This window comes from Anser cygnoides, chromosome 1 (genome assembly GCF_040182565.1).
Source record: "Anser cygnoides isolate HZ-2024a breed goose chromosome 1, Taihu_goose_T2T_genome, whole genome shotgun sequence".
Classification (NCBI taxonomy): Eukaryota; Metazoa; Chordata; class Aves; order Anseriformes; family Anatidae; genus Anser; species Anser cygnoides.
The window spans coordinates 114,384,015-114,455,324 of NC_089873.1; the positions used below are offsets into that span (position 1 = coordinate 114,384,015).

General features: G+C 42.2%; 1 long non-coding RNA gene across 2 annotated transcripts; it reads left to right on the plus strand.

Moving 5' to 3' along the window:
- Window positions 1-9,516: 9,516 nt before the first annotated feature.
- LOC106036035 (uncharacterized) lies at window positions 9,517-26,146 on the plus strand. Of its 2 annotated transcripts, XR_001207064.3 has the most exons (5): window positions 9,517-9,887; window positions 9,958-10,164; window positions 14,900-14,980; window positions 20,629-20,726; window positions 22,986-26,146. It is a non-coding gene; the product is annotated as an uncharacterized lncRNA (long non-coding RNA). The 2 variants fall into 2 exon arrangements; XR_007166021.2 differs by lacking the exon at window positions 14,900-14,980.
- The last annotated feature ends 45,164 nt before the right edge of the window (window positions 26,147-71,310 follow it).

Below are 71,310 nucleotides of genomic sequence, written 5' to 3' on the forward strand. Positions count from 1 at the left end.
TTCCAGTTATGTTTCACATGCACAGTTCTTGAGCTTTGAGGTCCTTTGGGCTTTTGCGGCACCCAGCAGACTGTATCAAATTTACTCAAAATGAGCTTGTGGGTTCCTTTACAGGGGCAGCTTTGGTAATCGGCTATGACTCAGAAAAGCTACTCAGGTTTTGAACTGCCAAATAAACATAGGCAGCATTTCCAGAAATATTTCTCAATTTACCTTTACCCTCCTACCCTACTCTATTAAGTTGCTCAGCAAAGGGCAGTTCTGGGCCATGGGTGCAGAGCTATACCACTTGGCTTTGTCTGGTCATTTCTTCATTCTTGAGCATCTCTAAGTAGGAGAGGAGAAACACTACTCTCAAGCACACAGCAGCAGTGCCACTAGCTTCACCGCCTCCTCTTGCCATCTGACTCTCCGTTGCTTTGCTCGTTGGGTGGCCATTGTGCACATGCGAGAGAAGGGCTGAGTGCTACAGCAAGGGCCACAAACGTGGAGCTCAAAGCAGCTCCTGCATAACTGAATGTGTGATCTGGGCTGCAAAAGTGGGGCCGTGTGGGACTTCAGCTCTTGCCAGATGCAGCTAACAATTGCACTGCAGAGGCTTTGCAGCTGAGGCTACAGCAACTTATGCGAGAGGTGAAGTTTGGCAGTCTCCTTGTACTGCAGAGACAGCATGCACATATTATGACAGTTCACCTAGCAGGCAGTAATGCTTTAAAGTTGCCTTCATTTGATCATTTGCAATTTGCAATGGTTAACAGTTGTACTAGTGAAGCGAAGGAGCCCAGCATCCCTTCTGGTCTTCTGGCTGGCAGCAGTAGCATAACAATACATGAGATAGATATTTTGTACTGAGAATTAGCTGTAACTTTAAATATACCAGTAGAAATGTTGTGTTGAGCATGCATGTGGATTTTTACTTTTCAAAACAGAATTATACTTGAAGGATTCAGAAAGATGGCACTCACCCAAGGAGATAACGGAAGTTAGGCTTTCGTGTTTGCGCTGTTTGTTGATCTAAATGCACAGAAAATGACCATATGTCTCTTTTCATAAAAAGCAGAAATTGATGCTTCTCTCAGTGAGTGGTGAAGTGATGGTCTTTTTTTTTTTTCTTTTTTTTTTTTCTCTTTTTCTAGGAGGTCCCCACAAGAGCATTAAATCACATCCTGCTCCACAAGTGGGACCCTGAAGCTGTGGTTTCAAAACTGAATCATAAGCTCCACTTTACTAACATTCTCCCTATTTTTATGTGGGATTTTTTCTCAACTTATTTTCATTTCCCCTTTTCCCTTGCTATTTCCTTCCCTGTGCCAAGCATGCAAAGGTTGTTACCCGATACTGGAGTAATACAGCCCCGTACACATGCCAATTCTAAAGCTGCACTGAAAGCACACAACGTATGTGATGGGAGCAGAAGGAGGCAGTGACGCCCTCATCCTTCTCTCCAGCCCTGATGAAAGCCACGTCCGATGCCGAACAAAGCTGATAGCAAGACTGGTGGGAGTTGAAACAAGCCGCTTAGTCATTAATTTTTGTCCGCGCTGGATAGGTTATAAATTACATCACCATTGGAGGAAAACGCATGAAATGTAGACTAAAGTCTGTGTGGCCTGGTGGCTCGGGGCCTGGGATCTGGTTTCTGGCTGGGTCACCAGTGCTGGAGCAGACGTGGAGCTGCTCACCTCCCCCTCGCACCGTTTCCCTGCCTGTACCCTCGCCTTGCCAGCCCTCCACAATGGGTGTAGCAGGGGCTGGCTGACGGGGTGGGGAGGACCTGAGTGGTGGCTCACCTGCCTGGGGCAAAGGGGTGCCCAAAGGGAAGCTCTGCTTCCGTGTGTACTTGCATATCTTTGCATCTTTTTGAGGTGCCGCATGATCCTCTTTATCTCAAATAAGCAGGCACAACATACTCATTCATGTAGGGTCTTTGTATTGAAGACCTTGATTACGCACTACGAAGCAAGGGGTTAGGGTGCTCCCAGGTAAGTAGTAATCCCCGTGTCTGAAGTGTCTGACCCCAGACTTTCCTGTTTCTGTAGGAACCACGGAAACACAGAAATTAAAGAAATGGGTTTTCTACTCACACACCAGAATTTTAGGTACTGCAGTGCCACGTTACCTCATCCACAGCTCACCTGTCCCCTCTCCTTTACGGCAGCCTGGTACGGAAAGTGACTCCTGGTCTTCACCAGAGGGACTGGAGGAGGCTCAGCTCCATCGGAGCTTCACCATTGCCCCTTGAGGACACTTAGACCAAAGGTACTACAAATGCCACCACCTGCCCTGATAAACTTCTGCAGCCAAAGGCAACAACACAAAATGGGAACTGCAAAGTCAAATCCCCTTTTTATACTTCATAGTCACATCTTTTTCTTTCATTTTTATAGTTCTCCTGGTGAATGTACTATAATGTTAAATCTCTTGTTGTTACATCAAGACCAACAGGAAAATATAAGAATATTATAGAAAAGAAAGTAGAAACATTCATCTTTAAGCATCCCATCTTTTAATAAAGTATGGAATCTACTTAAGAAAAGTCAGAACTGCTTTTAATTTGGAAATAAGCATGGTAGTAAAATTGTCTAAATAGGAGTAGGAGAATTAGGCCTGTGCATGATTGATGTATATCTTGATTTCAATGTGGTAGCCTCAAGGGAAAGAGACAAGTGTTTCTTTGCCATGAAGTACATCAAAAGAATCTAATCTTTCATTGTGATACTAATTTAACACATTAGGAAAGTTTTGGATTATGGACCTTTAGCTATTGTTATTTGTTAATTTGGAAGACATGAAATCTTGAAGTCAATGAGAATTTTGCTCCTAAATTCAGTGAGATTATGACTGACTCTCTTACTGATGCCTTTTTTTTTTTTTTTTTTAATTAGGATTGGTAGGTTAGGGAAGAGAGAATTTGAATGTTAAGAATATTTTCCAAATATGTTAAGAATAGTTGTATCAACAGTGCTGCCGGCTAGTGTTAAAAACTTGTGGTTAGAAGCTATTGGATGGTTTGTGACTAGTTTGTTCCTCCCATGTGCCATGTATGCAAAGGTATTCTCAACTCATAATTCATTTTTTACAGTGGTTTATTTTGTGGTTGTGCTTACTCAGTTTCAAAGAGCAGAGGAGACTTTTTCGAAGGTTGACCCTTCCCTGGCCTTTTTTTTTTTTTTTCCTTAAAATACTGGGAAAGAATGAGCAGGATAAAGGATTGAACAAAATCAGCAGACTATGGATAGGGGTGTTTTAGAGTAAATGTAAATGATAACAAAATTAATGTAATGACAATTCACAAAAAAAAAAAAAAGAAGAAAAAAGAAAAATAAAGTGTTCCAAAAGCAGAAAACGCCAAAAGGTGCTCAGGTAAGGTTAAGTTAACCTACATTGCATATTAGCCATGATATCCAGTATAATATTGGTTAAAAAACAAAACAGAACAAACAACAACAACAAAACAGAGAGAAACACATAACTATTTGTGTTTGGCAAGGAAGGAAAAAAAAAAAAGATTTTGCAAATGAAATGTGTCTGTAATATTTTACTGTTAGAGATAAGATTTTGGGGGGGAGAAGGAATTTTCTGAGTTTGTGCAGTTTGATTTCAGAACACTGAAATTGCATTCACAGCAAGGGCATTGGTGTTTATACAGTTTCTTGTATGTCTTAACACTACTGAAAAAAAAAAAGTTACGGTTTGAGCCTTAGAAACTGAGAGTCTGGGATTGTTTTAATGCTCCCTGACTGCAGCACTGAAGAAACGATTTCCAACATTTTCAGAAATTACACATTTTCAGACAAAAACAAACTGTAAAAAATCAGTAAAAAAGCAGAGTTATTTTGTATGTGAAAATGGGAAATTATAATGGACTTTATATTAACTTTTAATTAACTAGTGCCTAAAATACCCACAGTGGCTCTTGTATTTGTTGAGTGTGCAGCCCTTACTGTTGTTCTTAATAGAGGCAGCTGAAAAAAGTCACTGAAAAGAAACAAACCTCATTCAAATAACTCTTTAAGAAAAAAATATTTTTCTTTCAGAAAATGCACAAATGCTTTTTCAATAAAATTTTCAGTATTTTTGAAAAATGTAATCAATTCATATAGAATTTGATTTTTAAAAACAAACTTTTTTTTTTTTTAATCACAAACTGTTATCAAAATCCATAGAGTTCACATGAACAGATATTTTCCTGCCAACTCCCTTGTCATATTTTTCACTTTCTTTTATTGAGTGGTTTCTCTTTATGGCTGACTGTGGTGAGCCGAGTAATTAGTGTCATTCAGAACCACCTTTATATGAAGTCTCAGTAGTGTTTATACATGTTGCATTCTTAAGGACTTTTGCTCAGAAGAAATGATGATCATCAGCTAACATTTCCAGTTAAGCTACTTCATACCACTGACTAAATATCTTTTCATCTCAGACCAGAGAGCTGCCTTTCTGTTACATCCTGGGGAGAACGTCTGGCTGGTTCGCGCCACAGAAACTATTCAAAGAGCAGTTATGCATCACATATGAAACACAAGAGTAATGTAAACATTTGCACTGCTGCCAAGACTTAAGAGGCCTGCTTGAAAAAGCGAAATGCACACCTCTCTTTGCTTTTTCCTACTGGTCCTTGTCAAAATATTCAGTGCTAACATATATCAGACTCTTAGTGTTTGGTATTTTCTACCAGTGATAATTCCCCACTGCGAACGCCCTAGCATTTTTTATTGCTCTTCTCCCTAAGATATGGGGCTGTTTGGAGAAAACATGCAAATAAACCAACAACACCGTGCACTCCTCGAGCCTTTATCTCCTGCTGGAAATAAAAATAGGTGAGCAAAACTTGTAGATGCCCCACGTGAAGTCAGCTGCTTGTTTTTGTGTAGCTTGCAAAACAGATGCAAACATCCACCCAGCCCCTGCCACAGAGATGCTTATGTTGCAAACAGCATGTTTTCATCCCAGCATGTGGCTTCCCGCCGCCACCGCAAACCGTGGCATTTTGTCTTTCGGCGATGGCCTCCTGGACTGTAATTACAGTACATGGCTCTGCTTCTCCCCCTATCACCAGCCTTACCATACTCTATTGGTTTGTGGTTTCCCAACTGAAACTTTAGCTACCTACTGGTTAAAAGTCGCACATTTTAATGAAGTATGGTTATTACATGCCACCATAGTTTGCGGGACTAAAGCTATTATGATATTCACGGCAAAGCCAACAGCCAGGGGTTTGCACAGCTTCTCTCTCTCTCTCTCAGCAAGGCGTGAATGTCACCAAAATGGAAAACTTTCTTCTCCAGGAAAATGGCTACTGGCCGAATAAGGTTATAATTTCCAGCATACTCCATGCTACTCGCACATGTCAGGAGGATGGCTTTCATGCATGCAGAAGGATGCTGGTGTGGTTAGCCACTGGCACAGGGCTCTCACAACCAGGGCTTTGCGGCTCCAGACCACACGTCCCCACACCACTTGCCCTAGCCCTGCTGTCTCCTGCCCTGCCACAAAGGAGCCCTGAGCTCAGCCACCACCACCAGAGGAAGAAGCGAGCTAGCTCCCTGCTGGGAGGTGCCTTTCACATGCGTGGTCCTCATCGTCTGAGACAAAACCTCTGCCGCTCTCGGTAACCTGTGATTTTGCTTCATTGGTGAAGAAATGTTGTATTATTGCAGTTCCAGTCCTAGCCATGCAACTTGAGACTAACTTGAGATCGCAAACTAAGATGGAACATGTGTCCTAGATATGCAGACATTACAGCAAAGACGTGCAGAATTATGGTGCATGAACTAATTTCATTTTTGTTTAATACAAAACCCACTCTAGTGTGACTGTCTAATAGTTTGACTCAAGATTAATAGATTTTTGCATAGTTGAGGGGAGAGTATCATTAAAGCCGAGCACAGCTTGAAAAAGTTCTCAAAGATTTATGCGTGCATATGTGCGGCAGCTCTTTTAAACTGCTAAAATCTTCAATAGTTTAGAAAGAAAGAGTCTATAAAAGCAGGAGGAGGAAATAACTCCACCTGGGCGTCCTAATAGAGTGCTTCCTATTACCCAACACAGCCACAGGACCTACAAATTAACCTGGTCACCAGGCACCAGCTTGGCCGGTAACATCAGCTTTGATTCTTATTCCTGTTGCTTTTCATAACCAAAACACTGTCCTAGCACTCTGGAGGAAAGAGATCTGAGAAGTTAGAGCGTGGAAGAGCCACGTGTTGGCTAGCAGTGAAGCGCTCCACTCTCAGCTGCTCTGAGCCGGCATAGCTCCACTGCCTCACATTCTTCCCCAACCAACACCAGCTAAGGAGCCAGCCGTCTTGTTGAGCGCATCAATCTTGTGATGTTAGCTGGAAAAAAAAAAAAAGCACACATCTTACATCCTTCATTCCTGCTGGGGAGCTGTGATTGGAGACTAGGCGTGATTTTCATGCGTCATTATAAAATCTTCCCCTCTGGGGGGCCACGGAGAGACCTGTAAGACTCAGTGGCTAAGTTTTGATGACATTTGAATCTCCATTTCCCACACTGTGTTTCAGGTGCTTTGCAAGAAGGCATTGGCAAACTCATCACACAAAATTAACCTTATCTACCAGCTACCTGGGGATACACAAGTCAAGATTTTTTAGGAAAGAATGAAAAAATCTGCATCCTCTGAGACACCTGTGTGACTTTTCTTACATGGAAATCCTTGTTTGATACCTATGGTGGTTAAATGTTAAGGGTTTTACTGGTAGAGCTTTGACCCGGAGGTGGCTCCCAGTGCAGGGGAGGTGACATAGAGCATCCTGCCCTGCTCAGGCTCTGCACGTAGGTGTGTGGGGCTGGGGCAAGCAGCCAGCTCCGTCAGGAGCCAAGCAAAACACATGCCTTAGTGAAAATAACAGGGGAAGTAACCTATAACACTTTATTTTGGGAATAATATTAAAATAATGTAGTCCCCTTTTCCAGAGCCCAGAGGAAAACCTGATCCTCACCAAAGGGGAAACTCGTGCACAAAGCACACACGGGATCAAGTCAGCCAGCCCAGCATCCCACAGGGAGGTCACTGCCAGGCAGCACATTTTTGGGGCAGGCGCTCACAGGCTTTTACATTACACCACATGTTGCTGGGTCCAAACAGCCAGCCTGAAAAATCCCACTGGCACTTCCAAAATACTGCCGATGCCATCTGCACGGCGTCTGGCATCTGCGGGCTGGTGCCCTGGGGCCGGCGGGTCCCAGCCCCGCCGCGGTCCTTCGGGGTCTGGGACAGGGGGGCTGCTGGCCGGGTGCAGGCTGTGCCAGCAGCAGGAGGGATGTGAACTGGCCAGAAGTCTGCAGCACTCGAACGTCCGTCAGCATCCTAGCTGACCTCCCCATGTTAAAAATAGGACTGTCAGGAGAGGAGGGGATGAGTGAGCGGGAAAGGGTGAAAACGCCCTAGCTGAGGTTTGCAAAGCTGTTGGAGGGAGGTAGCCGTCCAATTCCCCTTCGGATTAGTAAGGTTTCCAAAACTCTCAGGCACTTAAAAAAACAATCCGCTGCTATTTTTGAAAACTGCAAAGGCAGAGGTGGGAACGGATCACAGAAAGCAGAGAAACAAACCGGTGGATTATATTCAACAAACCATTAATTCTAATTTATAGATGTTGGGCTTGGTGGTAAGGTAAATTTTCAAAGCAGTTGTACTTTCATTAGAAATTAATCCAGCAAAAACATATTTAATCCATAATAAAATCAATTGTAATTTAATCCTGTCTCATGGTGATAGAAGGAACAGAAAAAACTTCCTGAAGTCAGAATCAATACCCAAAACTGTAGACAGTTTTGAAGATACCAGTCTGGAAAACAAATACCTCTGTTTTGTCTCAGCTGAGTCAATGAGATGATTCATATGAAATATATGCACTTTTTGTTAAAGAATTTTCTTGCTCTAAATTTCCAAAAAGGTTTGCTGCCTTCCTCCCCAAGCCTGATGTGCAGGAAAGCATGACTTTAAATTGCTGGGAAACTTTGATCTCCTATCCTTCAGATTTCAGCCCCTGTCCACATTAGAAGGTACCTTGTTTTGTGGCACAAACCAACAAGGGTGAGAGGACAGATAGAGTGGCATGTTCCAGTTTTAGCATCAAACTGTGCTTCTGCCAGCAAGATTTTCCTCTCATTTTTTCTTTCTTTATATCCATGCATCCAGTGCTCCCTGGGAAGACATCCAGAGGTATCCAGGAAGCCTGCCCTCATGGCTGGAGATGCAGATGCATCCCAGAGGAAAGAGGCATGGGCTCAGTGCGCCTGGTCCAGCACCTGGCACCCAGGCATGCCTGCTGTTTCTAGTGCATCATGCATGGAAATAACCTCAGGGACGCTGCCCTTAGGGCAAGCCAGCACCTTATGGAGGAGCAGAGAAGTGTAGAATTAAAGTCAAAATTTGCCCTCTGCTTTTAAACAAGATCTATATATCCATGCTACAGGTACTGTATAAATACACGTTTGGCAATAACCAGCAAGAAGGTACATCGTGACCCACAGGGGAGTGGATTAAAGTGAAGATGTCAACACCGAGACATGCTGCTAATGCAACATTTTTGAACTTGATTTTCTCATAGCATCAGGAGTGCAATATGCCAGAAACCTGATCCCCGAGGACCATTCAAGGTTGAACTCCTAAAGAATGCCGCTCACACTAGTCATGGCTGCAGATAGGATGGCTTGTTTACAGTTTGCAGTCCCTCCCCCATTCCTCTGTCTTCTGAAGTTAAGAAAGAGCACTGCCAGTAATAATTTGTTTTGCTTTTCCCATAATTTTTCTCCCTAAACTTAAATACAGCATTCCAAAATGAACCAAAATATCACTGCAAACCTCTGCTCTTATCTCTTCTCTGTCTGGCTTTGTGCAATGTTCTCCATGACAACCAGCAGCAGCAAATTGCACAACCCAATCCTGCTACAACGGCAGGGTATGTAAGCACCAACATAAATACAGAGAAACACAAGTAATTATTCCTGTGAAAAGTGACTTCCTAAGCAATGATGCCACCTTAAACTTTCCTTCAGACTTCATTAATTTCCTACTGAATAGGTATTCTGGAATTATCCTACAAAAAAAAATGTTTGTCTGTCTATCTGCATATAGACATAGTTAATAAGGAATCACCTTCTACCTGGACAGGGAATTTTCATTTTTTTTTCTGCAGCTTCGTACATCACATTTTCTGTTAAGTTGCCGTGTACAATATGTAGCTTCTTGAACACATCTCTCAGCAGTGATCTTTCCTGTCACCTTGAGCTAGAACAGAAATAGTCTCAAAAATATTCTCAGAGAAACATTTTTGGTTCAGGTTTTGGTTTTGGTTTCAGTTTGGTTTGTGAGAATGTAGTATTCCAGACAGCTGTAGAAACACCAGTGGTTTCTTCTAACACAAACTGACTAGTTTGACACTCTGCTCACTCCTGGGACCACTTCTTCTGATGCCATCAGCAGTCCCTGGTGACAGAAGGTGACATCACAAACTACAGTGTGATATCACTGAAGAAAGGGCTTTTTAGATATCCTGTAAAGAGCAGAAAAAAGTGAAGTTGACACCTTCAGCAGGTTCTGCCTTGGACTGTGAGAGGACTCTCTGCTGGCGACCACCCCGCAATGGTCCCCTTCTTCCCCCCAGCTGCACCTCTGCCTTCTGCATCTGCAGCTTCCCCAGCTTTTGAGGTGTTTAGGTAACCTTAACAGCAAAGCATCATTACCTGCATTGCTGGCAGCACGACCGAGCAACCATGCCATGCCCTGCGGAGGATGGCAGCCATGCATGGGACAGACAGCAGGAGGAACGTCTCAAGGATCAGCCGACGGCATCATTAGTCAGAGTCTGTTGGACCTTGCATGACTGCACGATAGGAGTCACTTCAGATGATTTGGGCAGGTCAGGGTACGTGTTGTGTGACTCTGCTGTGCCATTGCAAATTCCTGTACATGTTTCTTTTTGCCCCCAGGACTTGGCTCCTCAGTGTGGGTTGCCACTTCCAGCAAGACCTTCCTCAGCTGTTCCAGCTGCCACACACAAACTGCTTCATCTGCTGTGGAGCACAGAACTGTCCGATTGGTTGGAGGAAAAAATATATTTCTGCTCAGCTAGCAGCCAGCATAACTGCTTAACCTGTTTATGCTGAGGCCCTGAGCTGACCCCACTGCACTCTAAGGTACTGCAGATCTTTATATTCTCAGGGGGGGATTCACCCCGGTGCAGAAAGGCATGATGAGTCTTAGAAGTGACTTGCATCCCTTTCAAGCCTCCAAACTGATCTGAAAATTTGACCATTTACACATTCATTATTTTGTCTCTGATCCCCAATACCTTGTTCCCCCAAGCAAAAGCACAAGAACTGTAGCAGGATTCCCTGCTTTGAGTTTAAAAGCTGCTGCACTCTACATGCTGATTAAACACGAACAACATTATAAGAAAATTCTATTTTTATTCATTTAAGCTCTTTTGTCATGGAAATATGCATTTCCCACCATGAGGAACAGGTTGTTCATATTTTCCTCTAAGGAAATACCCAAGAATTTTGCCTTGGATATTGTCCTTGCCTACCAAAGGATACTCAATTATGAAACTGAAAGCACAGATAAATTCTGTTTTTTCTCTGCTTTAAGGTATTTGATGGTGTGAAAAAAAAAATCATCATTTCTTTAGAATAAGCCAATCTAAGCCTATTCTGTGAGAGCATTGACCATTGTTTCAACAGGAGCGAGTCATGGTCCAACTCCTCGAAAAGAGCATGTGTGTTGCGGGGGGGTGACGCGGGCCCTAGACACTGCTGTAATCTGTGAAGATGCCTGTAACAACCAACACTTTCCCTAATGAGACCTCAGAATGTCTTGATGATCTTCTCTAATTGCTCTGTATAATTGGAAGTTGCTGCAGCCCCATTCTCTGGGCTAAGGATGAGCATTTCAAAAATGCTAATCTGTAAATTGTGTGAATACAGCTCTAATTGGGCTGGGGAGTTTGGTGGGTTTTGTTGTAGTCTTGATTATTTAAGGAAGAAAGCAATGTAAATCAGTGGCCAGAGATATCAATTATCAAATCGCTAACAGGAAGCACAACTGAGCAAAAAACCTGCCTGTAAGGCTGAATTAAAATTCTTGTTTGCTGCAGGATTTTACAGGGGAGTTGGTCTTCCCACTAAAGTGGTCATCCTTTGGGCTCATGCAAGGACTTGCGCTGTTAGAAGGGGGCCACCAATGTTTCTCAGTACTTCACTTGCTCCTGTTAACTGACTGGGTCCCACCAAAGCTCTCACTTTCAGGCACCACACCAGTAACTGGAAAGATCCTCTGTAGAAGCAGCTTAAAAAATGCAAACATTTATTAAAAACATGTCACAGCTGTGTGAGGCTGCTGTCTTGGGCTACAAAGGAGGTGGACAGGGATCCCATTGCCCAGGAGCCATCTCCCCTGTTGTCTCTGGGCCCGAGGGAGTGAGTTTTTCTCCCCAGCATCCCAAGCAGACTGAGCCACTTCGGAAGCACAGCCCTATCCCCTGATATGCATGAGCTGCCAGGAGAGGACAGGGGACACAGGGTCTGCCTTCGTGCTGCTGTTTTTCCAGCTCCCAGTGGTAGGTACAGCCACTGTTCCCCTTTCCCCTTTGGGCTTCACATCAAAGGGGTGCCTGTGGCAGCAGTAGCCTCAGGTGGTGCCTGCAGAGCCACCAGCAGCTCTGGGAATCAGTGCTGTGGAAAGGATGACAAGTGAGGCCAAAAAGTTAATGGAAAGGTCAGACAGTCCAATTTTACTTTTTTTTTTCCTCTCAGTCTTTCCAACCAGGACAAGGATGATTAATTCAAAGCCAATGTTGTAAAAGTTACATTTGCTTTTTCTTCTCTCCTGTTTTCCAAGTTGAGCTCTCTGTACAGGGCAAGGTTTTGCATCCCTTGAGAGGTGCACAATGAGATGCCCTTGGCTGGCATCCAGGGATTTAGCTGAGTCTGAAGGACAGTGTATCAGCCTCCCTCTCTAGCCCACCCCTCTGCCTCTGCCTGCCATAGCAGAAACAGCCAGCAAATACAATTTTGGGCAGCTCCCCAGAGTTGTCACAATAAACTGGGCTATGTTCAGTCAAGGCAGAAGCTACCATCTAGGTGTCCTTGCTTGAGCAAGGGGTTGGTCCCTGCCTCCTCGATTTAAGGTCCCAAGGGGATAGATCCATCCCTTCTAACTTGGGCACCTCTTTGGGGCACCAGGTTAGGAAGCCAGTCCTACTTGTATAGTTGGTAGCAGAGAAAAGCCTCTCCAAAAAGAAACATATAACACCCCAATGGAGACCCCAGTCATGCAATGGAGGGCACTGCTTACCTTGTACTGCAGTGGGATCCTATGCCCTGTTAGGCGTGCATTAACATACTTCCCAACATAGACAACACCCTCCACTGCTTCAAGCTAGAATGGGGATTTTTAACCCATGGAGACTGCCAAATCCTTTAACTGGTTCTCAGACATGTTCAGTCATCAGCCGTAGATTAGCTTGCGCTTATCTCTGTGCCAATGGTCACAAAAGATGCGTGATATAGCTTTTCTCTCAGGACTGGATTTCCTCAGTAGCAGTGTGGCATTTGGACTGCACAGCTGACGGGGTGATTAAAAGGCACTGTTGTTCTCTGTGTTTGCTACTGGAAAACTGTGAAATTTATAGCACTTGTTTCTAGCACATGACTAAGCTATAAGCAACAGAAATCTTGGGTTTTATCATGGAAAATGTCTCTTGGCCCTATTATCTGACATTGCCTGCTGTATCGAGACTTCCACAAGCAACTGTGCAGAGGGAGAGCCTCGACAAGAACCACATCCTAAGTACACTGTATGCATTCATAATACTGTAGCTCATTTGCTGGAATATTGGCCAAAAAAGGACGGGGAAAGGAGTATGAGAACAGACAAGACAGACTTATTACCCTTCCTGATCACTACCATCAGCAAAGCTTTGTGATGTTTGCCCTATTCTATATTTTTTTTTTAATGATTTTTCTTTAGGAACACAAAAGATGCGAGAGATAGAATCTAGCACTTCATCATCTCTCTTGTAATCTCTTTTATCGAAAATGTGTTAATTTGGAAAAATAAAAAGGAGGATAAAAGGATGATTTATGAACACACATAGTCTAATAAATAAGCTTATAACATTGCAAAAGAGCCATTGTTAAATATGTTTTACATTTGAACGGCTATAAAATTTTTAAAGAAAGCTCTGGTGAGTCTGGTTTTAATGAAGTCTTTTGTCTCTCCAAGGCAGCATATTCCATGTGGAGAAGGTTATTTTCCACCCATTTCTGATATAGTTAACTCTCACAGAGATGGCCAGAGCACCCGTTATAGCTTCTGTATATTGTTGTTTCAAAAAGGAACAAGAAATCCTGCTATTCAACACGTTCCTCAGCATGCACTAGAGGTAGTAGCTGCCAAACAAAGTGTTAAGCATGCAAAGTTGGGATCTCTCCTGAGTAAAGGTCAGTGCCAAAAATACAGCTAGAAGCCTCAGAGGGGTGAAAAATACAGGATCTATCCACTGAGACCATGCCTAACAATCACGTGCAGGCTGATTCTTCTTTCCAAAAGCTTTGCTTTTCATATTCTGAAGTCCCAGCACTTCTGTCTTTTTACTCTCTACCACCATCACCTCCCATTTCTTTGCTCCTTCTACTGGCTTCCCAATGATGTCCTTGACACTCAGGTATATGACTTGCTATCATTTTATTATTATTATTAATAATTTTTTTTTACTGTATTCTGTTCCCCAGGGAAAAACATGCAATTTGTGTGCCAAAAGTTTTTTTTTTTGAGCTGTGCTGGTCAAAATAAATACAAACATAAGCCTCTGAGGTTATACATGCATTCCATCATTTGAAAAGGAGCAGCGCTCCTCGAAGTGTTAACTACATTTTAAAATTAAAATGTTAACTGAGCTGGTTATAAAAGCATGTCATATGATGAAAACCAAAGTCTGCTGTGAATGCAAAATTTCTGTAACTGATGTGGAGGCTGTTTGTCTCTAGTTTTTAATTAAAATTTTGAGCACAAAGTACCGTTCTAGTTTTGAGGACAAGAACAGAAAGCACCCTGGGAGAAGGTAGAAGTTCAGGGTGCTATTTTTCTTTTTCTCTCAGTGAAAAGCCAAGCTGTTGTCACTGGAGCTCTGGTAGGAAATAGTCCATCAGTTTCTTGACAGTTTTCCTTTCTGCCAAATAGCAGACAGGGCCTACACATCAGCTGCTCTTCTGGCCACCCCCCACCCACCCCCTTTGTAGACTAGTTATCCACTGCACCTTTTCTTACAGCCCCTGAGTTTTCTTTCCAGGTATGTCCTGTGCATCCTCCTGTGGCATAACTCCACCCAGGGTTTCTTCTCATTCACACAGTCTGCTCATACTTTTGCCAGTTCCTCCAAATGGCAGGCTTTCTTTGACCCTCCCCACAAGCAGCTTGGAAAATCTCATCAGGCAGCCACTTATCCTCACAACATCTCTGCAGCCCATGAGTGTCCTTCCATGGTATTAAGCTGGGAGTTCCTTCAGCACACTGGGCTCTGATGATCAGCTCTCCACCTCGAAGCCCCAGACAATACTGCTCAGCATGCCCGTTACTCCTTTTGTGGGTTTCTGGGGAAAAATCAGTCTTTTGAACATTTTTCTCTTAGTTTCCTCTTGCTGCTGTGAACTTCCCGAGAACTAGTTAAAGCTGAGAAGTAGCCAAAAGCCCTCTGGCTCCACCACAGCTGATGAGAAGGACATTTTTTGCAGTGCCCATGAACTCAGTGTGTGAGTTCATTGGCCTCAAAGTGCATGCTAAAACCTTAGGGCAGGGCAGCAGTGAGATCAGAGCATCCATGTGGATACTGAAGGGAAAAGTGATGATGCCACCCTCCTCTTGTCCTTAAAGGTAAGGTGCTCTTGGCAAGCTCCTTGTCCTGAAGAGAAAGAAGAAGAGGAAGAAAGGAGCTGTAACTCGCAGACGTGTGCGGTGAGTCATAAAGCCTCCTGGGGATGCTTCTGAGGTAGAGCACCTCGTGTGTCATCCTTCATTGGTGGCTGTGGCTGAAGCAGGGAATCTGGTCCTGCAGGGATGCGTAGAAGCTTGCAAGCCACTAATTGGCTGTAAAATGAAGGGTGGCCTTTGGCATTCTCTCTCTCTCCCTCATCTGCGTGGGTGTTAGCTCGTCAGTGACTTTAAACTACTTGCACACCCTAGACCTGCTCCTTGCCCTTCCCTTTCTCCTTCTAAAAAGGAATGTGTTTATTACCCCTTGGCATGTCCAGCAATGGCTTTTCTTCAGCTGAGCCTGCTCTTTCTTTGGCTAGAGAAGTGCTTGCTCCCATCCTCCAGATTTCCATTTGGAGCACAAAATGAGCCGCTCACATCTAGCAGGTTTCACGTTATCCCAGTGCATCACATGGGAAATCTACACTAGCAGCAGGCAAACATTTACTGCTCCCAGTTCAAAGGCCCTGAACGGAGATTGAGTGGAGGCTGTAGTAGAGAAACAGCCACGGTTCACAAAGCCGGCATCCCACACACCTCACGGGCCAGGGGACGGACAGGCCATGCACTGGAACATATTTTCAGCAGTAGAGGCCCAGGATAATTTATGAGAGCCTATAATGCTAACTGCTAATGTTAAAAATGCTATATCCTGTGTAGAGGTGGGCAAAGTAATGAAGCATTAAGTCTGGCTGCAGCTGAAAACCTGGCTCTGTCTCGGCTCCGTGCCCATGAATGAGAGAGAAGTCGGGACAGAGCCAAAGCACTGAAAAGTGTCTGGCACTGCTTCCTGGCGGTCACAGTGACCTTACCTGCATGCACGGATCTGTGCGCCTGTGCCCACACGCACATGCACGACGCTCTCTGCACTTCTCATGTTCTCCTCCTGCACGCTCCGTTCCAAAGATCCAATGGTGGTTTTTTTTGCGTCTTGGGGCTAAGACAAATGTTTGGCTTGTCACAGCCGTAGCTATACCTTCAAACCTTTTGGCTTGTCTCGGAGTAGTGCTTAGGCATAATTAGAGACATCTTTCAGCAGGGCCTATCTCTGGGGCTGCAAGACATAATGAATGGTTCCTCCCCCTCAAAAGGTAAACTGCTGCTGAACTCTCAGCACTGTGTTCACCTGCCTGATGAAACATGTTTCAGGTTACATAAGACTAAGCGATATTTAGTTTCCCAAGCGGCAGTGGGGAGAGTTTTACACCTAACATGAGATTATCCCTCAGCCACGTTGGTAGTTGAACAAAGCCTAAAATGCAAGCATTTGCATCCAATTTTGAACAGCTTAGAGACTGGGGCTAACATTTCCAGTATATTTTTATAAAGCCTGAATTGATTTGCAAAACCTGGGACCAGATTCACCCCAACTTGTGGCAAATACTATTTTCGTTTCCAAATGAAGATCATTTCTAATTTTTAGAGGTGTAGAAATGGCATGTAGAAATGTAGAAAAAAGACTTTCTGAAAATTCACACTTTGTAAGTTGGACTTTTCTAATGTTGGGAACAGACGAGTCTGAGTTTTGCATGTGAATTAGGCATATTTCAAATTCACCTACGTCCACTTATATTTTGAATTCATATACATCCATATAAGCTCAAATAATTTTTTTTCTTCATAGTGAGTGATAGTTGCTAGGTTGCATGTGCCTTCACTGAAAACAATATGTGAGCAGTGAAGTCATCCAAACACCCAGCTCAAACCACTTGCGAGTTCCTCTTTTTGACCTCAAGTACTTTTTGCTGGCTACCCACGGGTCCCAGTCCTCATGCCGAACACCCAAGGGGCTCTCAGTCACACTGCTCTGTTCATCTGCTTCTGTACTCTTTCATCTGCAGAGGGAAGTGCCGATAATTGCACAATGTGTTTTTCAGTGTATTTTTGGGGCTGGTTTTTATGCACTGTAGAGACTATAGACTTGATACATCTGTGCTCTGTTGTGATGCTGAGTGTCTTTAGGCTCTGTGGGAAGCACACACTGCCCTGCAGCTCAGGGGATGAGGAAATCTTTGTTCTCTACCTACCCACATTCGCAGGCTTTATGGGTGACCTCCAGCTGTTTGTTTATTTTCCAGTGTTCCCACCTCTGCAATAGAGGGGTGATAATAATTCTGACCTTCTCTGGTTAGAAGCCCTACATCAGGTTAGGTGTTGTTATCAGGGAGCACATATCATGACAATGACTACAGAAAACTCCCAGCTTCCCACCCATCTCCACACACACACACATACACGTGCCAATGCTCACAAACCCCTCTATGTGTGCTGTATGCACACATCTGTGTATCTTCCCTATGCACACACAAGCACGCACGGTGCCTTGTGAGCTATTTAGCGTGCTGAGGAAAAGGCAGCCTGTATTAAAATGAATTTCAGCAGAAACAGTAAACAGATTGAAGTTGAAATAATGTTTTGGCATGCCACATGCTCAGGAAAACATTTAATTCAGTTTCTTATTGAGTACAACAGCAGAGTATTCTTAAGAAAGCACTTAAAAAAGCTAAAATTATCCCCCTCCCTTTTTTAATATATGGGAAAGCTTTACTTAGAAAACAAACTTTCCCTTGTGCTTTAATTGTCTGGAAAAACATGTGGCTTTTTTCCCGATTTCCAGTTCAACCTTTGTTTCGCCCTGCCTAAAGGTGCGCTAACATTGTGGTCAGGACACTTGCTTGGTCCTGTCTTTATGCCGTCTTCACAGGCAAGGTCTGTGAAACAGGGACTAAGGAAAAATCAACAATTATCATATGCTTTAAGAGTCATGAATTTTGTTTAAAAGTTGAAAGTGGGGAGTTTTTAAAATGAAAATATTAATTTTACGGTACTTTCCATGGGCTTTTTGTTCATTTGGTTTGGGGTGGGCTGGGTCTTAAAGCTCTCTGCCATGAAAAATAGCTACGTGACTGTAATGTTGAGTGGCCAGAAAAATGCCATTCTCAAGAGAGTTAGGATGAAATGTAGGGTGGGAATCATGCTGATCCCGTCTTTCTGTGTTGCCCCATTTAGAGCCTAGTTACTCCAGAATAAAGGCAGAACAGGGACAAGCTGGAAAGCACGAGAGGAGTGCACTGCGAAGTCGAGTGCAGGTGTCCCTGGGATAAGATGCTGTTACGGCAGGGACCAGACAGGGCGATCTCAGCCTGGGAGAGGGGCTCCCTGACCACTGGCACAATGCAGTGACCACCACAGGCCTTCAGGCCAGCCCTGGCGTTAGTGGGAGGTGACAGCACGGTCCCACCAGCTCCCAGTGCAGTCAGCCTGTGGGACATCACCGTTTTGCACGACAGGCCTAAGATTTGCCTGCCATCTATTGGTCATGGGCCTGAAGAGTTTCTGCTCATCACTGTGTCTGAACGGAGGGACACACAATCACACGCTCCGATGGATGCCTCACGTGGGATTCCAGTGTCCTGGTGGCATGAGGAGCCTGTGGGGACACCAGGCACCCCTGTGCATGCCACCATGCCTTCTGTCATGGGTGGCAACTGCAGTGAGTGGCAGTGCCTCGCAGCGTGGTGTGCAGCCCCCCAGAAAGCCTGGCCATCACGCTGCCATCCCTCTCCCTGTAGCATTGTGTGCCCCTTGTCACCCTGGCTGCAGGCACCTCAGGCAGCCGGGTGGGACAGGAACAGGCGCCTGTGCCCCTTGGGACACTGCCTGGAGCCTGGCCTGTGCACTGGGGTGGAAACACCGCCGGCGGCGGGTGGGCCGGCACCGTGAGTGTGCTTTGAAGTCCGCTGAAAGGACCTACAGAGACATCGGCCGTTTGAGTCCCCGGCCAATGTTCTTCTCACTGAGCCATGCATTAATGAAACTTTATTTATTTGGTGCTGCATTTGAATCTGTATTCCCATTCTGACTCCCTACACAATAGTTTTTAGGCCAACAACTGTGTACTAGTGTAAATATTACAACATCTTTTGGCCGGATGCAATAAGAAATGCCTTCTGAAACCACGCCTGGCTGTTCCTTGATTCTTGAGAAGAAAAAAAAATAATAATAAAATAAAGCCAGTGACTGTGTGTCATGGAATGGCTGTTTTGTTTTTCTACAGTCCACTTTCATGGTAAGCCAAACATGTGTTTTCAAAGCCAGGGTTTGTGATCTTAAAATTCATGTGGACATTGAAAGGCTGTGGACATTCTTTTTCTCTACTGAACCAGTCTGTGATATACCGTGAACATACTTGCTACAACACCAAACAGAAATACCTATTACAGAAGGAGAGGGCTTGGTGCCCTGCATAGAAAGTGCAATTTCAGCTCCTGGGACCCTGTCCCCACACCACGCGGTCTAGACCCTCAGCTTAACCTTGGCCTGCTCTTTGCAGCCCTGCTGCATCAGGCTGCCTGCACCAAACCCACTCCCTGAGCCCAGTAACTCACAAAATGGTGTTATGCAAATTTGCCTCTTAAATATTAGCTAAGAAATGACTGTGTGGTAGCTGCTAGAATGTTGATCTTAATTTTTATCACTTGGGATTTTCTGGTTTCTTTCTCTTTAGGTGGTGCGTTTCTCACCCAAAGCACTCACTGTTCTTTGTCAGCGTGGTTATGTACTATTTCATATCATTACCCGTTTTGTAGAAACTGAGACATAAGGAGCACGAGTCATCCAACCTGCTGTAAACAGCTACTTTGGCATGAATGGAAACACACTTCAGAAGGGCTGCTGCTTCTAGTTGCCTCTGACTCTGCTTGTACCACCAAGCAGAAGAGTAAGGGAACAGTCCCTGCCCCATGGCCAGGGGGATCAAGCTGCTTGCTGTCCACACTGCTTAGAGCTAGCCCTATAGCTCCCTCTATAACCAACTTGCCTTTGAGATAGCCAGTTGGAGTTATCCAAAATGGGGCAAGTGAGTGAGTGTTAGGAAACTGAGGAAATGTAGCTGAATTAAGAATGTGGAGTGGTCGGCAGTCTGGTGCTTTAAACTTGTTCTCCTTATTTTTAGCAGCATTGGCAAATCCTCTGGTGACTATAAAGGGAGTCAAGGAAGAAAAGACTCAATGTAGATGTTTATATGTGGTTATGTGGCTCCCAGTCAGAATTTTTCAAAATTGCATGGTAATCAAGTAGCTGTAACACACTGGGAGCCTGGTTCATGTTGCTTAGATCAGTACTCCCCTCCCACAAGTACTGTTACAAATGCCTGGAGAAAGCATCTTGTTGTATATAGTGTTGTGCATAATCCTCTGAGATCACAATAAGAAAGTCTTATTTTTTCCATAGTTATCTTCATTCAGAACAGATCTTTCACCGAAGCCTATAAAAGCCTTGGATCTAAACACTGTGCTAAATGAAGCACCTCCAGAAACTATATTTAAACGTTATTTTATTTTGTTTTCCTTATGTGGGGAGAGAAAGAGAAAATCCTTGGTTATTGCTGCATCCTCATTAATCACTTACTCTCATTACTATTAATATTTAAGTATATTGGTTTTCCACACTTTTTTGTTCGTTTGTTTGTTTGTTTGTTTCTGTAAGATACAGTGGAGGGCTATGGTATTGTCTAAACCTTGATTCTTTGTTGCTGTTTCTGGTCTCATAAGACTGTTTAAAACATATACTTTAAAACTTCTGGGATAAAGTATACCTTCCATGTTCTCTTTTGTGTTCACTTTCCCCAGAATTTGTGTCCAGAAAGGAAGTTCCAGGAAAGGAAAAGGAGAGTACTTTTCTGTGAATACAGGAAGAGTGGTTTAGTTAATGCAGCACCAAGAAAGTGGTAGGTTGAGAAACAATGAATCCATTAAAATCTTAATTTAAGTCTTCCTGAGATTATGAAGGATTACTATATGCAAAACAATCTTTTTTTTTTTTTTTTTCCTACTGTTTCTAAGCAGGGCAAGGAAAAATATGAAATCAAGCAGTCCTTGATAGTTTTTAAAACCTAAGTGAAATCGAATCTTCCATGTTATGTTTTAAACTCTACCGCATAAAGAGAATTAATTTATTTTTTTTAAGAGAGCAAAATTATTTTGTTTTTAATAGTTTAGTAGACTATGTTTGGCATTACTATCTGTGAAATGAAGTCAGTGCTCAACTTTGCCCCCTTTGTTTTTTGATTTTTGAAGGTTGTTATAGACATATAAACACATTTCAAAGTGGAACAAGATTAGAACTGGCTAAAATGCAGGATTTAGGGTTAATAATACCTTGCCTTCTTTTTCTTCTTTATTTATGTGGTTTTGTTTGGTCAGGACCTACATCAATTTTTCAAGACCTTCTCATGACCCAGAAATCCCCAAACACTGTTTCTAAAAGGAAACATGCATGGTGTTTCTGAAATATATAATTTCCTGAGACTTTCTTATTAGTTTCACCTCTGCTGGCCTCCACTTCCACAAACATTGACTTCCTAGCAGTGTTGTGTGACATGCCTGAAACCCTGCTATGGTGAGTCAATCCAGGAATCACAGAACTCAGAAGCCCAGGTTCCACAGCAGCTTGGCTAGGAAACCAAAGAGAGCTGATGGACTGATGTCCAATTGGTATTTTCATCTGTAAACTTCTGACCAGTGCTGAATGAGGCAAATTATCTAATCAAGACCTTAAACCCCAGCGTAACTTGAAATGATAAAGACATGGTTTCGCTTTTCTTTTCTGTAAAGAAAATACTGATATGCTTTGGCCAGGCACAGACTTCACTAGAAGTCAGAGTGGGCCTTTAGAGCATATAATCTTTGATTTTTTACAAAATTTTAAACATAACAGGAAAAAGAAACACCAGCCTTGGAATTTGCTTGTAGTTTTTCAAGTTCATAGAAATCCCTACTTAGTACTCTATCTGTGTAAAAAATATTCTATGGGCTACAGTAGCATAAAACTGATTTACCTACAAAATCAGACAGTACGTAAAAGTGTTTTGGTGCGCTTTTAAATACAAAGTCATTAAACGAGCTTTAGTGATCACAGTTCTGTACGGAGTATGGACTGAATACCTGACCGTTGTCACCCAAGACTACCTCTCTAAGCACTCTGCACTGCACTAATTGATCTCTTAATTGGCTCAGTCAACACAGCAGTCTCCATCACACAACAAGCACTAATTGCTACAAGCTCGCTTCTGAAATGTTAAGCACTTTGAAGGCAAGGCATATGTATGTGCTGGAATTGACTGCGCAGCGGTGTCGGCTAGGTGAGCGTTTTTCTGCTGGGAGCCCCCCCACCAAGACTGACAGGTGTTCCCCTGGACAGAGAAGAATCTGGTCACTCCCCAGGGAAGCAGTGTTCTTTATAGTCTGACATATATGCAAAAAGTAAGTCTTGTCCAAAGGCAGAAATCATTTGTAAGGATATTAGCAGTCACTTGGATTCACAGAGGAAAACTTCTCTGAGATCTATAACTGAACAAATGCCCTAAACCCAACCAAATGGGTATTTGCTTTCTGCAGGGCCCAGTTTAGAATATAATGAGCCAAAAAGCTACTTTGCAATCACTTAGTCTACATAATGTACCTGGAGACTGGATAATGATTTAAGTGAGGGCAGTGTTATGGCATCTCCACTCTGACAGATCTGAATATTAACAGGGAGGAATCTGTTGCTCCCCTTGGGGCAAGATACATTACCTCAGTAGGTGGATTAGTGGCAATGTGCCTGACAAAGTGCCTCTGAGGGCTTGTCTACACAAAGCAGTTGCACCCATTTAACTCAAAGTGTGATTTTAAACCAATTGAGTTAAACCCATGCAGAGGCCTACCACCACAGTCCTTCTTGAAGTTAGCAGAAGTTAACCAAGTATAGAGTCAAACTCTAGGAAAATGGGCAAAAAAGGGTCTGAAGCCAAAATAAGATGGTGTGTATAGGCTTTGACTTAACTTTTTAAATTAAGGGATTAGGTAGAATATGGTACTGTTCCTTTAGAGAGGTCCAAGGGATGCTGCACTACCTTCAGTTTGGTGGTGAAGATGACAGAGACTCTTATCAACTCCTCATCTACCATCTATGGCAAACTTATCTACTTTACTTATCTACTTTTTAGGTAGAGGCACTCCTAGAAGGAAATGGTAAGCAGAAGCAGCTCAGATTTCACCAAAGGTCAGCCGAAGATGAATAGGAAATTTCACGGGATGCAGAAACTTCTACAGAGAGGTACTGCAAGCTCTGGTGCTCTGGTGGCATTTTCAATGGACAGGTGAAAAAGAGACACAGGAAGAGTAACTGTCTATTTAACCAACAGACTTGCCAATATACTGGGGTAAAAAGCACTTAAGAACTGACATTATCTCTTTCTAAGTTACCTGTGATGAAAAATTGCTCCAATTCAAATACAGTGGCTTCCATTATGCAGAGTTACTTTGTCTAATAAGTAGGTGTGTACAGTGGAAAATTTAAAACCATTTTGACGCATTCTGTATTTATAAATATGTTCTTTTTTCTTCTTTTTTTTCCCCCAGTATGAACTCAGAATACATTTTGAAATCTGCTACACAAAAAAAAAAAAGTTATATTCAGAGGTCAGGATAAGTTTGGTCTACAGCTGGACAAAGATTTTGCTCAAAGCAAATACTTGGAGTTTGTATCAATTTGGTGGATAATGTTTTCCTAAATTTAACAGACCACAGTCATTATTAAATTGGTAAAATTGGTAAGTTGGTTTCTGGAAATCAAGCTTCCAGCATTAGATCACTGATTCAGTGTGTTAGAATAAGCGCTTAGCAGTAATCAAGGCTAATGAGATATGAAGGGAAAGGAAAATGTTGGAAACTCCATACAACCTATTGGAAAAAGCAAACTGAATCAGACATGCAAGAGTGAGACGATTTTAGTGTGATTTTTATAGCAACCACTAAAATCGCTAGCAGTTAGATCAGTGTAGAACAGCGCAGACAAATTCTGCAGTGTGTCTGTCTTGGCATAATACTTGTGCGAGCAATTTCTAACCCTTCTGTCTAGTGATAAACACCCATACCAACCTCTCCTGTGCTGGTGAGGAAAACTGGTATCCAAGATATACCATTTCTCAGCCATGTCCAATCAACTTCTATGGGACTGGGCACAATAGGTTCAAAACTTCATTTTTATCTCAGGCCCAGACAACTTGTTCAGTGAATAGAACAGGATGAATAATCTGGTGGAGGGAGTGTGAACTGATCTTCTTCAGCCATGCAGAAGGAATGTATTTTTTGGCGTTTTTGTTTGTTTGTTCTGTTTTTTTTGTGTGTATGTGTGTGTGTGTTTGGTGGTGGTGGTGGTGGTGTTTTTGGTTGGTTGGTTGGTTGGTGGTTTGTTTTTTTCTTTGGTCTTTTTTGGTGTTTTTTGTTTTTTTTTGATAAAAAGTAACATGAGAGGACATGAAACCATCAGACAACCAAAAAGATGGAAACTGGGACTAAAAATATTTCCAGGCATGTTTGTTTCCTAAAACTATGTGAACTTGAAGCATGTTACCTATAAAAGGAGTGCAGAAACCTGTTTCATGGAACTGTGCTTTAATGGAATGGATTATACTGGGTATCTGAGACTGGAAAACACTAGTTTAATAAGACTGGGATAGAAAGTCTTTGGACAAAGAATATGGGTAGTGGAAATAGGCATTATGCTAAAAAGGTGAGGAAAAGAAGAAGGGGCAAACAGAATCCAGGGTCTCCAAGGGAGAAGCAACCAAAAAGGTGTGAAGAAACAACGTGACTGCAAAGATGAGAGATGTGTTTACCAGATCTAAAAGGGTAAAGAGGAGAATGGGGACAAGTTTCTTGCTAGGTTCCTGTTGGGATGACCCTGGAAGACTGTACCATGTTGGGGCATATATGTGAAGATAGAGAAGTTGGGAAAATTACCTGTAAAATAAGGATAACAAGAGGATGATCTTCCTTTAAAGACTCAGCTTCGAGGAATCATTTATCACTTCTGAGGTGTTTATGTGAATAAGACTTTTCTTGATGAAAGAACATGACCTAGGAACCTATAGTCTTAAGTTTCCTTACTAACATAAACATCTACCATCCTGAGCTCAAAAGCATGAAAGTTTCTTGTTAACTTCTTAAGGAAATTAAGAAACACATAGACATACTGGAGTGAGTCCAGCAAAGGGCCATTAAGATGGTTAAGGGCTTGGAGCATCTGACATGCAAGGGAAAACTGACAGAAGTGGGACTGTTCAGAAAAGACAGGGGAATCTTATAAATGTATAGGAATACCTGATGGGGAGAGTAAGGAAGTCCCAGTGACAGGACAAGAGGCAGTGGACGCAAGCTGAAACACAGGAAACTGCATTTAAAAACATCAATCGAAAAACTTATTGTGAGGGTACCCAAAGTGGCTGTGGCATTTCCATCCTTGGAGTAATCCAAAACTCTGCTGTGACTGACCCAGTTCTGAGCAGAATTTGGTCTACATGATCTCCAGAAGTCCTTTCCAATCAGTGCTCAGCTCTTTGATTCTTTGAAAACTAATTTGGTAAAAGAAAACAAACTAAAAGGTGCACTCAGTGAAGCAAGAGATATGAGGCAGACTAACCTGATATCTTTATTTAAGATTCTCTTGAGGTGAAGGATACATGTAGTAGGTATAATTTATCTTATCTTTTACATCTGAAATGTTGCTTCATGGGAAACCATCAGTTATTGTAGAAGCAACAGGAAGAGTTGGGGACAAGCTGTGGATTTTGCTCAAAGAAGAACAGGAAGTATTAAAAAACCTGCAGCTGAAAGTCAGTTTGATTGTTGTTATGCTCTTCACATGAATGTAGGCAGCACAGCTAGTCTGTATAAGAACATATTACCCCTCTCCCAGTACCAGGCAATGCAATTAAAAATGCCATTCGAATGAACATCCCAGAGGAGGTTCTGTGGAAGTACTGCATCTACAGTGTAGGTGAGGGAGGGGGATAATACTACAGATATTCAATATCCATTAGGCATGATGTTAATTGTACTCTGGGTATTGGAAAGCATTAAAAGATTACAGAAAAATCTCAGCAAATGCCATTCTCAGGAATTTTAGCTATTATGCTCTAAAGAGCAGAATACTCTAAATGACGAAATAAAGGCCCTGGCTTTTGAAAAAGCCAGACATGACTTCAAACTGAAAGCCTGATGTTATGATTAATGTCTCTTTCTTTCCAAGATTTAAGTTGGAAACTTCTGAATTACCGAGAACCATGAATAATTTGGAGGGGGTACCTGAAGAAGCACCACTTGTTTCCAGTCTCTCAGGTGTCAGCCTGAAGAGATATTGCATCAGGCAAGGCAGTGTTTGTAATTGCCTTCTTGCTCTAAGGTGCTACTGAAAAGTAGCCCCGTTTCTACTTGTTCCCTTGGAGGTGAGGTGCTCTGCTTTACCTGAAACCAAGCAGTTTCTCAGGTCCAGTGACCAGGACTCACTTCTTTGTTGAAGGTGTTAAATACTTTGCTTATATTATTCAACATGACTGTGGAATTCAATCCTACCTTACCATGGTATAACAAAGAAGCCCAGTCTTCAGCTCCACCATATTCCCAGGACAGTCCCATTTTTAATTCCAGTTCCTCAGTCCTGCACACCAAGTGCATCTAGTGCACTTGCTTACCTGTTGCCTTCAGCACACAGGGTCCTGGAGAGATGCGCAGCCAGGAGATGCATACCTTGGCCTGGCTACAGACCTCTTCCCAGGGCAGTGGATGGTTTGATATGATACAGTTTAATCTGGCATGATGCAGATGTGGCATATAGCATTTCCAAACTGGAGAGACTGCTTCTTGTTTTTATACCAGGGCAGATGATTCTTCTTTAAGGAAACATTGAAATGCTGTGGTTATGGAGCTAATCACACACACGCAGAGTAAGAATCATGGTTAAACAAGGGCCTGGCATGAAATTCTTGGATGTGCTCCATGCACTCACCATGGACTGTAAGGTGAAAGCATCTCCAGAGCACCAGCTGCAGTTTTTATCTCTGCCCTACACAATATCCCACACCCACCCCATTTTTCATCTCAGGACCTACAGTCCATAATCTTTCCCATAATTCATGATGCAAACAATGTACAAACAATTGTGATGCAAAGAATTGTCCCAGGAAATTGCCTTGAAAAAATATTTACAGAGCTTTTCTCTTCTGGAATTCTGCATGGTGGTATTAGTTAGGGCTTGTACCATCTCCTCTATGGCAATGCTTTCCAGAGCAAAGAAGTGCCTTTGCTGCCATCAGTGAAAGCACCAAAAGTAATTGTGTTAAACACGTTGAAATCTGTAGTTTTGCGGAAACAAAAAATCTTGCAGGTCAATTGTATTTCTGCATAAACCTAGAAACAGTGGAGATGCTGTTTAATTTCAGTCACACTACTCTTTCATACTTTCTGTGCTAATTTGTATTGTTTTCATAATTTCACACGGTCAGATCTTGTTTATTAAGGTGTGATACCTAATGCTATTTTAGTTTTGAGTTTTGTTCATCTTATTCTTTGGGAATAGAAGAGTATAGCATGATATAATTCCTTAAAGTTTAGTAAGCTAAGTTTCATAACCCTACAAGGTCAAACCCTAATAACAATTAGGATTTGATCCTAATCCTTCCTCATCTGAGGACACTCACTCAGTTCTGAGAAAAACTGCTCCAAAGACTGTGAATAAGAATGAAGTCCTACCACTGCCTGTTTTGAACAGTATCTCAGAAAGACCACATATTTTAAAAAGACTATTGTCTCTACACTACATTTCAATTATTCATGCTAAATCAATCCCTGAAATATCTGTAACGATTCTACGTTAGAAGCTCTGGTCAATTTACAAATTATTTTTAGGCAAAATGTGCAGCAAAATTCTTTCAGGCTAATTGCAAAACATAGTTCTGATTGGCCTGACTTGAACCTCATATGAGGTCTTGACTGGGCTGCTTATCTGCATGAGCTAAACAGAGGCTGTGAGAAGTCAGGAACAGGATTCGTCCTGTAATCTATTCCATTCTGGGCCCCTTCTCATCAGTGGTAGGGCTCTGGAGTGAGACTACCTAAAATGAGCTGGTGCTTGTTTTCTCAGCACCTCGGGGATTAAGCAGTTGCTAGCAGCTGGTTGCCATTTGGGGACCAGGAAGATCAGGACTACAAATAATGTTGATAGAAGCTGCTCTGGCCTTCCTTTTCTAGGTCTCTGGTTTAAACACAGTAGTGCATCAAGGCCATGGCTATTTCATAGACCCCAGCAGACTGCTGTTCTAGGAGATTGCCTAGTTTGCCTATATATTTCACAGATGTATACCCAATCTGAAATCAGAAGACAGTCCCTCAAACATTAGCTGAAATTTAGCCTGACTAGTTTTGCACAGCTGATGTCCGTAGATATGCAACTGGTTGGTGGCTATTAACCCTGGAGTACACAGTATGGAGGTCTGGACTGTCTAGAATGAGCTGTGAGATTTGATCAAGATAACAATAAACACCCAAGAGCTCCTGTAAAGAAAGTTGTCTGAAAATCTCTCCTGCATTGCCCTAAAGAATAATGTTAGTTTTGTGAAGAGCCTTCAGCCAATGTAATAGTAGCAGGTGAAATGGAATTTCTCAGTGAAGATGAGAGCCTCACTAAAGCAAGGAAACATGACAGTAGCCATAAAACAAATGTTAAAGTTCATTTACAAATTACATAAAGTAAAAAAAAGCTGGATCATCAGCATGAGCATTTCTTGCAGATGTTTATCCAACTTGTTCTTAAAGATCTGCAGTGATGAAGACTCTACATCTCACCTGAGAAGTCTATTCAAGTTCTTTAACATCCTGAGGGTAAGAAGATTTTCCTAATGCTTCCCTTGAAATTTTCTTGCTGCAAGAACCCTTCAGTCTTAACTGATATTCTTCTCAACCGGTAATGGCTCAAACACAAAAGCATAGGGATTGATGTGTGAGATCTAATCATTCATCTCAGCCAGCACTTAGTCTCCAGAAGAGCCAGCTGCCTCATAGGATGGTTCCTGCTGTGGGCAACTGCTAAATAACCTACACAAGGTAAAGCTTCTTCTTAACTTACATCTGTTAGAAGATGCTTGTACTCCTAAGGCATGAGTTGTATGGGGTAAGATGGAATAAAATAGAAAAAGATTTAAAACAAAGCCTCTAGTTCAAGTCACGCATGCATTTGTTTGTTTTACAGGCTCAAAAAGCAAGCTTCTGAGGTTTTAGAAAGCCCAGCTATCCCATGCTACACATTATAGAAGCTGGGCAGGGAAGGGAAACAATTTTTCACCTAACCCACAACCCTGAAAACTTTGGTGGTTCAGATAAAGTGGAACCTGAATCTGAACCCACACTGGTTTGCAAACCTCAGACCACCCCCACAGATTGCTAACACCCCCTTAAGGCACTGCCTTGTGGGCTGCAAGCGATCTGCGGTGTCTACACTCCATCAGGTTTCCCTACAGCAAAGCCCCAGAGATTTTGGCAATTTGGATGGCTAAGTATGACCCAAACATTAGCTAATTTTGAAAGAGTACAGCATGAAATATCGTCTGTGACTTCCAATAAGCACTGTCTCTGAAGATGACTTCTCAGAACTGCGGTACTCTTTATGGGCGTTTTAGCAGAGATGGTGCTTGTAAGTAATCTCATTGTAAAGCCACTCGTCTTCAAGAATACACTTACAGCACTAATTGTTTCCACAGAAAGTGGTGTTTAATGCAGCAAGATCCTCTCACTTCCCCCTCCCTTCTTCCCCCATCTCACTCGAGAGCGTCTATCTCTTCTCTTTATGAAAGCCACCTAATTCAGTCCTGAGACTCGGAAATTCACCGCAGTCACCAGCACCAGTTTCTCACTTATGATGTTATTCCACGAATAAAAAGGCAAAACACAATAACAGAGAGGCAGGTAGAAAAACGTAAATGACTGAGCATTTTCACTGCTTTTTGGCTGCAAGGTGGCTTGTGAAAGTGGTACAATGTTTACTCTCTATTACATTTCTTGTTTGAAAGGTCTGGGAAGAGAATTTATCTGGAGAGTGACTCTGATCTCAGACAACTTTTAATGGTGGTCTCAGCTGAGTTACTCTAGATATACAAAGAATGGAGTCTCAAGCCATGTCTTTGAGCTATGCATCTTTTTTTCCAATTAACTATTTATAGAAGGAGGATTGCTTGTAACGCAGGGTTAGGTCACCAGGATATTATTTCTGACAGCATATGCTCTGTATGACTTTGAGGAAATTATATAGATTAAGGTTTGCAAAGCTAACTAGAAAAAATGAAGCTGAATTCCACGCACATCTTTTAAAGGCTCATTCATTATGTTTTCTTGATTTTGCTCTTGTTATTGCTGCCCTTATTATTTAAAAGTGGCCTTACAGACTCCATGCAGACATCAAGACACCTTGCACTAAATTCTAAAAGGTCAAGGATAATAAGTATATGTATTTAAGTATAAGAAATGAAAAGACATGAGACAACAGATGAGTATAATGCAGAAGGAAGCCCAGGCTGACTAGCAAGGTAAGCAGTAGTCCCTCACATCAGTCATATACTGTATCAAATGAGATTGTTTTAAGAAATATGTAGAGGAAGACAAGCATGTGGCTTTGTGGATGTTTAATGGCAGTTTTCCTCTCTATGTCAGATTTCCCATCTGAAAAAGGACAGTAATTGTAGGCCCTTGCTTTGTAGAGGCTGATGTTGATTCAGTTGTTCGTGTGCATCATGCTTGGAAGGAGTATGACAGTGGGTCTATAGGATTATGTTTATATAAATTCAGTCAGCACTCAGAATTCAATCGAGGTTATTCATTTTGATGGGAAACCTGGATTATCTAACAGTCACTTCCTATATTTCACATGGGCAGCCTGGTTCAGCATAAATGTTCCTGGCTACAAATTCAGCAACTCTTTGCTGCAGATACTCTTAATATTAACTTGAAAGCCACTCTTTCCAGAAAGCCTCAGAACAGAAACAAACTGAAAATGGACAGATCCAAGAGCTCTCAAGAGGAAATGTTCACTGAATTCTGAATGTGGACAACCAGCATGCGTTCAAATACAGGAAACCACATTTTACTTCAGGCTCTCCCTTCCTCTGTGCGAACAGCCTTCATAGCTGACACACTGGTATTGGGGAAACACAGCACAGAATCAGAGAATCATTAAGTCTTCACCACATGGCAACCAACATGCTTGGAAGAAGACTTAAAATAAGTGCATTTGCCACTTAGTAACCAAGGGGGTTGGTCATAAAGGCAAACCTACTCGTGTAGTGGAAGTAAGGACACAATGAACGACTCAGGAGAGGAGTTCCCTATGTGTGCTCTGACCACACTGGGGAAGGCACCTCTCTTGTTCTCTCCACTTTGTCTACTGAGATGCTCAGGATGGAAAACCTCAATTAGTTTCTGTGTGTATATGCTCTCTCCCTTTGTTCTTGGCTACTTAAATCATCAAAATCATTTGAACTACTGTCATTCCTCTTTTGTACCTCTCCTATAAGCTGTTAAAGTCAGGGGCGGAATAAAACATTTGGCCCTCAGGAGAAAGTAAAGGTATGCTGTTCATTAAACATGGGAGACATATCTTCTGTATTCTCCTCATCAAGAGTGTGTTTGGAAGAACCCCTTTGGCTTGGGCCAAAAACAAAGTGGTTTTGGTTCCTCCAGAACTGACTGAGAACCTCGAGTGCTCAGTATCCTCAGATGTCTCAGTGCTTCTCTAGCCATAAACAGTTAATTGTACTCCCATTAAAAGCAGTGGGATTTCTATTATTTACTTCTCCAGGTCATGACTGAGCTCTTAATCTACAGATTCAGAAGTAAAATCCTCAACCATTGAGCAAACTTTTCAGGCACTTAAGTGGAAGCTCCCTAAAAACCAGATGCCAGGGTAGCTGATATTCTGCCAGGGACAACCTGTTTCTGGAAAGCAGCTTCATGTTTGCATCCACTTTCCAGACACTATCACTCCTAATTATGCATGCTAATCTGCTGTGACACCTGCACAAAGGCAGTTGCTAGCAGCTATGTGTAGTGAATACACTCAACCTTTGAAAACTGCCAAATAGAGTCTTGTTGCCATGAGAAGGAGCAGGGGGGTAAAATGTCAGTGGGTGTCAGGCCTTGGGGATGAGCATCAATATGCTGACTTCCACACAGTCCCACTGATTTACCCGTGTTCTGGTGTCAGGGAATAACACTGGGGAGTCAGGCTCTTTGGAAAGACAGCAGTATTGGCTTCTTCTACACTGTAAGAGAAAGCTTTAAATGACTGCAAAGGAAATGCAGTGTCACCACCTCCTGTGATCTGATTGGGATTTTCACAGTGATTGATTGCTGTCAAGCCCCAACACCAGACCTCAAATAGCAATACAAAAACATGAGGCCTGAAAAAGCCCCGAAAATGAGTCAAGTACCTTAGCACTTGAATGCTAAAATATAACTAGGAATAAAAAATAATAATAATAATAAAAAGGAATTAGCATTTATTAATTTTTTAGAAAAAAATTATCAGGGATTTTTTCAGTCTGACTCATAACTTTTGAATGCTTTGGGCTGAACGCAACAGAAATGGTTTATTCAGAGGAATTTCGTTGTCTCTGGGGAAAATGAATTATTTCGCTGCTTAATTTCCTGGAATGCTCTCTTTAGTCTAGAAATTCAACCATTAGTGCTTGGTCAGCAAATTGCTCTTGCCATTCTTCCCTGCTTCTTTCTTCTCATGACAATTGCTTCCTTTTTTCTCTGCCTGCTTTCCCTCTGACACAAAAGCCACATTAGATACTGAGAAAGATAAGCAGGCATTCAGCCACCCTGCCAGGGCACGCACAGCTATGCTGCATGTGAGCAGCAGCCACTATGGACAGTCACAGAAGAGTGGGTAAAGTTTAAACCATGTTGACTTGGGTGAATGAACAAAAGATCCATGTATCTCTTGAGCATCCAGTAGGAATTAGTAAAGGGAAGTGGATAAAAAATAAATAATTAAGGGTTCTGTTTGTAGTGGCAAACTCTTTTCTTTAGCTTTGTGCAAAACCTTAAAGCCTTGATCATTTAGCATTGAGTGGCTTTAGTCAAAAGTCTTTAATTTCTGTCTGAGATCACTTCTCCTAAGGTTCATGTTGCTGAACTTCACTGTTCTTCTCTTGTGTCTCCAGGTGAGATACACAAAACACTGCCAGTATAGAAAACATAGCATTAATTTAATCCTGCAAGGATGCCTCCTGTGTGCCTCTTCAAGTCCCACACAGGCTGGAAATGTAAAACAGTCTCTCTTCCAAATGACTCCAGCCAAAGACACCTGCATTCAAAAACAAAAGTGACCATGGAGTTTTCTGAGAACTACTCATTTGACATTTGTTCCTGACTGTTTTCATGAGGAGACAAGACCTTGCAACTAGACCCTGGGCAGCTCTGGGAGGCTCAGCAAAATATGAACTGAGAAGCTCTTTGCTTGCTCAGTCAGGTGATATAGAAGCAAACACACTCACTCTGGGGGCACAAAAGCATTTCCAGGTGGCATCTCGAAAACAGTCATTTTTTTGTGGGCTGTGATCAGTGGCCTCAGCCTTGGCTTCTGCAACAGACAAAGATACGTGAGGTGATCCTCTGGAAATTACCTCATTGTTCACAAGGGCAGAAAAGCTGTCCACCACCCATGCAAATAGGTGCCTCTCTGCAACTCTCCTATCAAGTGCTCTTTCTTCAACGTCAGCCCCTTTCCCAACAGGTAGATGCTGCCCAACAGAGCACTGAGAATGGACAAGTGACACTATCAGTTTTCTTGTTAGGGCAAGAATCAGGAGACTCAGTCAGGAGATAGAGACTAGATCTTTCCTAAATGTAGACTAGGATAGCTCAAAGCATTGCATCAACTTACCTTTCTGGCAGCTGGCTTTAACTGATTGTCTGTTCTCAAGAAGGTAATGAAGAGCCAAGTGCTGGGGTCAACACCCAAGTCTCTCCCAAGAGTCAAACAGCTGCATCTGTAGCTGGAAGAAGAGACACATAGCCCCTCTTCTTTGTACAGTTTGGGAGATTTGGGAAAACCAACCACTGAGAGATGTGACAACAGCAGCTGAGCATCCCAGTTTGGGATCTAATGGAGAAAACCATACCAAGGTCTGGTCAGTACAGACAGGTCAGCACAGTAACAGCAGCGTAAGAGCTCTGGGCTTTACAGTGCCTTCATCCATCTGTGCCTACATGTCCTGCCCAGAGACATTGCCCAGAACAACAAGCCTCTCCACCCCCCCTTTATTTTTACCCCGCAAGCAGCATTTGCAGAAGCAAAGTGGAGCATCTAACCCCAGCAACTTGATCTTAGCTGAGCTCATCTATAAAACATGGCTTTTTGGAAGAAGGGCAGGCAGTAGGGGAAGTACCATGACAAACCTGCTTCAGGCTTATACTTTTTCTCCAAGAGAGCAAGGGTAGGCTACCAGGCTGTATCTCTGGTCTGGCCAAAGTCAACTTCACCTAAAGTCTGCTCTGTGTCACCATGTCTCTCCTGAATATAAGAGATGAACTCTGCAGAGGCAAGCCATGGCTTTGATGAAAATTTTAAAGAATTATAAGAAGTACTGAAAACAGCCTGTCTTATCCACTTGTTGAATAAAAACTTCCAAAAAGTCATTATCACTGTCCTTTTTTGGCAAACAGGAGTGTCAATGTCCTTGAATACAAAGTCCAAACCCTTTCCTTCTGACCAGACCCACACAAAGGCTGCCATGGTCACCCCTATGCAATTCAATGTCTTCTGTTGAGGAATAGAAGGTTTCAACACTATCTGGGCGTAGATCCTCTTGGCAACTTCTATATACTCTATATAAGTAAACACTGATCAGCAAAGTCACATGAACAGCCTTTTGGCAGTCTCAAATCATCTTTCAGCCCAACAGCCTTTCAAAAGGCCACTGACCCCCCTTCCACCCTACAGACTCTCCCCTGAGCAGCAAATATCTTGCCTTTATGGGTCAAAGTCGTTTCTCTACACAGACTGTTGTTCCTATTAAAGAGAAGAAGGAGTCATTTGAAGGACCCACTCCATACACAACAAAATTATTTGGTGACCCACAGCCTCCACCAGTGCCATATGAGAGCTGTTAATGGCCTTGGAGGAAACTACCCTTCCCTTCTCTGCTTCCAGGCTTTCTACGGCTCACTTAGACCCCCTATTAACTACAAACCAGCTATAAGAGCCAGCAAAAGTGCTGGCATTTGCCTTCACAAAGAATGAGGCAGCAGAAATGTGGGACATCAGCTTCATAACAGCGTGATTTGAAGAAACACCCCGAAGAAATTGCTCTCACACAGCAGTCACCACAACGTGAAAACTACAGATTTCAAGAGATCTGAAGATCTACGGATCTGGTAGTAGAGCTACCAGCTGCAGCACGATGGGAGGTACACATCTGAATTTTTCTTCTTACCCTGCTATGGTCTGTTATCATTCTGAGCTTGTTCTCCACCACAAACATTTGTCCAGGTAAAACATGGGTCTCTTAATAATGAAAGTTCCTTGTTCAAGTAACAGAAGTAGTTTTGCTTGGTGTACATATTACGCAGGTCTGTGAACCTGAGAATCTAAAAACAAGTGCAAGAAACAAAGATAAGTATTTTTCAGTTGGAAGAATCAAGTGATGACTTGGCACCTTCTTCAGCTCAGCTTTGCTTTCCTTCCTCTCCATTCACAGAGAAGTTGCTCTGTGGCAAAATAGTCAGCTGCAGAATCTTTCTGGGGCAATTATTCTGCTTTCAAAGGAGAGGAATAGTAGTGCTAGAATGGGAAAGGAGCTGCACTGGGGACTTTATTCAGCTGTTCCCATCCACTCCATTGCCCTCTTCCCTGGGACGCCTCTGGGTCAAGAAGAACCACCACTGGACAAAACATGATATCAAGATCCATCCCCACACAACCTGCAAACACACTTTTAGGCAGATAAAACCATCCATCAAGTTCAGATACAAATGCAGGAGAGGGTAGAGTTGAGGACTGTATGTAGGAAAGGTTAAAGGAATTTTTCTCTTGACTTCAGTGACTTTGTATGAGACTCAACAAGGCCTGGGCTTACAATCGGCTGAAATAAAGTGTGAAGAGCAGAGATTCTGATAGATAGATTCAATAAAACCTTAAAACAGCATTAGCTGTTCAAGACTGTGAAGAGACTGTTAGCATCTAGAGTTTAATAAAAGGAGCTGAGAGTGATGAGAGGACTTATGAACCAGCCAACCTCACCTCAGTACTTTGAGAAGAGAGTGAGTCTAATTAAGGACAGCACAGTGCAACACTTGGACAAGAAAAATCCCAGAGGTCAAAGCCTGCACAGCTTCTGTAAAAAGAGGTGGTGCTTCACTATCTATTAGGAAAAAAATAAAAAATAAAAATTAATATAATAAAAAGGAAAGGTGATCTTGTGGGCATCATCTGCTTGTACTTTCAAAAGATTTTTTGTATGTTCCAGCAGAAAAGACCACGAAGAAAAACAAACAAGCAGAGGGTAAAGAGCAGTACTATGTTCAGTAATAAAGTCTAGTTAGACTGAAAGGAAGAAATTACTCAAGTTAGAAGAGCAAAAAAAAATATAGCAAAGTTACTGGGAAAACTGATTTTTACTGAAAAATACAAATTCATCAAAGCAAACTATATCCCCAGCCAAGGAAACAAACATTGACAGAAGGCCTGTTTTCTTAAAAGGTGAAGACAGTTATAATTTTCTGTGTAGTTTCTACATCTCTAATGGCAGAAACAGCTCACTTGACCAGACTTGAAGGAAAGATCTGCTTGTCAGTGACTTACACCACTTGACTAAAGAGAGCATTTAAAAATATGAAAGATCAAAATCAAATGGATTGACTGATGCATTCAATTTTTTAAATTATCATTAGTGGACCTGTTTGGGGAATATCTGAGCTTTTACTTTTCCTCTTCATTTGGGGAAAGAAAATTTCCAGTCCTCCTAGCTATTAGAGGAGAGGCAGCCTTTCTCTACTCAGCAGTTTTTAATTGGGGATTTTTTACCACTAAGTCCCATGACTGTTCAGAACCAGTGTTCCCCTAAAGAAAAGTGTGTTAAAAACCAGGAGCATCTCCCAATGCATGGGACTGACCATTCCCAGCCACAGACGAAGTAGGCCAGTTTCCTAAGGTCTTGCTCAAAATTCAAGAAAGGAATTACTCATACACATATTATTTCATTCAGATGTTGTCCACCCCCTTGGTTCCCACAGCGTACCTCAGAGATGGCTGGCATGAGTCTATTAGCTTAATCTTCCTCTCGCAAACGTGGTAACAACAATAATGTTTTGGCAGGCAACATAATTCTCACATAACATATGCACTATCCATTACACACTCACCTCATTTTCAAGCTGCTGAATGTATCAAACAAAGAGGCATATTGTTTCTTTCTCCTTTTTTTCCCCCTTTTTTATTTACAAAATATTGCTAGAGAGAAAGAAGAGGAAAGAGAAGTTAAAATGGGGTTAAAAACCAATCACCTTTAAAAAAAAAAAAAAAAGGACAAAATTTAAGAATATATGTACCACATCTGTTCCCAAGTGAATAAAGAAAAACAAGGTGCATGATGTGACCAGACAGATCTAATTCAGCCAAAAGCAGATTGTAAGGAGTCATGGAATATCTAAAATTAAGTGGATTGAAAATAAAAGGATCAACATATAAGCGGAAGTGCCTCTTGATGTGTTTGTAACATATCCCAATGTTCCAGCAGCAGGCCTCCAAAGGTTGCCTTATGTTGCCCATTGATTGAGGAAACTTGCATGGTTTGCTCGTCTATAAGGAAATAATAGGAGGCTGTTTTTCTGCTTCCGTAATATGTACCGTCTCTTCTTCCAAAGTCATGGTTGAGCATGGAGACTGGCTTTTCAACTGGCAAAAAAATGCTGTTCTTCAGCTAAAGAAAATGGATCATCTAGTTTAATGGCCATGGGGAATGTAGCCCTCACAGCTCAGCAAAGATGCTGTTGCCCTCTCTGTAGCAATGCCCAACCACCATCTCCTCAGTGATTTTAGAAATTAAACCCGATAAAGTAGGTATTGAGGAAATCCCAGAAGATGCAAGGGCAGCCAACCCTATCTGTCCACACACAGTGGAGAGAGACCAGAGAGCCCAAAGTTATGGCCTAAATGCAGAATGGCTTGTTTTCTCTTATTGACTGTAGCTAATTTTTGCACCTAAAAGTGGTCCTTTCAAGTTTTTGTATAGGGCAGGTAGCTAGGAATAGTGGATAGAATGGTCTGAAAATAAGCCTTTAGAAGCACAACCCTTTGTTCAGTACGAAGGCTTTTGCCATCAGTTCAGTCAAGTACAATTTGACATATCAATCTGATTCATGGTATGTTCAAAATGCAACATGGTGGGGAGGGAACACTGGGAAGGATATCTTTTATTAATTCCCTTTTATTTATAAATATTGTAAATGCATTTCAGAGTGAGCCACTAGCATGTCCTCAGGCTATGTTAGAGGGCAGGGGGTAAACACTCTTATTGTTTCCTAGCCAGAAAATTATTACTTTATGACCTCTCAAATGCCCTGTCTGCTGACCTCTGAGGATATTTAGCCTGGCAGTTAACATCTGTGGTCCCATCAGCAGCACTGAAGTAAAAGGTACTTAATGCAGAGCAGCTCTTTTGCAAGGTTAGAAAAGATCAATAGGAGATGTGTTTAATGTGGTATCACTATCAGGTCTCATCTCACTTTTAAAACTGAAATATCCACAGTGGGACATAATCTTAGTCACTCAGCTGAGAGATCTTTAACACGGCAAGATCCCTTTCTCTCAGGTCTAAAAATGTAGCTCAAGGCACACGGAGGAAATTACCAAGGTTTAGAATAAATATGTGATTTTCAGAAAGAAAAATGATCGGAGGGAGGCTTCTGGCATTTCAGTCCCATGGTATTTTTTTCTGGCGCTTGAGCAGTTCTTGTGGAAAACAGACAGCCTTGCAATAAGCTGTGAACAAACCCAGGGCAGTTTTTCCCCTGGGTGTGTGTGTATCCACTGCTTGAAGCTAATCCTCTCTGACTGCAGAAGAAAAACAGTAAGAGGGAAGGTAGCTTCCCCCAGAAAATTCAGTAAACTGCAATTCATGCAATGAGCCTGCTGAGACTCACCAAAATGAAGCACAATTAAACTATTCTTTAAGTACCTTAATTCAGTCTGGTAGAGCTTGTGTTACAGCAGAGGGTAGCTCCTTTACTTGCTTATATCCAACTGTAGCAAACTATGTATTTAATATGTGTTTCTAAAACCATCACTGTTGCACATTTATTTACCATAAAATACACTTACTACTGCTGCTGTGGTCAAGAGTAGAGCTATGATTTTGGGGATGCCCTCTACATCGCCTCATATCCCATAATCAATGCCCAGTGTGAAGTCCTCCAGATCCTTGTGGCTCCACCAGCCTCAGGGGACAGAATACACTATCCTGCCTCTGGTGGCACCCAGTGTCCAAGCAGAACCTGGTGGGGATGGCTGCCCCTCCTGTTTATTCATCCTCTGATTGGTGATAGAATGTGGTCAAGTGTGCGAGAGACGGTGGAGCCAGCCCTGGAAGGATTTTATGCTCCTGTACAGTGTGTACGTGTACTACAAGCTGAAGAGTGCAGTTCTATTGCTATTCCCCAAAGGCATCTGCTCAGACGAGTGATTCAATTGTCTGGCTTGGAAACTTGCTGATAATTACAGTTGTTACCGTTTTCAACCCAAGTTGCTGAGCTGGGAATTAAACAGCAGCTTGTTATCATGCCTACATGCTAGCCACTTTTTACTGTCCTTAACACAGTGGCATATGTCAGTGCTGCCCCTTTTGGGCTGGATATGCTTTCCTAGACATGTTCAGCTATGCTTCTTTCTGGGCGCCAAACGGCCCGTGAATGCCCACATAAAATACGTTTAAATTCCCATTCCAGTTCTCTTTTGAGACAGATGCAGCCACTCTGGGGCAGAATCTGCAATGGTGAATTTAAAAAATGGAATTGAACCAAGTGTGTTAGGTTTGCAATACGATCGCTGAGGGAATGGAAAGGAAGAAGGGATGCCAGGAGAAGAGCTGTGCTGGCTGGCAGGGTGAAACACAAGTTCTGAGCAATTAAGAAGTAAGGATCTTATTCGCTTTTTTTTTTTTTTCCCTATGCAGATGATGCTGTTCAAGCCCATTTCATTCTCTCCATTTTCGCACATCCCCCAAACACTGAAGCAGGACGTATCCTTGACTCTAGGTGTCTACGCTTAGCACTGCAACTATCCCTCTCCCACTGATCAGGCAGGGAATCAGGGCTGGATACCCTGCAGAGGAGCAGCCTGAGCTGCTCACCATGATTATGCGTGCCACCAGAGCCAGCACATCCATCAAATGAGGCAGAATGAATGCAGCCTTTGCTGGCATTAGCCCTTCTAAAATCAACATTTCTTGTTCTCTAATAGTAAAAGAGTTGTTGGTAAGAGCATGAGTATCTCTCACATCTCTCCTCCCCCTCACATATATTTTTTTCTTTAATTATCAGTAGATTTGGATTCTAGTGGTGCTTTGAGCAAGGATTTTATGCAGCCACAAAGAGAGCCCTCGAAAAAGCACGCACTGTCTGACATAAAACCAAGCCTGCCCTTGCAGTTCTCACATCTATCCACAGCCCTTTGTGCACTGCACTCAGATGAAGCCCCAGCAAGCTTCTTACAGTTTTTAAAACACATTTTTAGTATTTAGCTAGGTCAATGTACATGCTGATAAGGTAGGAAGAAGACACGGGATAAAAACCTGGGTCCACTGAAGCCAACGGGAGCTTTGCCTTTTACTGCAGCATGGGGCAATATTTCTGCCTAAGCCCCAGCTTTTAAAAGCACAATACGACAGCCAGATTATGAGTTGACCTTTTGTAGGATCACAGGGATGCACAAGGAACATTTGATACAAATGCACCAAGGCCATGCACAGAAATTTCTCTGCTGTGTACAGGTTTCCTCCTCCTCAGCATTTATCAAACTAATAGTTTTATACTGGCATTCACTTCTACTGAATCCAAGTACTTTTTCCACAAACTGAAGGGTTTCACTGATTCTTCTAGTGGAATTCAAGGCATCTCTGGCCCTTCTGCCCTGATGGAGAGTCTTGTGTCCATCTGTCTGGCTGATGCAGAGCTCATCAGGAGCTTCAGGATGAAAGCTCTGATGGAATTATGAATATGATATTAATGTGGTGGAAAGCCACCATAGTGAGCATTTATTAGCATTAAATAAATAGATAGACAGCATAGCATTTCTCAGCATTAGGTAGCTTGTGGGACTCCCCTGATCTCCTATGGATTCTCCACTGACCATTTATCCCAGTCCTCATAGGCTTCTCCATGGGCTGTGTCACCAGAGTGTCCCAAACACCAACAACTGACAAAGGGGGTCCTAAGATCCACATTTTAGCCAAACATTTAGACAAGTGTTAATCTGCATATTATCTGGAAAGTTAGGACTGGAACTGCAAAAATTGAGCAAACCAGCTGCCAGAAGCAAGGAACAGGTGAGCAAAAACACCACAATGTTAAGCAAGTGCCTGTATACCTTTACATTCAACTTCAGGTTCAGAAGTTTCATCACTTCTCCCTGGAGGTGTTGAAAGTTTGGATTGCAGTGGTTGCAGAAGATGAAGCACCCTCTCCTAGCAAGCCTGGGTGAAATAAAGTACAGCCTGATGCAAGGTGGAAGGGAGCACTAGTGTCCTCCGCAAAGCTGTGTTTCTTCCAGATAATTCAGAATTTCGCTGGTGATTTTCCTCCAAGCATGGTCCTCTGTTCCTCACTCTGTGTTTGCAACGTTCCTGGTAAAAACCAGCAGAGGCAGAGTTCCTACCTCACCCTGAACAGAACACATACAGGCATGGGTTTAGGGGTTAAATTACTTATTTCCAGGAAGCTGGCATTATGAGTCTTAACTTCTGGCAGAAACTCGAATCCCTACCTTAGATTGTTCCAAGGTGTCAGAGCCAATTTGTCAGAGCCAATTTTTCAGAGCCATTTCTGCCTGCTTACTGGCCATGGTGAGGACAGCAAGCCCCATGTGCCAGGATGAGTTGGCTGCTCCAGGTGGCTTGGGCTCCTGTACGAGAGGGATACCTCAGGCAAAACCCTGCTGGATTGTCACTGTGGCAGTCACAGCTGCATCTCCTCACATCCCTTCAGCCTCCTGAGAAAACATCAACAAAAACATATCATCTGGCTGTGGTTAGGCCTTGGGTTAACCATGCCTGGTGAACACATTCACAGACATGCTGCCTTTCTGAAGGGGGCAGGTGCAGATAAGCCAACCACAGAGGGATGGGGAGGCTGGGCTCTCTGCTAGAGGAGCCCAGCACCAGCCCAAACTGACTAGTCACCTCCTGCAAGGTGGAACAGAAGAGGACCAGGCTGTGCTGGACCCTGCTGATCCCTTCAGGGCGTAGATTCACTGCAAGGCAGTGGCTGAGGAGGAGGAGGCTAGGCAGCACAGGCACGTGTTCTGCTCAGCCCATTAAAAGCCATGTGGCTCTGGAGGGGCCATCTCTCTTTGTATGCATCCTACAGAAAGCCAGTACACTTCAAGGGTGAAATCCTGGCCCTGAAGTGGAAAAGAGGGCTCTGGTGTGGCCTTCCAAGCTCTCAACTCAAGTTTTTGTCTTCTGGTTGCTTTAACTTGAGTCATAATCATGTTACCATTGCTAACGAATGGCAGTTACAGAGCCCATAAATGTGAGATCACTCTCAGTGAGCCCTCTAACCTCTAAGTGGAGCCAGTCCTCAGGGATGGATGGAATTTCACTGAAATTTTCCATTTCATTTGTATAATGAAATCACTCTTTAGCATCTGCTATGTTCTTTTTGCCGCTTTTGGACTTAAGGTGGACCCATATATATGTATATATATTGAGTATTCATCAATGGCACAGTCACTGGTAAATGATAAACAGGATAAAGAATGTATTTTTTTATGGAACTTTATTTTAAAGTTTCTTTTTAGTATTGACCAACAGCAGTATATATTACTGTTCGGAGAATTTAAGAATTATTCAGTGTTATGCAATGTAAAACCTCTCATTTCAGTTACAAATAACTGGGATGGTTTCTTTGAATTGGCTCCACATAAATGTGTCTGCAAACAGTATGGCAATTTCAACTAAAACAATCTAAAAATATGAATAGTAGAAACCAAATTTACACATGAACACTGAACTGAGCTGCATCTTGACCTAACAATGATAATCTTCAAACCTCCATGCATCAAATCCAGAGGCACAAACATTGTCCCAAACATGAGGCTTTATTCTGTTCAGAACGTAGTTGTTCTGCTGCACAATTAAGTGGGCACCAACAGAACTGCTTTGGAGGTGCGCTTGACCTACCTCCCCAAGCTAGCATATCTGCTTACAAAAACATACTATGTAGGAATCCATGATGATTCACTTACTTGTCAAGAAATTGGAGGAGAGTGGAAGTACATAGCAATTATTTTTGTTGTTCTACTTACCCTCCTTGTCCTTTGATGTGTGAGATATCAATGTACTTCATCATAGATGCCATTATTTTCTTTATAAATACATTCTCTATACACACTCAACTCACAGCTGTGCATTTATCTTGATGAAGTGCCAAAGCACAATGAGAATCTTTTGTTTCAGGTGGCCACACCACACTATAAAGAGAAGTGCAAGTTTTACAACTGCCTGTGGCTTTTGCCAATGAAAAATAAGCCATCTAGTCTAACCTGCGCTTCTAGGATCCAACTTTAGCTAATGGAGAGAACCAAGTGATGAGGCTGGATTACTGAGTCTAAAAAAAATACAAAAAAAATTCCTATATATCCTTAGACCTCTTACCTGGATACCACCATGAGAGACAACCAAAAGCCCCAACTCCTGTAAGTAACAGGCCATCACATTTCCCCCTCAAGCCCAAGAATAACTGTTAGGTTTTGATTCAGATCTTGGTTTTGAAGGCCGGCAACACCAGGCTTGAGCTTGCTTTGGTGGTAATTAACTTTCTTGTGGCTCTGATACAAGGTAAAGTGGGAGACACCCCCAGGGTGTTTAATGCTGATGAAAGATTGATCCTGAACCCTATGGACCAGTACGAACAGACCAGTATGAGCATCGCTGATGATTTCAATGGAAACAGGCTCAGGCCTGCGCCTGGCTTGAAATGCTGTTGCAATGCTAGCATTTTCATAAGCAGGGAAATCTCACGTCACTTTAAAAAGGTTGGCATACCACTTATCGAGGACTGTCCCCCTGAATTCAGTGGAATACAAATCCAGGTGGAATGAGTTATTTAGTCCCCTTTTTCTTTCATAAGTGACATTTGTCCCTTGTACAAATTTGCGTGCGTTAGACTATATTAGAAATGTACTCAAGGAAATGAGCACTCCCACTTATTAGAGTGAATATAGGAAGTTCAATAGATAGTGGGGGTGAGATTTTATAAGGTTTGAACTAGTTAGAAATCAGATAATAGTTCATATAGATTGTGTTAAATTGATATGCTAGACAAATATACGGAACTCTCTGAATGCTTTCAGGATGATTCTGAAATACATGCTACAAGCCTTGCAATGTAATAATTTTTCATCTCTTAACAATAGACAGTTGTAATCCTGCACTCAACTTTCTGTTCCTTTTCAAATTTGCATTCTGTTGGATAAGAATAACAGAACCTGATTGATCTTGCCACTCATTTGCATTACAAAGAGATAAACTATCTAAACCTTCTGTTAATAATGCAAATAGATTCTTTATCTTTCTCCTGTTTATGTCTCACAAAGACAAGGGGACATCTATTTTCCACATTATTTATGAAAAAAGAAAAAAAAAAAAGAAAGAAAACGGTCATCCAACTGGAAAGCCTGCAGTGTGTGTAGTGTTCCTGGCCAGATTCTTACTGGCAGGTTAGTCTGTGGCCCAAGTGCCCCATGCAAAACACAGATGCTATGAACTGGGGTCAGACAAGAGTGGCTGAAGTCCTTCTACAGTTCTCTCTCAACCCAGGATTTGAAATAGAAATAGCTGCTCTTAATGAAGGATAAGAGGACAAGACTAAATAAAAAACATTTCTGTTTTGTTTGGAAATGTCTCCTGTCTCTTTCACTTTTGATCCTAAATTGTTAGGCACGTTCTTAAACTTTAGCCTGTTATTTCACTGAAATCTAATTATTTTCAATAATAGCATTTGGCTGAGGTTTTCAGAAGCACCTGGATGATATGGAAACTGAAATCCCACTTTTAAAATGCTCGGAGTGCCCCTTTCTAAATGGGGGAGATTTCAAAGCTTGAATGAGGACATCACTGTGGAAATGTGACTGAAGATAATGTGTCTTGTAACGTACTCTTCATCTTCCAAATCAGGTACTGGGGAAAGCATTTTCTCTAAGCACATCATTACTTTATTTTGGACTGAGCACTTTACAAAATGAGCCCTATTTTCAGGTACAAGACCTTACATATTCAATGTCAAGTGTTTTGTTTATTTTTTTTAATGAAATAAAAAGGAAAAACACCCCTGTTTTTTCCATCACCTTTGTCCTCTAGCTCCTGTAGCCAGAGTTGGGTATATTCCCAAAACTTTAAAACCAAATTTGCAGGGCAAACCCACACCTTGCTGTATCACAACAAATCTGGCATTACTGTGGTGACGCAAACATGAATCAAGCTGCAGCTGGACCAGGAAAGAGCTGACTTCTGCACTCTCTCTCACTCTTTTTCCTCTTCTGTTCTCAGACTCAATAGCCACATTATTGTGGGCACCTCCATTTTTAAAAGAAAGCCAAACCAAAGACCTGAAAAACCCTGTTGGAAAAAAAAAGGCATTTGACAGATTAAGGGAAGAGGGAGGAATTTATGGCCTTTTTGTTTGCCAGGAGTGTAGTTTTCTGTCATTTTTACCTCTGAATTGCAGGGCATTTCCCAAACTCTTTTCAGTTCTGCTGTCTGCTGATAGATATTACCAGTGATTAGCAAGGAAGGTCACAATCTCCATTATTGTTATTCTGTTACAAATAAACATCAATAACAGACTCTACTACGGTGAGCATGGCTTTATTACCATGGCATCTTTCTATGCACATTTTTAATGAGACTGCAGCCATGTCACCAGAAAGCCCACAACAGAAACAAGGAGGGCTCAAGTGGTACAGCAAACAGGGAAAGAAATAAAGCCAAAATTAGCCTTTCATTTCAATTCTCGAGTACTTTCACTTCAGTACTATTATGCACAAATGAGTGTAAGTGGACTTTGTCCCATTTAAAGCCATGCAACAAAGAAACGAACTGTGAAGACCATACAGATCTGAGGTTTAATCAAAATAGGTGAGGGCAAACTGTTACATATAGTTCAGAGCCTCAGCTGGTGTACACCCAGGCTGCTCTGTTGCCTGTGGCAGGGATGTGTCAGCTTTGCACAGCCAAGGATCTAGTCCAGGAGCATGTTCATAAGGGTGGTTTGATCTTCTGTGTATTGTAGGTGTGTATAGAAAGGAAAAATGCCTTTCACAATAGAAAAAAAAAAGAAAAAAAAAGATAAAAGATAAAAGTAAGAAATAATAATTGAGAACAGAATAGAAGGAAGGGAGATCTTGCAGTTTTTTTAGGCAGCTCTCCAGCCATTCTCTTCTCCTCTCCCCTCTGCAAAGAGTAGCAAATTAACTGTTTAACAAAGGGATCATATTTCCGGATATGACAGGAGGAGACAGATTACGAACAGATACAAATGAAAAGTCTTGTGCCAAAAACTGAATGCTCTTAAGGAAGACTAAGTGTCCTGGGCAGCTACCAGGATTGCTACAGGAAATGAGGAAAGAAATTAGTGAAGCCTTAACAGATTTTTCCCAATTGCCCCCGTGACAGGTTAAGCTACAGAGCAAGGGAAAGTGAGCAACACAACGCACAGACTTATTTCAGCCATGATTTTTATTATTAAGGGGTCATGAGATACAGCAGGTAGTTAGAATCCAGTTGGCTCAAAGTTATTTCCTGGGGAAACAGTTTTGTGGGTTTTAATGAAGTCATGATATAATAGTCTGAAAAGACTCATTTAACTGGAGAAAGCCAAAATGGATTAGGCTGAGGGACAGTCTTGCTTAACAGATGTTTGGAAGTCCTGGAAGATATTGCTAAACCTGTCTGGGAAATGGTATTCCTATTTTGCAAAACTTTTTGAGATTTTAAAATATTTTCCTGCTCTGAATCAGAAAGTGAAATGTTACACATTGTAACATTTTGTTCTTATTAGATTAAAAAAAAAAAAAAAGAGAGAGAGAGAGAGAGAGAAAAAAAAAGAGGGAAAGAGGGAAAGAAAGAAAGATGTGTGCCACAAGTGTCAGACCTCACCAGGTAAGCAGAAGTCACGTCTTGGGCAGATGGAGCAGGATGTGGTCTCTCCTGACCGTTCAGCCTTTATCTGCTTTTCCAATGTTTTCCAATAAATTCCATCTCTGCTCTCCTTTGCCTCAAGTTTTGATTTTCAATTTCAAACCAGTATTCTCTTAAGTAAAGTCATACAGATTTTTTTAAAAAAATCTGGACTACGTATTACTATCTGCATTATAAATGAGAAGTGTACTGGGTGGTTAAAGTTTTCTTCCATACATTGAATGATTACTCTGAGGTTCATTACATCAGCTAAGGAAAAAACAGGTATGATTTATTGACTGAAATGTGCTGAGAACAGATTACAGAAGCACAGAACCACAGCATGCTTGGGGTTGGGAGGGAGCTGTGGAAGTCACCTGGTCCCACTCCCTGCCCAAACAGGGCCAGCTGGAGCAGGCTGCCCAGGACCTCGTCCAGGTAGCTTTTGGTCTCCAAGGATAGGAACACCACCACCTCTCTGGGCAACCTGCACCAGTGCTCAATTACCCACATAGCAGAGAAGTGCTTCCTGAGATTCAGATGGAGCCTCCTGTACACCAGTTTGTGCCCACTGCCTCTTGTCCTGGCACTCGGCACCACTGAGATTACTCACCTATTTTCATATTTGTCCGCTTTAAGGTTAAATGATGCTTCTGACGCATTCTTTAATTTTAATTAGATGGAATGATGGTCTAACAACATAAGCCAGTGGACATTTCTGATGGCAATATTGTTATCATAAGTATCCAGGATTCCCAGTCCAAAATTTGCCATTAAATCTTTGTGTAGCTTTGAGAGAGAGTGAAGGTAAAGAAATTGAGGTAGATAAGCTGTTTATCAGTGATGAAATGAAAACAATACTATCTGTCTCACAAAGGAGTTGCAGAGACTGCTTAGTTAGTATTTACCAAGTATTTTGAAAAGAATACATTTTATTCTATAATCCATACTCTGAGTCTTCAAAAAAAAATGGAAGCCTTGTATGTTACTTGTTACTTCAAAAATGAACTGCAGATTTAGTGTCCTGTTGTGCTACTGATCCAATTTTACATCCTATGTAAAGTCACTGATTTCAACAGTGTTACATCAGGCAGTGAGTTTGTTCTTTGTGTCTTCAACCATTTCATTTTATCCTATTTTGCTTTCTGATAAAATCACTAGGGTGAGGAGGATTGGGTCTGAAATAAAATAGGAGAATTTTATGTGACATGCTGTGGCAATTCAAAGTGACAGGCTAATTCTAAAGCAAACATTTCTAATAACTGAGGTACTTCATGAAGTTTGAATGACTTTTTAAAATATTTTAAGACTACTACTTCTTATTAACAGGCAGTGACTTTAATGATAAGATTAAATCTACACTTGTAAAAATGTCCGTGACTCAGAAAGCCATATTCACTCTGATATTATACATTTATCTACTCTTACAAACTTCTTTGCACTTGATTTTCCCAGTTCTTTTAACTTGTTATATGCCTGCTTCACATTGCCAGAGTGGCAAAGAGCAGCCACAGAGACCTCTGAATGAAATCTGAATTTGAAATGAATCTCAGAAGAGGAAAGAAGTTCTTGGTGCTCACTGGTGCCCAAGGACCACTGTGGTTGCTTATCAAAACAATCTTATTTGGGAGAACAAATGTTAATTCAGAATAATATACAACACTGCTGTTTTTCAACTAAACTGTCACTCTGAGCTTGCCGAGGAAGATCAGCAAAACTGATTTTTGGCTGAAGCTGGCTGGCATAAATCTAATAAAATTAGGGCATCTTCCAGCTGAGGTGCAGCTGAAAAGGAGGACTGAAAGGAGAAGAAGCACTGGCCGAGGAACATACCTTGATTAACTAGATTGTATGAATTTTAATACAAAATGGCATCAAATTTAGCAGACTGTTCATGTTTTTTGTCCTGGTCTCACAGCTGGCAATTCCCCTCCTAGATCCTACAACAGGTTTATTAGTGTTGGAAAGATATAAGAATGGGATGCTGGATTATAACAGCAAATCCATAAGCAGCTAATCTAACAGCCTTATTAATTATATTTCAATGTCCCAAAATTTGAAAGAAACCACATGCTTGGACCACAGTTTTTTCAAATAAGGTGACTTCCAGGCAACATTTTTCCTTCCAGGGCAAGAAGAATAATTTTAAATCAACACTCTACAAAAGAGTATTCACCTTGAGTCAGTATTACTGGGATCACATACAAGGCCATGGTTTGCTAAATATACAGCCACTAAGAAAGTGGGATTTGCTTTGTTTGTGCAGTATTTTTAAATGCATGGTAACGTTGATGTATATATGTGTGATAAATAGGAGCTTTATTAAAACAGGATATTTGTGGTTAGCTAAGAAGTTCTCAAATCAAATGATGTATGTATAGAAAAATACCAGCTTCAGTTCTCATTTGATATTTATTTCCTGTCCTTTTTCCTAAACTTCAAGGCAGAAGCCTTGCCTTTAGCACCCTCCAGAAGACTATTGCCATCTTTGTGCCTGAGCAGCTCTCCATGCAGAGAAGTACTGTGAGCTTGATTTCTGGTCCCATGAACATGGCGTGGTGCTCCCTTGGCTGCCTGAGCACCGCAAGACCATCCACACCTAGCAATTATTTTAATCACGCCTTCATTTTACCACCTGCCTGCAGCACGCTGCCGACTAGGAACAGCACTGGTAATTAGTGTAAAATTAGATGAGAAGCAGAGCTGGAGCATGCATTGTTTGAAGGCTGCAAGAAGGGCCAAGCCACCATGCAGGGCTCTGCTGCTTCCCCTGTGGAATGAGGGTATCTCCCTGACCCACTTCTTCACTCCACTCACCCATCCAGCCCATACCACAGGACACACTGACATCCCCCGAAGCCTGTGCCAAAACACACCACCAGCCCAGCAGCCACAAAACATAACCTGAGCTAAGCATGCTTGGACAAAGAAGGAGGCAATGCTGTGTTTTTCCTGTGCGGTAAGGACATATTCCAAACAATATCACCGTATCCTCATCTACTGCCCTGGCTGCAAACTCACTTTGCTCGTTGATGAGAGAACAAGTCAAAGAGATGAGGAGAGAGGAGGGGACAGGGGAATGTCTAATGAACACTAAAACCATACTTTATTTATGGTAAGCCCCCACAGGTCCCCTTTAGCATCCTGGAGACTTGAGAGGAATGTAGACTAAGCCCCAAAAGAGACACTTAAGTGCTTTCCTCCCCCTGGAGCATCAGCTGAGATTGAGAGAGGAAAAGAAGGGGAGAGTAGCAATAGCCTCAGAGGAACAATGCATAAAGTGCTGGTTTCCCTCATGCAGCTGATGGGCTGTGAGGAAGGCAGAAAAGGTAAGAAGCATCATCTGAGCCCCAGAAGAAGGGAGAAGTACCACTTTCCAGTACTTATTTTCTTGAACAACAGATAGAAGATCATCTTTTTCTTGAACCAAATGTCATCAGTGGTAAAGCCTGGTCCTGTGAATGTTTACCTATGTGTTCAAGCTGGATGCCAAGGGATAGACTTCAGTTAAAAAGAGACCATTTATAGGTGTAAAGGAGGAAAAATAGAACTTGGGATTGAAACATTGGCTTGAAACTGCTTTAAACTTTTTTCCTTCACTTCAGTTATGATCAAGGTAGCAATGAAAACAAAGATGTCATAGCTAAAGGGCAAGCATAGAGCAATACAGCATATAAAGTGTTCTCCTTCTCATCACATTGAACTATTGAAAATTTTTAACACTTGAGAGTTAAAAAAAAAAAAGAGGGAAAAAAAATAATAAACTTTTACACAGGACAATATGAAGATTTTCAGCCTGCAGACATGCATTGACTGACCAACTTAACCTCCATGGCTGGAGCCAGGGATGTTAGGTTAGCACACTTTTCACATTTGTAGGACTGGGTGCAAATTATATAATGTTCACACAAAAATACAATAGCTTCCCTTGCACAGTATGTGAAATGGGAAGAGCTGTCATGGAGCCACAAAAGATATTCCCACCATTTCATCAGTTCTTCTTCTATTGAAGGAAAGAAGGAAACAGCTTAAAAGAAAAACAAAATTAGAAGCATTACCAGGAAAATGAAAACTCCTCAACAAATGCTGCTGTTGAAAGAGCTCCTACTATGAAAATAAATAATCATTAATAAATTTCAGCCAATTCTGGTTTTCTGTAATTGCACTTGACCCCAGCCAGAGAAAGCCAATAGGTTTTTTGGGCACTCAGGGAAGGACTTTCTCTTTAAAGTAGCAGAAGGTAAAATAGAAGTTCACTTTCACTCTTTTGTTCTGTACCGTCAGAAGTTTCATACACTATACTGTGCATCTAGCTGCTTCTTACCCATGAGTAACGCGTAAATGTTTATACTACGCATAGCACAGCACAGCCCATTCAAAACCGTTTCCCAGATTTTAATATTATTTGAAGGTTATACCGATTTCATCCATTTATACAGTAAGGTAAGAAATCTGAAAATGGAGCTTCTTGTATCATCTCAGCTAGCTAAAACTGCACTTCTAATATGCTACTACTACCATGCTCATTTGAATCCAAAATTTTCACCAGTATTTGGGATCCAGTGAATTGCTTCCATTAGAAGAAAAGGCATTTCTTCTGCCCAGTTCTGCTAAAGTAAAGACATCAAGCAAACCTTCTCTACTTCTGAACACTGAGTGGTTCAGACAGCCTTATACACTTTCCCAAAGCACTCTTTCAACACCCTTGCCCAGCAGGAGCTCTGCCTTCTCTCAGCTTTCTCTCTGGGCTCCACAACAAGTGTTTCTCTAACTGCTTTGCCATTTTCTGTTTGTTTCTGGGATGCCTATGGTTGGTGCTCCTCTTTCATGGATGAGCTGAAGCATCCAGGAACCCCCACCTACACCCCAGTGCAGCAACCTCTGGCCAAGCCTTGGCAAGAGGAGAGGTTTAGCCCTCCTGCTTCTCTCATGTTAGACTCTCCCTGTCGATGCTGGGCACAGCAATGTGGCATGAAGCAGAGCTGCAGATCTGCCACAGCATGGTGCTAGGATCAGTGCCAGCCCAATGCCAGGGGAGAAGGCTGTGTGCACTTCAGGGGCTTGTGCCCCTTCACCCTCACCAGTCAGTCCAAGCCCACTGTAAATGGGTGCATTGCTCTTTAATTGGCATCATTACCTCATATAATGTTGTCTAATTATGTTATTGATTTCTTCCCCCCATTCTTTTTAATGGATTTCCCTTCCAATTCACCCTCAGTAAAGACACTGGCAAGCACAGAGGATGGATCTCCAGGGAACCTCTTCCAAACGTGCACTTCACACAGCATACAGGTGTTTCACTCTACATTTGCCTCTTAGCTAGCCAGAAGCAACATGTTTCGGGGGATGGTGGAAACAGCAAGAGACATCACGGCCCACTAACACAGTCAGGCACAGTAATCGCTGCTCCATAATAACAGACAGAATTATTACTGCGCCCAGATTTCTTTTTTTTATTATTATTATTTTTTTTTCTGTTTCAAAGCTCAGAGGAGATGCCCATAGAGCTAGGCAGGAAACAGATCTCATATCCTGCAAAAAATTTTGTAATTTAAAAAATATTCTGATTGCACATTGGGAAACACCCAAGGATTTGAAACAAAAATCAGCATGACCACCCATCCCACACCCAGGGCAAAGTAGCAGATAGGTTGTAAAGGCACTGCAAAACAGCATGTCTCTGTGCATGCAACCAGATAGATGTCAGGGGGCTCTGCCTGTCCCCTGAGCTGTCTGGACACAGCCCTGTAACACAAAACTTGTCATGCATAGCATTTTGAAATATGTTTTTGTTTTTTTTTTAAATTTCATAGGTGGTGCAAATTTGGATGTAATCTCCTTGCATTCCCACAAACTTAATTTCTCCACAACAAAGTGATTTCACTTCAGTTTGTGTCTGTTGGGTCTTGTAAGAGTTCAAGGGACCAAAGCCAGGTGCTGCTCCTAAGGCCTCGGGGTACGCCCCGGCAGTGTGTGAGTGGAGATAAGAAGAAAGTGGTGCATAGCCAACGTGGAAACACCTTTGGCTAACCAGGGCTAGAAACAGCTTTTCTAACCAGGATTAGAAAAACCACAGTGGGAAGTGCTGGATCCACCTTTCAAGTCATCAGGTTTCATGACAAGAAGATGGTCCTTGGAGTCAGATCAAAAGTTCACTTGGCTGAGTACAGATGGTGGCAGTATATAGTATGGGATGCTTAGCTGGAAAAATAAAAGAAACAGGGCAATCTTTAAGCCTTATATATCCTCTGGCTTGCAAGAATAAGTAGCTTCAGGCCACTGAGCTAGTAAGTGCACACATTTATTAGTTGCCTGTGGATATATAGGTCCCAGGTCACACACTGCATGGTGGTGCAGGCAAGTCAAGGGAGGGGAAGGTGGCATATAAACAGAAACGTGACTATTGCATGCTCCATCATGAAGAGAGCCAGCTGAGATTTATCCACTCTGTTGGAACAAATGCATTTGCCTAGTTATGAATGAGTTTATACAGTCCTAAAGGATTCACAAAGTTAAAAGAGATGCGAGGAGATGCATTCCCTGCCATGTTCTCTGTGCCACCATGCAGAGAGCAGCTGCAGGTGTCGGACCAACATATGGTGTGAATCGTCACTCTTCTGCTCTGGGTTCAAGGAGCTGCCCAGAGCTATGTATTACCTGAGATGGGTCTGGCTTTGTCTCCAAGCCCTAGCATGGGAGATAGTTTTATCTGGATCCCCAGGAATGCTCCTTGTTGGGTAGCCCTACCTTGTTGTTAAGAAAACGACAGCATTTTCTGCAATGGGGGATTACAGTATTTTCCACGGTGGAGAACAATACATGGGATTTTTCTGCTTTGCTGCAACAAGGTTAAGGCAACAGCAGCCATTCAATAAGCTGATATAATTGCCAGCTGTTTGTATAAACAAGTCTGAGTCCCTGGATGGTGTCAGATGAGTTTTGCCAGTGTCAGATACAGATGTCAGTGTTCAGGAATTACAAAGTCAAATCTTTCTGGGCTGGAAACTCACCTTCTAAATCCATTCCTCTTTCTTTCCTACCAAATCCAACACTTGAGACATGATAAACACTGCATTTGATGCCTATAGTGGTGTATTTTATTGCTTATGGGAGTAGGCGGCAGAGGAGATGGGAGAGATGATTTCTGGTGTCACAAAGTGCCCACAGATGAAGATGTTTTCAGGAGAGATGTTTGCCTGTAACTTCTGAGAATAGAGTATGATACCCACAAACTTTGGGTTAAAGTCCTATACAGAGCTTTAGAAGTGGTCTTTACAAACACTCAGGACAGGTGATGGGAAGTTGTCCTTTTTTTCTGTCCTCTATGTCAAAACTTGTAATACTACTGTTCTACTATGAAAAATGCTGTCAGCTTTGTTGGGAATTCATAAAAAAACACCTAACCTCATGGCTTCTCAGTTATGGAGGAAATGTTATGATAACTTTAACTTCTCCAGGCTAACTCATCTGGATGGCTAATCCTCGTAACAGAGCTCCTCATGGGTAATGAGCTACATTCCGCTCACTTAAATGGGTGAGGTGTCACAGATCTCTGCAAACTTGCAATTACACCAGCTCAAAACTGGAGATGAACCATCCTTATACCTACTCAGAAGCACATTAGCACCTCATGACTCATTCAGGACTAGTGCCTCTGTTTGCAATAAACACAGAGTGAGAAAAGGTCCCTGCCCTCAGGGATTTGCAGCCAGACATACAGGGAGAACAGAAATACCAACGGAGGATTAAAAGGAAGGTAACTGAGGGCATGCAATATTCGGTAGGCTCTGTTGAACAAAGCTGTACTCCAAGCCAGCCTGTGTTTTTCAAGATTGTATCACTTCAAATCCTATATTCTGTTTCACAACATGTGTCTATATGGGCCAGTTACCCAAAACCCCCTCCAAAGCTCAAGCACAGGGAATCATAAATCATACTGGCACTTCTGTTCAGACATTTTTATGTCCTTAAATCACAGTTGTGGGTGTCATTCCAGGGCAGGCAGATGCCACGCCAGCACCTTTCAGAGCTCTAGCTCAGGGTACAAGCCACCCTGCAGATGTGGCAGCACGAGCTTCCCAGCAGGGCCAGCAGCTGCCTTATCCTCCCAAGGCTCCCACAGACTCTGCTTGATTAAACTTTGCACATATACTCCCAGTCAGAAGCTTTTGTATTACTCAGTAGCCAGTCTCACCTGTCCACCTTAGTGCTCTGGCAAAATAATTTCTCTGAAGGCATGAGGTGCAAGGCATCCCAACGTTGCCCCATCACCATTATGAGCTGAACCCTTACTCTACCACCCTAAAGAAAATCCCTGAGAAATAAGGGCTGTGTGAAAGCCTAACCAGGCTTGAAATCAGGTCATTTTACTTTGCCTGGTGTTAAAATTTCCCTTTGGGTAAGGAGCCTGTTGCTTAAGCATTGGCACCTACATGGTGTTCTGTCCACCTAACCTGCCACTGGCCATTTGAGGTGTCCTGGGGAACTCAAGCCGTCCTGCCAGGAGGTCAGATGTGAGCTAGAGAAGTCCTGCACCTCTTGGAGCAGTAGCTTGGCTCTGAGGACATGCTGGGGTGCCTGAAACTTCACCAAGAACTTGTGCATGGGCAGAGTATCCCCTCTTCACCACCTCCAACCTTACAAGCCTGGCACGTGTATTGCCATGCACAGATCTGGCCCCCACACAGCAGTGTATGTGTTCACTGAGAACATAGTAATAATTCCTGTTCTTTTCAAATTTGTGGGAACTCAAAAAAAAAAATAATCTTAGAAGCCATCTTGTAAAATTATCTAGGTGTTTGACGTGCAACAAGCCCGCATCCAGACAGATATTCTTTACAATGTATGTGAAACAGTGAGAAAGTTAATCCCACCTTTGCCTTTGTACAATACAACATAAAGAAATACTTATGCTATTTCCACACCAGGCAATTTTGCCTTTTACATGTTAGGCAATAAAAGCCTCCTTTCTGGGAAAAACGGTGCTTTTTAGTCACAGATATTGTAACACCACTTTGCCAGTCTTCTACTTCAGCTTCATTTTCTCCTGTGTCTCCTGAGTCTTGAGCCAGAACAGAGGTGTTGCAGTCATCAGGAGTGTTCTGGACTCTGTTACACAGAAATGATGAATTATGCATTACTGATTTATGCTTTTATTTAGTCTCAATCAGTGGAAAATAGAAGCAATGCTGATGTGTCAAACAGCACTCTTGGTACACATTGCTAGAAAGATAGAATTGGGGAAAATTTAGGTAACATCCTATTGTGTTTCTTAAACTACAAACTCTCTCACAGTTGGTAAGTGTAAACTTTTACTGGATTTTTTCAAGAAGTAAACTGGCATCATTTTCACCAGGATGTGCAAACCCTTCACACTGGGATGTAGAAGAAGGTTGCTGAGGAAGTATTCATCTTCTGGTTAAAAATGATTAACAATAATTTTTTTTTTTTAAGACATACTCGTTGAATAAAATTTGGCATAAATTACTGAAGCACTTTAGTATATCAGCCAATGTACTTTGTTCTCCTGGACAGTCACTCTGCTGACTGGTGCCTGGTGTTAATTCTACTGAGCATTTGAGATCGCACCATGGCAATTCATAAACACCTTACTAAGCATTTTCTTTTTCAGACCTTCCACAAAAATGGGAAGAGATTGTCCCTGAAGATGAACAGTACAAAACCTCACCATTTGTGGGACAGGACTACAGCCAAATCACATAAAAGCTAAAAAGAAAGAACCAATGTTTTATTCCCTGTTCTTGCAGAGCAGCCTTAGAGGGCTCCTGGTGTTTCAAGTTTTTGATGAGAAATGCTCTAGAGTGAACACTTATTTGCAGGCACATCCTTGTGACACATGCAAGTCAATTTATCCACTTTTGACCAAGCTGTAAGATAAGAGCATGGTGTGAGGCAGATGAGGTGCAGTTAGTGGTTTTTGGAAGCCAGCACAATGCTGCTCCGGCATGGGAGGGAACCTGGTGAAGGGGCTGGGGACTTGGGTCAGGCTGTTGGGTAGGTCCAGTGAGACTACAGTGAAGACTGCATGTTCTCCCAGGAAAACAGGCAGTTTAGCTTTCTGAGAAGTAAAAAGAAAAGAAAAACAGAACAAAACAATAATAGAGGCATTGTCTGTATGTCTTCCTTGCACTCAGATTAAGTAAGGTCAGCCCTGGAATGATCATCTGCAGGACAGAAGAGGTTTGTTTACAGGCTGTTTGGTTTAAGTGGTGTTTCTTCAAATTGTTTTACCACTGAAATCAAACATCACTGCTGGTTTGACATAGATAAAATATGGGGCAGAGAACTGAACAGCTATTTTCTTTTTACAACCTTGGCAATACAAATGTAATTGATTAAATGTCTGAGCTCCAAACTGACAGACTTGGCAGCATGGTGCCTCCTGAGGATGCTGGATTTACCCCAGCTTTTAAGAAGCACATTGCACTTTCTTCATTTCAAAGGGTGTTGGGGAGAACCCCAGGGTTTGCCAACAACTGCCTGCCTCCCACCTCTCCTCACCTCTTGTCCCCTTGTTTCCCCAGCCCACGCTGCCACTCACTGACACTCACAATATCACTCAGCGCACAGCTGCATCTGAGCACAGGCCCGTGGTTGCTGTCATGTCTACGGTCAGCGTTCACTCCCTTTGCTCTCTTATGGAAAAATAATTGATTTGGTCTTTGTGGAGGCAAGAGTTTCCTTTTCACTTTACAAGGGCTTGCTGTCTGCATGTTTATTGTTTTCCTTAGCAGTCTGGGAGACCCTATAGTCTGACCTAGCTGTAACCCTTGTTTCCTGTTTCTGTCAAAATACTGCTAAATGGCTAACAAAGGGGAAAAAATAGCAATAACAGCTGATACTTTTCATTTGTGTAAAGATAGTAAACAGTCAGCTCGGGTTGTGACTCTGAGACTTTGGAAAGTGCCTTCACTCCATGACATCAAATCCCCACTGGTTTCGAAAACAAATGTCATGACACAAATTCAATGCGCTGACATTTTTTTAGGAAAGGATAGGCCGTGCTTCCAAGCCACCTGGGCCAAGACAAACACAGAGCAGAGCAACTATTTCCCACGGGTGAGACCAGCCAACCCCACGCTGTGGGGCACCACTGTGGGGTGCTGTGGGTGGAGGGGATGACAGAGGGGACAGGGCTCAGCTTGGTAGCACGAGGGCAGTGGGGACAATGGGGTCTGGCACAGGCCCGGGGTGTCCCCTGAGCAAGGCGTGAGCTGAGGCCTAGATGCGCACAGCAGGCTGCCCTACAGCAATCCCCCTGTTTCTCTAGTGTAGCCATTGCGTGTGGCATGGCCTGGTATGGAACCTGTCTGACATTTCCTGGTTTAAGATCCTATTTTCCAGACCTTATCCTGCTATCAGCCACAGGTTCTGTATAAGTATTTACATATGTATGCATCTATTAATACTTTTACACAGCCATTCAATCTATGGAAGAAGCCAGGGGAAGCTTTCTTGTTTTTCCATATCAAATAAATAAATAGAAATAAAAATAAAAATGAAAATATTTGTTGTCTGTTGTTTTCCTTGAAAATCTCCAATTATCTTAACATAGATACACCAGCACAGCTCTGAGGAAAACGTAGGGAGAGTGACCACAATATGTAGACTTAAAGCCAAGCTTTCCCCAAGGAGAAGCATGAAAAAAAAACCAACAAATTCCACGTTGGCTAATTAGGTAGACAAACCTCAAGCATGAAAGCTGGAGGAGGAGTTAATCACCAGAGTTTTGGTATAGGAACCTGTGTTTAGTATAATTGCTACTAATGTGAAGTTTCCTCTTCTTCCTTGCTTTTGAGCACTGTGTGCATGCGTGTCAGAGCTGACATGGGACTGGGGGCTGTTTCTGTTCCCTGTCCTTGTTCGCAGCCTGCATGGACTGCAGCTCCCCAGTCTGCAGATATCATGCAAAGATCCCGGCCCCCAGGTATAAAATGCCAACTTGGAAGAGCTGTGATTCTTTTGAGCCAGTAACCATGCCTTCCTGTGCTTGGGAGGTTTAACTTGAGTAATTCAAGCACTATGTTTGGAGTTTCAATTTTATTTTGAATCTGTATGCTTGCTTGCTTTCTTAAAGATAACTCATTTTTATTAGGAGCTGTTAAGAAGCTAATAAATAGGTGCTTTATGTTAAAGAGTACTTCTTTTTGTCAAGTGGATGCAATAATATAGCTTGAAATATAAGCATCTAGATTCTTAGTTTCTTAATGTTATGAAAGATTCAGTGATATACTTCTCTATCACTGCATAATTTATTATTTTCTTTGCTTATGATTTGTTGCTCTTTCTATTCAAATAGAAATTGGGATCAAACTAAAATGTGTATGACCGCTTTTCATCTATTAGTTATTAACAGTAAAATGTGCTGGATGTGAATTGTGAACTTAAATGTTGTGTGTTTAAATCAGCTTAAGAAAGGATTTAGTATCAGTAGTCGGTGCACTGAATCAGTCATTTTCATGTTGTTAGGTCTAGCATGTCTCACCTCGTCAGGCGTTTTTTGTGTGTTTTACGTAGCTTGGAAGAGGAAAACAGAACTTCTGCTTTACAGCTTACTGCTTCCTTACTGACCTCTCTGAAACCCAAGCAGTGCCACAAAGCAGAACTGCCTTCTATCTAAGGCATCAGCAGCTTCTGCCTCCAAGTGCTCAGCCGATGGCTTAGCTTTCCTTGAAACTTCGAGTGCAAGAACACTTTGCTTTCTATTTTTAACTAGTTACTGAAGTTTACCAGCTAATACATTGACTTCAGTGAATAAACGTACAGTTGAATGTATGTCATTTTAAAAAAGGCATTCAATTACATATTTAATCCATTTTGTTTTTATTTAATTTTTCCTGTCTTGTACCATCCAGATATAGGACACCGGATTGACAATGGCTACTTGACTCCTAGCAAATCAGTTTGGTAATTTTAAAGGTAACATCATCAAAACCCAGAAGTAGGAACCATCAGGATGGCATGAGAGCTGAAGTATCTCACCATGCTCAGTGGCCTCTGAGATGGAAGAGGCCAAAGGAGGCAATTCCTCTGGATGCCCTGCAATGAATATTGACAATGAACGACAATATCCACAATCATTTTTACAGGATTTCTGATTGTTATTGGCTCCATTGACCATTTTCAGAGGAAAAATAAGGTTAAGAAACCTTTGGGGAGGTTTTCTTAAGTTGTCATGCTGCCATTTTTTATAGTTTCTTAAAACTGAGTCAGCTGCAAGTCACAGATATATCTGGGCTGGAGGAGCTGATTTAAGCTTGCTAACAGAGAAGAAATCCTAACTGCCTATTTATAAATAAAAAACGAGCTCCAGTTTTATACATATGAAGGAGATAGGCATTTTTTTTCCTACTTATTCTTTAATTAAAACCCTTCCTGAAAACAAAATATTTCCTGCAAACCTTTCACTACCAATAATAATAATAATAATAATAATAATAATAATAATTAATTAATTAAAAGCTGTCATCCTAGACCTGAACTTTTGACCAAAACCAATGACCAAAACAGACCAGTATGTATTCATTTCTGACAAAGGCATCTGAAATGGTGTGGTGCTGCTTTTTGCTGAGGAGGAGTGGGACAGAGTAGAGTATGTCCAGATTTCCACAGTTTCACACTGCCTTCTGAATTTCCATTTAATTTGCTGTCCTACTTCCAAAACTTATAAAAATCTGGATGAGATAAATCACGAACAAATGTGTATACCTAAGATTAAAATATCTATCTGGTGGTAAAAGAGGGGCAGGATGTCAAGAATGTGCTACTTTACCTGCATTCCTGGCTTAGCTCCAACGAGACCTTGCCAATCTTTTAGGAAGGAAAATCTAAAAGAAAACATCATGAGAAAATGTGTTTGACAATTTTCTTTTTGAAGTGTTGCACCAGAGTCAATTGAGAGTTCAACAGTTTCCAAGAACATGTGAAGAAGCAGCAGCATGATGGATATGAAGGAGGAGGGCTGAAGGCAAGATGGCAACAGTTAAATGTGTGGTTTGGGTGAGTTCAGCATTAGTTTAGGAGACTGTGGTCATTTCAGACAGAGAGAGACAAAAAAGGGTGGGGAGTGCTGCAGAGATAATTCTTCTAAAAGCTAATTCATGTATTTGCTAGCATTGGAGAATGGACTCAATGCACCCACCCCTCTCACAGTTCCAAAGAAAAAGTGCATTTTATCTCCTGAAACTGGTGCCGATTTTTTTGAAATGAATCACAAGTGTCAGTGGCAAAAGCATCTTCAATTTCCAAAGAAGGATATTTGAGTTGATTACTTCATGTGCTTTTTTTTCAGTCTATGTGTGGCCAGGTATAAAAGCCAAGAGATTCGCGATAGTATCTAAAAGATACACTGTGCTCTCCCTGAGGTGCTCTATCAGAATGCACCTGCAGCGAGGCTTTGGCCCTAGCAGGCACGTCTCATCTTCTGTCAGACACAGGTGCAGAAGAGCAAGTGTATTCTTCTCAGTGGGAGAACAAGCTATACAGAACAAAAGTAAAGCTATCTCATTTTGGAAAGTCATTGTAAAAGCTGGTAGGGTTGAGGGACAGAAAGCTCCATCACACTGTCAAATAAAACAAATGCTTTCTGATTCAGATTTGGCTCCACACTAGGTGAGCATATGACTCTGCTGCCCTAATTATTTGAGAATTTGGCCTTTCAAAAGGATGTATTTTATTCTAAAGGAGAGACCTTTTCATGTTTGGCATTCTGCAAAACAAGACTGTATGGTAAGGGCACTTTGACATTCATATGTATCGTGTTGTTTAAACTAAGTACACAAAAACACATGGTCAATAGCCATCATGTTTTAATTGCTACAGTTCATGGAAGGAGCATTACACAGAACAGAAATCCATTTAAAAGCTGCAGAGGTGCTTTTCCCTACATGCACACAGTATACTGCTGCTGGGCAAATAGATAAATGCAACCCATTGGACCTGCAAATCAATTTCTGTATTGTTAGAGGCAAGTGAAAATGAGTCTTTTGCACTATTGACCCCAGACAGGCTGGGCATTGGTAATGGTAGGTCAGCCTGCTGCTTCCTTTATGGCCAAATGCTGATAACCTTGCTAAATTATCTCTAACTGAAACCTGCAGGTTGTGGCTAGGGGGGGGATAAGAATCACAGGGGTTTCCCGTGCTCTCTTGACTCACCAGTCATGACGAAGCAAGGGGAGACGAGTTCATGGTGGAGCCCAGCATAGTCATCCCCACTGAGCACCAACAAGCAAGCTCCATCAAGTTTCAGTGGGACAGATGAAGGCTTTACTGCTCCCAGGTGTCCATCCCAGCCCTGCAAACATCCTCACCCTGTATTTGAGTACTTAAAGTTCAGTGAATGCTGTAAACTGGTGAGGCAGTCTCCTCTGTGCACTGCCTTGCAAGCCCACCTAGGCAGAAAACATGGTTTTAAACTAAGTAGGGCTCTGCCTTGCAGAGGTTGCCTGTTTGCAGCAGCAGTGGTGATTAGCAGGTGCTAAGGCACTGGATTTTCCTTGCAAGATGAGTTTTAACCCCCTTCCTTCTGGGGTTGGATGCTGAGCAAGCAGGACAGAAGGTCAGGTTTGTACTTTTGAGGGGTCAGCATCCAAACGGGAGGGCAGGAGTAGGACTCAGAAGTGGGTTGACAAAGTGGAGAGGTGGTCACAGAAATCCTCCAAAACCCTCAGAGCTTACTACAGACAGAGAGACTTGGCAGAGAGATGCAGAGCCCTCTGCACTGGGACAGGATTCACTAGTGGCCAATGTTTGGGCTACCGAGCTGCTCTGGGGAGAAGGACATGGGGCACAAAGGGTGACAACATGCACGTATATTACCAATTGTTAGTAAGCTGTGAAAAAGGCAAATATCCTACTAAGAGGTATAAAGCCTCTAAACTAGCCTCCTGTGCTGGTGAACCTGTCCATACTCTCACTGAGCACAGCCAGAGAAGACAAGAGGGAGGGATTATTGCCATCAAGCATGAAAAAGGTTACTGTAAAGGAATAAAGCCATTCTTTTCAGTCTTGGATAGAAGAAATTGAAGAGGGAGGGCAGTAACTGCAGAACAGCATAGAAACACTTTCCCAAATGCCACAAAGAAAGCGCCATCATGAGGGCTTATCTGAGCAGGACTTGGCTCATCATCTCTGGAGGCTTTAGGAACAGGCCGGAGTAAGTATTTTTCAAGAACAACACAGAACTTCAGGCCAGACAACACTCCTAGTCCTCAGCCCTATTTTTCTGCCATTGAAGGACATTAACCAAAACGCTGCTTTTGAAAACTAGACCCTGGGACTAAGCTTTAAGTGTTACATCTCAAGTAAGCACAGCAGAAAACCAATCTCCAACGTGCACACCGTGTATATTGCTACTGTAGGGAATTGGTAGGTATTCATGTCCCTTTTTACTACACTTTATAAAGCTTTGAGTTAAAGAAACAAGACAGTATGTAATTATGAGTATATCACTTCCAGAGAGATGAGACATTGACAGCCAAATGAGAAAATCAACAGAAAAACAGGCTGCACCATCCCATCCACAAGTCAAATAACACTTTTCTTCATTTCTACATTGTTCTTTATTCTCCCTTGCTTTTATCTGTCACTTCAGACTTCATTTCCTCTTCCCTGAACTTAGTGCTACAACTCCCAAGTGGCTAAAATCAGATATTACCTAGACTAGGCTTCATGAGCCTACAAACACCACAAAACTTCTCTGGCTGTGCAGGCAGGAAGAAGCTTGTTCAAATGGCTAATGTAGAGCATGTCAAAGAGAGGAAAATGATTTGAATAAAAGGCAAAACAAAACAAAACAAAACTGCAGCATGCTGTTAATTGGCGCCATCCAAATGCCGATGTACATGTTGTCCTTGCGGTGGAGGGCAGGCGATTGGTGTAGTATGTTAAAATATGTCTGTGTCTTTCTCTGTAAATAAATTGTTTAGAGTTCTCAGATTTCTAGCTAAATGGTTATGAAGTTTATCAGGGCTTGCAGATAGTGTTGGTTCAAAATAGGATCTTGCAATTATCACTCAATTACAGTCCTTCGAAAACAGACAAGGAGGCACCATTGGCACAGCCCCAGGAAAACATTCTGTACAGAGATACTAATCAAGACGCTGCTCCTAACAGCTAACATGAAATTCATTTTAATACGCTGTGCACTGAGCAATTTGATGTTGTCGGATCAATTCACCCCTTAGATTTTGTAGAGTCCCTGTGAATAAAGTGTAAGCTAAGGCTCTGATTCATTCCAGCTACTCCATTATTTACTAGTGTGTCAGAAGGTTTTGCAACTGATCTTTTATGGGGGATTTAGAGCATGTTCTTCAGGCAGGAGAGGGAGTGCATGGAGCAAGCTGCTGAAAGGTAGTAACTCAGCTCACCAGTCATCCATGTCAGCTCTACCGAGCTCTGCCTCTGAGATTTTCACAATTCAGAAGATCGTGGGTGTGGGTATGGCTTGGCTGGACTTTTGAATGGAAAATGCAGTCTGTTTTCTAACAACAGGGATCTCTCCCACCCACACTGCCTAAGGAGGGAGGTTTTACATCGGGGGTCTAAGGGAAGGCATAGCAATGAAAGTGAAATGGGAGAAATGAGATGACTCAGGAGATGAGATGAAAATGTAGCTGTACAAGTCAGACAAATTCTTTTCTGTTTAGAGGAGGTCCAGAGGGGCTCACCTCAGACCAGGAGAGCACTTTAGCATGTCTATGACTTTAAGCAAGCTGTCACATAAAGTGTAATGATATTGACTATTGCATTAGCTTGAAGCTGTAAGCACCAGGCAAAGGGAAAAATGTGATATTGCTCCCCTAGAAATATTTTACAGAGGTAAGATGGAATAAAGCTGTGACTAATTTCTTCATAATCATGCAATGCAGAAAGGAACACTGTATCTTCCATGTGAAGATCACATCAGTGGAAACTTTTAACCATCAGTGGAAACCCTTTCTACACAACTTGAATCTGAATTTGCTCATCTAGAAACACCATATGTCATTTCTTGGAAAGACCCAAAATAGTCACAGAAATGTGTAACAGTTTAGTACTCTAGACAACACCTAAATCCACATATACAACAGAAGAGGTGGTTGGACGTGGTTACTTTGTTTCTTTGTAATTTGTCAGGCTTTAGGATTTGGAAAGCTGAATAGCAAAACCAAAATGCAATTTCAAGATAACAAAAAATGGAGCAAGGACATATTTTAAAGCCATGTGATTCAAAAGGTAAAACATTTTGGTTTGAAGACATGCTTCCTAGATTCTTGACTGATATGTCTAAGCTTCTTGATTTGTATGAAAATAGAAATTCCAGCCATGCCAAGACAGGATCTATTCAAAACAAGTCATGTTTACCAAACATTTCTACAATGAGCACTGTCATCACCCTTATGAAGAAATCCAGCAGTAACACTGTCAGCTTGCTCCTAACGCTCTCCAGTACTGCTCCATGAATCCCATGACCCACTGAATTTGGAGAGGTTGGTACACGGCAGCTGTCAGGAAGGAAGTTGCTGGACTTCAGACAGATAACCAGACAAATCATCTAGTAGTGTCATGGGATACAAGGGTCAGGGCTTCTTGATGTTTGAGGTGATGTGCTGGGTATTTAGAAAACATCTTTCCCAATTCTCCAAAAGCCTTTTGCCACCCAGCTGGCACTTCTGCCCGGTCCTAGTGTCTGACTAGGAATGCGAACCACTACTGCAATGCCTCTTTCCCAGCTGCAAGGAGTGCACAATACCAAGGAGCAATGATCCTGTTGTTGTCCAATTTGTCGTGACAACTCTGAGAGAGAAGCTGTGGCAGGCAGCGAGGGAGTTTCCTCCCTCTTTCTGTCTAACAGCAGTCAGTTCCTCATGCTTTTGTTTCCTAAGAACTACGCACTGATGTCTAGCGCTATTTACAGCTACTTCTGCTCAAAGATGGCACAGATGTATGCAATACAAGATAAACAAATGGCATAAAGCAAATACCAGACTCTGTGTTCATGATTTCTTTCCCAACAGGAAGAAATCATCATCATTCTACGGCTATCATCTCTCTGCGTGCCCATCAGAAACAACAGAGGAAGAATGTGGTTTGCTTACACTGTGTTGCCGGTTGTCTGCACCTCTGCTTCAGTACTGCTGCCACCAGCTTTACAACTGGGCTTGACTCTGGACAAGAACTGAGAAAACAAAATGCATTTTGTACAGTCTGAGTTTCTTACTTGTCATATCCTGGCTTGGCCTTTTGGTTAGTTTTATAAAACTGAGGTGGGGAGGAAAGTGTATTTTCCAGCAGACTAATTCCTCCATTGCCAGCTGCACTGGCTTCCTTTGCTGGCTTCTGCCCCTTCTTTCTTGTAAGTGAAGAAAAAAAAAAATCCCTTGGCTCCCTGAAGGGAAATTTTAGCCTCAGTTCAACAGGTTTCTCTTCAGGCCATGGCTCGTATGCATTCCCAGTCTCACTTATCAACAGCTGGAGGACATTGTGTGTAATGAGTGGGATGAGGAAAACAGGTGAACATGAGAAAGGGAACAGCTGGGCTCAGGCACAAACCTGCACTGTGCAAATGAGACCAGAACAGTAAGGGTAAACTGTGTTCTGCCTTTTCTCTCTGGAAGCTGAGAAGAACAGTGGAGTGACAGGACCTGAGTCATCCAGAGCTCTGGGATGGCTGTCTTCTCTGTACACAGAGCTCCTCAGAGTAGGGTGAATCTACAAAACTACAAAAAAGGGAGTTTATGAGCTAGAATACATGCATTGGTAGAGAGAAAAAGTGTCCAAACAAGAAATTAAAAGTGTTTATACCCATCTCCCCACCTGCCCACTGGGTCTCTGCAGATAGGTTTTTGGCTTAAGAGTCCTGCCATCAACTCGATGACTTTGTGAGTTCCAGCAACCAGTGTGCAAACATTTCTGGTCCCTAGGAAATCTTCTTTCAGTCCTTTTTGATGTCTCACTAGGTGTTTGCTCCTTGCTTCCCTCAGCAGACAGTCAGCCTCTTTTACCTTGAGCAATTGGCTCACATCACTTTCCAGTGACTGTTGCTCTCACCTGCCATCCCTTATCTTAGAGAGCCCTATTTCCTTCTATTTCCACCTGCTTCAAGGAAAAGGAAAGAGAGCAGAAAAGAGGAAGAGAGGGAAAACACCACTACAAAATAAAAAATAAGTACTTGAATCAAGCTAGATCTACACATAAGTTTGCAGGATAACTGGAGGAAAGCAGACTTGGCATGAACGAACCTCACTGCCTGATTTATTACTCTACAGACAGCATGATGTTAACTGTTGTTCTCCAGACATCATCTCGGGTTATCTAACAGCCCCCCCTAAAGATGCTCTAGCTTGTCTGATAACATTTAGGTAAGAAGAAGAAAAACAAAAGAGGAAAACAGTGTCAGAATATGACATTTTTCATTACTTGTTGTTTCTAGAGCCCTAACAGCAGTCCTTTGCATTAAGTGTAACTGAGAAAGTGGTTATCACTTTATTTTTTCAGCAAACAACTTATCTTCTTTGAATTTATTTTAGAAGTCAGCTGTTCTCCTGAAAAACATCTGCATTTATCAGGAAACCGGTGTCCCAAAATGTTTAAGTCAAAAACTTAATCTTTGTTTGCTGAAAACCAAAAAGGCTTATTTTTTTTTCAAATGTTATGTGAGAAATTTCCACAGGAAAAGAAAAAAAAATCTTGTCTTCAGATGGACACAGATTTATAGTCAGATGAATCATAAAGTGTCACGCTCTGAAGGAACTCTGCCCAGAGAGTTCCTTTTCCTGTTAATGTCGTGCTTCTGCCTTTGTGGTTCACTGCTTGCACATGTCCCTGACTGACATCCCCCTAGAAAGCTCAGTGATATTGCAGAGAATTTTTCTCCCACCATGTGCATGTCATTTGTGTTTTATTACACTGCCAGCTGGGTTTTTCACCTTTCACGTAGGAAAATGGATCGCTGCACTTATTGTTCTGGCCCAAATATATCTATGTGCTAGTGTATATATTTGTATGTATACATACATATAAGTGTGTGTGTGTATGCATATATGTGTATGCATATGTATTTGTAAATGTATATATATATTTATAAATGTATATTTAAGTACAGGTGGGTGGGTGGATGGATGAATAAATTGATAGATGGGTAGAAAGACAGACAGCATGGATCATTTTTACAGGCAGGCAGAAGAAAAGCATTGTGTAGGGTCTGTTTTCTGGAAGCAGTCAGCAGTTGTGCACAAATATTTTGTACCTGAGATGGAATATTCCGAGTGGGAGTTACTGTCTGTTTTGTCTCATGCTAATTTGGCTGTACGAGGGTAGCACTGTATGCAGGATGAGTGAAGCCCCGCTCGGCAGAGGCCCCTCAGGTCCAGAGGCTGGTGCTTGAGCATCTCGTCGGGCCAGGGACACTCCATCCCGCCAGCAGCGTCAGTTCAGGCTGAGTGCCCGCTGTCAAGCCGCCGCGGTGGCAATCCCCCAGCGAGGCACAGCGAGCTGTGCTCGGGGCCTCAGCCCTGTCATCCTGTCTCCCACTTGGGCTCATTTATTAAGAGAGACAGCAGGAAGCAGCCATGGGGAAAAGGGGGATCTGGCAGTGACAAACCCACGGCATAACGAGGCTCCTGGCGGCCGGGTCCCATCGGTGCCACCCTCCCCATCCTGTGCTAAAAGCAGGCGCTTGAGCCCTGAGACCAGACACATCCTTGCTAGGGGTCACACCAGGGGGCTTCATTTTGTCTGGGCTGGGGGCTGGCTGTTGTGCTGACGTTAGCCTGAGGCTGGGATAGGGGTTGCTTGGGTTAAATGAGTCTCCGGCGGTCAAGTGCTCACAGCAAAGGCCAGACCACAAAAATCAGCATGATAGTTATTTACCATAACCATATACAAAACCACAAGCAGCAGAGGTTCCCTCAAATACATCAGAGACACTGCACATCTCTTTATTAAAGCCTGTCTGTGTTTGTTACACTTCAGCTTGCCTTCAAATCGCAAATAGAAACAGAGAATACTAAGTCAGCAGAAACAAGCCAAAAGACAAAAATAATATCTAAAGAAACAAAAAGAGGTTATGAAAATGCTTCCCTTTCCCAAAAATCTTTGCCTTTGTTTTAACTTTGAATTGATTTTACTCCAGTCCAGCACTGGAGATTAGGGATAAGCAGCTATAAAATTCCTTTATTCACTCATAAATAAAATATCTGCACTGTTTGAGAGTTATCCACTCCATTTGACAGTAATGAACTTGCCATACATTTTAGTAATCCATTATAATCAATCCAAAGTCCTTAGGCTAAAGAAAGCAGTTACCTGGTTAGAAATCAACTCTCCGGCTCTGTGTTAGTGACACCGCCGTGCTAATTCTTTGTATAATTCATATTTCTATTTAGACACCCAGTCCAAGCAGACACCTATTGTTTTGAGGTGCTTCTTCTTTTTAAAGGGTTTTATTTTTTCACTCATAGGAATCCTCTCTATCTTTTCCAATCAAGAAATTGGCACCTAAACTGTCAGTTTCACATATAAACAGATGAAAATATTGAGGTCACCTTTGTTTTTGTTTCCTTTTTTTCAGCCCTTCTCAACCACAGCCTTTTTCCTTGACCTCTCCCAATCTTCCTTCCAGGCCTCTGGCCCAAGACATGTTCTTCACTTGTTTCTGCAGAGCATCCTGAGCCAGGCCCTAGGGTTTGCTCTGTCCAGCTGCTGACTCTGAAACACACAGTGAGAGGGCTTCTCCCTCTACACCCTACCTGTCCATTCCTCACACACCCACCCCCACCCCCCCCCCAAAAAAAAAAAAAAAAAAAAGTGTGGAGATTGATTGAAGTTGATTGGCATTTCCAGTTTACTGGAAACTCAGAATTGAACAAGGCTTCTGAACTCAACCGGATCAGCAAAGGAGCTGACATCTTTCAATCTGCCTGAAGATGGGAAGCTCTCAGGATGTTGAGCAGGTGTAGAGCAAGAGATGGCCATCCATTCACTCTTCCTTCCCTCCCTCCCTCCCTCCCTCCCTCCCTCCCTCCATCTCCCCCTTCCTCCCAGGGCTTCCTTCCCCATCTGAGCTGATTTTTTCTTCCTCTTCACTCAGACATAGATAAAGTGATCTGACCTTCTGTGCAATTATACCAAAGAGGGATTAATGGGTTTATTTACTACTCTTTCTCAGAAAGTTTTGTCATTATTGATTAGCCCATCAATATGAGGATTTGTAAAAGCACGAATATAAGTTAGGTGCTCAGCCACCATCTGTGCTTCTGAGAAGCTCGCTTTGTGGAACAACGCAGAATATGTATCTTCATGCTTTAATATTATGGGTATGTCTGATAGCATTTTCAGAAAAATAATGCAGTGTCATTTGATCTAAAATTGTTTGCAAGTTGGAGTTGAACTCATGAAGGAAATGAAGGTAAAATGTTGTTGCAAGTGTGAACTGTGGTATTTCAAAGCCAAGAATTTGGAGATTTTGAAGCTACATTTTCAAGGATTTTAGACATCAGGCACACCTTCACGGATAGATGGTAAGGGTTACCAAATATCATGCCCTGCTATGAGCAAGGAGAAGGGATGTCAGCTCCAGTTTACAGAACCTCAGTTCAGTGTCATAACCAAAAACCTCGTCCTTTTAAAGCAGGCACAGATTTTTAGGTGATATATTAGTATTTGGCCCTAAATTGTCATGCTCTTGTTTCGTTTGTTTGTTTGTTTGCTTGCTTGTTTCTTTGTTTGTTTGTTTTATTATTATTTTATTTTATTTTATTTTATTTTACCTTTAGCTCAGGAATCAAATTTAAAAAATATAATTGATTATATGCACAGTCTTAATTCTAGAAGTGTACCATCACCTGCATGAAATCCATCAAAGTTGCTTTTAAGAAGTGCAAAAGCAGGAAAAGAAATTGTGCTTAGTGATAAGATATATCCAGGGAAAATACTGAGTCCTCAAGCGAACAATAGTGAGCCCCTATCTATGAGACCTCAGGCAGGTTAACAGACTCATTTTTCTAGACCTAAAGACAACAAGCAGGCTCCAGTGCCAAAACCTC